Source organism: Epargyreus clarus, unplaced genomic scaffold (assembly GCF_041222505.1).
Source record: "Epargyreus clarus isolate Ecla_fem2 unplaced genomic scaffold, WU_Ecla_fem_2.2 ptg000010l, whole genome shotgun sequence".
NCBI classification, from domain to species: domain Eukaryota; kingdom Metazoa; phylum Arthropoda; class Insecta; order Lepidoptera; family Hesperiidae; genus Epargyreus; species Epargyreus clarus.
The window spans coordinates 11,147,264-11,219,352 of NW_027332218.1; the positions used below are offsets into that span (position 1 = coordinate 11,147,264).

General features: G+C 34.8%; 1 protein-coding gene, 10 non-coding genes and 1 pseudogene across 11 annotated transcripts; 2 read left to right on the top strand and 10 right to left on the bottom strand.

Annotated features, from left to right (window-relative positions):
• Nucleotides 1-14,554: 14,554 nt before the first annotated feature.
• Nucleotides 14,555-14,626, bottom strand: TRNAH-GUG (transfer RNA histidin (anticodon GUG)). The gene has a single exon. It is a non-coding gene; the product is annotated as a tRNA-His (tRNA).
• A 9,151-nt stretch (nt 14,627-23,777) lies between these two features.
• LOC140745671 (5S ribosomal RNA) lies at nt 23,778-23,896 on the bottom strand. The gene has a single exon (XR_012102692.1). It is a non-coding gene; the product is annotated as a 5S ribosomal RNA (ribosomal RNA).
• Nucleotides 23,897-24,275: 379 nt separating this feature from the next.
• On the bottom strand, nt 24,276-24,394 carry LOC140745670 (5S ribosomal RNA). Its single transcript, XR_012102691.1, has one exon. It is a non-coding gene; the product is annotated as a 5S ribosomal RNA (ribosomal RNA).
• Nucleotides 24,395-24,779: 385 nt separating this feature from the next.
• On the bottom strand, nt 24,780-24,898 carry LOC140745655 (5S ribosomal RNA). Its single transcript, XR_012102679.1, has one exon. It is a non-coding gene; the product is annotated as a 5S ribosomal RNA (ribosomal RNA).
• A 388-nt stretch (nt 24,899-25,286) lies between these two features.
• LOC140745672 (5S ribosomal RNA) lies at nt 25,287-25,405 on the bottom strand. Its single transcript, XR_012102693.1, has one exon. It is a non-coding gene; the product is annotated as a 5S ribosomal RNA (ribosomal RNA).
• Nucleotides 25,406-25,772: 367 nt separating this feature from the next.
• LOC140745653 (5S ribosomal RNA) lies at nt 25,773-25,891 on the bottom strand. The gene has a single exon (XR_012102677.1). It is a non-coding gene; the product is annotated as a 5S ribosomal RNA (ribosomal RNA).
• Nucleotides 25,892-26,261: 370 nt separating this feature from the next.
• LOC140745657 (uncharacterized) lies at nt 26,262-26,378 on the bottom strand (annotated as a pseudogene).
• Nucleotides 26,379-26,672: 294 nt separating this feature from the next.
• On the bottom strand, nt 26,673-26,791 carry LOC140745656 (5S ribosomal RNA). The gene has a single exon (XR_012102680.1). It is a non-coding gene; the product is annotated as a 5S ribosomal RNA (ribosomal RNA).
• A 1,094-nt stretch (nt 26,792-27,885) lies between these two features.
• Nucleotides 27,886-28,004, top strand: LOC140745654 (5S ribosomal RNA). Its single transcript, XR_012102678.1, has one exon. It is a non-coding gene; the product is annotated as a 5S ribosomal RNA (ribosomal RNA).
• A 1,876-nt stretch (nt 28,005-29,880) lies between these two features.
• LOC140745665 (5S ribosomal RNA) lies at nt 29,881-29,999 on the top strand. The gene has a single exon (XR_012102687.1). It is a non-coding gene; the product is annotated as a 5S ribosomal RNA (ribosomal RNA).
• Nucleotides 30,000-33,339: 3,340 nt separating this feature from the next.
• TRNAY-GUA (transfer RNA tyrosine (anticodon GUA)) lies at nt 33,340-33,428 on the bottom strand. The gene is given in 2 exon segments: nt 33,340-33,375; nt 33,392-33,428. It is a non-coding gene; the product is annotated as a tRNA-Tyr (tRNA).
• A 31,577-nt stretch (nt 33,429-65,005) lies between these two features.
• LOC140745538 (uncharacterized) lies at nt 65,006-66,992 on the bottom strand. The gene has a single exon (XM_073077454.1). The coding sequence runs from the start codon at nt 66,911-66,913 to the stop codon at nt 65,270-65,272; it is 1,644 nt and encodes a 547-aa protein (XP_072933555.1). The 5' UTR covers nt 66,914-66,992; the 3' UTR covers nt 65,006-65,269.
• Between the last annotated feature and the right edge of the window lie 5,097 nt (nt 66,993-72,089).

The following is a 72,089-nucleotide window of genomic DNA, read 5'->3' on the forward strand; positions in this document are numbered from 1 at the left end:
AAAGGTACCCGGGTACCGGGTACCGGGTACACGGCTCCGGAGCCGTGGGAGCGACACAGAGTTATGTGTGATTCTTACCGCACTAAAATCCCCCCGTTGGCCGTCCTCGGCGCTGCGTAAAGGACTCCGGGATCTCCAGAGGAGCGCAACCGGAGTCCTCTTAGCGCGTTGCCCCGTCGGGCTCTGCCCAAGTGAGCTTCGCGCTCGCCACACCATCTGGTGCGTACGACGGTATGCAACCACACATACCGCTGCCCTTCCCGGGGTCGCTTACTGGGCGGTTCGAGCTCCCACTCTTGCCGCCCGCAACCCCGGAAGCCCTGTTTTAGTCGCCTCTTACGACAGGCAGTTGATACCGTAGCCCTATTCTGGTCCCGAAACTACAGGTACAACGGGCTTTATAGCCTAGTGGTGTAAAAATGTGACCTGTCACCAAAGATTGAAATGGAACCAAATATTCTTCTCTAGATATTTGCATGCGCGACAGTGACTGCATTTTATACACAAAATATTATGTAAAATCCACAAGCATAGGACACACAGATCATTCTAGAATTTAGATTCATTCTACAGTCAGGCAAACGTTTATATTTGACGTTTTTATTTAACCTAAGTATTTGTTTCAGAATTCGTGGTAGATATTTTGTGAGCTATAATTGTAAAAAAAGCTATTATTATTATATTATGATTATTCTATGAACTGTGGTATATGTAGGTAGTAATCATTATGCAGAGTTATCATTAATATACCTACATTTTAAGATTCATCAAATAATACTAAATATAGAAATTCAAAGCTGTAGAATATTGTAGATCTATTCGTATTAGAGTTGCGTTGTAAATGCCTCAGGCTCGTCCAGTTCCAAATACGTTCCTACAGGAACCACCCACCGAAACTACGTTGTTAATTATAGTACTAATTTCATTGTAATAATCTTTATTAAAAGTATACATAAGCCCGGGGATATTTAGTTTCCTTATTATCTGCATCGGCGGTGAAGGTATTTTCGAGATCCGAGAAATGCTATCCGTCCAATATATTGACTTTACCGTAAGATATGAATGGACGGAGGGAAAACATCCCTATACATTTCCACAAACAATACTATAAACTGTAACATCATATACACAGGTTTATAGTAGAACCCACTTTAAGGTAACGACAGCCAATGAAATGTTTATGCTAATGGCGCGGGTTACGTCTAAACTTTGAGGAGGGATTGAGTTTGTTTTACTATCGCTGAGAAAGCTTAGCAATGGAAATGCTTAATAACTTACAATAAAGTTATATTATCCTCACCAAAATTAGCAGACTGTGGCATGGGTTAATATGCCGCATGATTAACAACAAATGTGGAAGAAATATCCTCGAGTGGCGACCGTGGCCAGGTAAAAGTATAGGGTGCGCCGTTCCAGGTGGTTTGGGATCCACTGATATAGATAGTATGCGACAGATCTTACAATTAATTAGGCTATGAACACCCATAAAATTAGAGCAAGCGTATATGTTTCTTTATGTCGTATTCATGCAATACAAAATAAAGTCAGACCTATTAACAATCCATTTGTCTGTACATAATACAATTTATTTTAGCATTATAGCACATCGCCGTTTTTAAATGGAGCTTCAACAAAACACTCGAAAACATTCTAAAATGTTGCTTCAGGGAGCACTACATCTTGTTCCGATTTGAAACTGGCTCGAAATGTAGCGAGGACCGCGTTTGGAGCAAATTTACAATGCTTTTAGTTTCACTCCAGTGGTCGGCTCACACGTTTGCAAGCGATCTGTCGTGTGGCTCGGAGGTGGGAAAAGAAATGGAGGTGCTATTATAGTGTCAAAAGTATTTTATCCGCGTCCGCGTGGCGAAGTGGTCACCATAACAATCTGACACGGTTCCAGGTTCGATCCCCGGCAAGACAAATTATGAATATGAGATTATCATAATCTAAACATTTTTTTCTGGGTATTTAAGTAATTGTCTTTGTGTGTGTCTACGGCAACCACGGGTGTACAAAGATTAGTGCTGCTTGTATCGACGTGATTGCAACCCTTTTTATATATCAATACTGAACTGTGGTGGCCCATTTGGAGGGGCTATTATATTAGTACAATATGTCCCAATTTATGAAATTGCAATTTTATTGTCGATCTTAAAAAAATATAATGGAAACAAAGTCAATATAACTATATTACAACAAATATAATTTACAGTAGTTCCGTGAATGCCTCATCCAAATCAATTTTGTACATCCACGTTTCAAAGTGAATAAGAGCAAAGGGGAAGACGTAGATTTTCTTATGCCATTAACATGTATATTACCTTTAATATAATGCGCAAACCTTTTTGATGGCACGACAAACGTTTTACTTGCAATTTGTAACAGAAATAACGTTTTCTGTTTTAAACGACCTCTTGGGTCAATGAATTCTATGATGGTTTCTTAAGCTTTATGAGATCCGTAGTTCCTTCATGTTATTGTTTGTAAATCTCCCTTTATACTGCACTGATTTTTTTATAATATAGGAGTAGCAGACGAGCATGCAGTCCACCTGATGGTAAGTGGCTACTGCCGCCCATGGACATCTGTAATCAACCCCAGATAGGATTAGATATTTCTACCTGAGGTCAGCCACCGATGCACCGCTACCCCTGAGGACTAAGCTGGAACGCCTCGGACATGTCTGTCTCCCTTACCACACCCTTCAAAACAGAACACAGCAGCGCCTAACACTGCTGTTATTAGGTATATAGGTGTGGTGGTGGTGCCGCCGGAGTCGAACCACAAAGGGTTCTATCACCTTCGTATATAAGAATGCTACTTATTTTCTTTATTTTTTTTGTATTGCGAATATAAGTACGTTTTTATTGAATATGAAGTAACATACGAGCGTACATGTTTTCAAAACAAGATTCCGTTAAACTTTTTTCATAAGAAAAACAAAATGTTGTTCTAACTACGAATATAAGTAAATCCCTATTTCGTTCAATGTTAATTCAATCTTCAATACTGTAAATTGAAGTATTTTCAAATACTGTTTGTTCAATCGTTTATAGTATTTTAATACTGTGAAAATAATATATGAAATTAAGAAAGGAAACTTTATGAAAATATTCAATCATAAATCTTCATTACCTTTGTTCTTGCACTACTACTTCATATTTTATCAATTTAGCTCCAACCTTCTTAACTACGACTAGTTTTTCATAACAAATTTCAACTTAACAAACTATATTTTAGAATTCATTTTCAATTAACAACCTACGGTCATTATTTCAAAGCTTTCTACAATCAGTTTTCATTTAGCACTGTATTACCTTCAATTTGAAAATGGCGCCGAGGGAAAGCAATCAGAGGAAATTCGAAATAAACCTCTATTGTGAAGTGGTCTATCCAGTTAAAGATGACCTCAGTTGGCTGGCGAATCTTTGAGAAAGCTTGAAGAAAGTAGACACTGAGAATGTAAAGTTGGGATCTGATGAAATTGGTGGGGTTTTACATAAAATAAGGAAAACGCTCGGAGCATATTTGGAAGGAAATCTCGAATATCACTTAGCTGGAGGAGTTACGAGTATAACAATAAATTCTGGATAACATTTACATACGCTTGAGTCGAAGGGCGACGCTGTAACGGGTCGCTTGCCACGCTAATGTAGACGGAAGGTTTTCCTGTTTTTCAGAGTTTCTAGTGCTCTTGGATTTTATGCGTGTTTGATTTGTGTGAAAATAATTCTGCAGGCATTGGAAATTGCCTCCGTGTTGTTTAAAATGGCAGCAGTATTTTACTCGGAGAAATAATTATAAAATTTTCTCGACTTAGTAAAATATACTACTTATATACCACTACTACATCTTTTTGTAAAAGCTATGTTTATTTAAAAATGAAAATAGGTTTTGGGTGAATTAGCACCATTTCCAGTATTTTAGTAAGAGTGTTATGAATTTGCCATTTCCCTTTTTTTCTTTTCGACTTTTTATTCTTGTAAGGCATTTGATAGAACAGAAATTTAAACCTTTGGAAATTCTTGTGTTTGTGTATTATAGTTTTTTGAAATGTATTGACTTTCAAAAACATATCAGAGTGAGACTTGATGTGGAGTCATTTTATTCTTGAGTCGCTGAAAGGGAATGAAAAATTTCACATTTGACAACAATGGACCAAACCATCAATTCATGACCTCATCAGCCCACATTTAATTTACACCCCTACTATAGCATCTTTTCGACTTATCACTCGAACAAAGCGAGCAAATCTCGAATGAATATAAATGATATGAACATCCGAACCGCACCGGAAATGACCGAGGATTTGTCATTGTCAAATTTGAATACGACAACGGATGCGAGAAAAACGAACGTCATCTGTTCTGACTTGGTTTGCGGCGATGTTATTGTTATTTCGTTTCATGACGTCACTTTTGATATTCTTCATACCTTCAGCATAAGAATCGAAATCGCCTGGTTTCGTACTTTTGTGGGAATAGTAGCTATTATCGTTTTGTTGTTTGCGTTTTGCCGATTTCGTGCAATTTGATAAGTCGATGTTGGTCGTGTTTGAGACGGGCGAGTTATTATTAGTGGAAATGATCATCTTTTTTAGTTTTCTATGGAAGAGTAACTTTTGTGATGTTCTGCATTTTACTGTTATGTTTTTTTTTTGTATATTTAAACTAAATTTAATATTAAAAGTATATATTGTCTATTAACTATTTATCTGTAATTGTATTTTCATATTTATGATTATGTATCTTACTTTTTTTATTTAGCAATTTTTTTATTTAGCTGCGATTTTAAAATATTTTGGGACGAAAACGCTGCCCTAATCACTCAAGCTAAATATATCAAAAATGTTACAACATTAAAAGTGAAGCCAGTTATACTTAAATATAATAACCGATTATATGTTTTATTTAATCTCTTCAAAAATGTCAGCATAAACAATTTTCCAATATAATATTTATGACAAATTCACCTTAATCCATAACTCAAATTTAACGAATGTGACAATCGCATTCTCTATTTCTTTATTTCAACCCATACATTTGCCACGTCGAGTCAGTATTTCAGGATCGCAATGAAAAATGGCTTCTTCATAATTCCTGTAGGATTTTTACACGGGACTCATCCATTATTTAAGCGGAGGCTTAGCGTTAGATTTACCGTTTCCGTTCGTGAATGTGTCGTGTTCGAGTATTTGTCGGGTTTTTATGAGTTTTTATAGTTATGTACTTACACCTGCGTTATGGATGATTTGTTACGTAATTGTAAAGATTAACGTCCGTTATTAACACTCAATCTATCCAAATTTTGCGTACCCAAAATTGAAATGTGACAAATTCTTATAATATTAAAGTAATTGTAAAATATCAATATATGGAAGGCAAACATTGATATTTGAATAACAGGTGTAGCTCAGAAACATAATTATATCATGCCGTTTTGTAAAACCTAATTGTAAAACCTTAATTATTACAGCCTTTCATTTACCGCTTGTATAGGATAAAAAACTTATTTAACTGTGTTGTTTCATCATCCATATCACTACATATTATAAAACAAAGTCGCTTCCCGCTGTCTGTACCCATGTTGAATTAGATCTTTAAAACTACACAACGGATTTTGATGCGTTTTTTTTTAATAGACAGCTTAATTCAACAGGAAGGTTTGTATGTAAAATACAAGCATAACATATTAGAAAAACACTCATAATTTTACAGATTTCGTAACCCTAGATAGGATTACATATTCCTACCTGAGGTCAGCCACTGATGCGCCGCTACCGCTGCTACTGTTATTAGGCATAAATAGGTGTGGCGGTGGTGCCGAGTCTAACCACAAAGGGTTCTACCACCTTCAAAAAGCTGATAGTTCACTACGAAAAAAAATTACATTTATTCTATTCTGCCTGTGCGAAGCGCGGGCGGGTTGCTGGTTTTCTATATAATTATATCCTCTGAGCCTAGAATAAGAGACTTCGTATAAATACATACTCATACGTACATACTTGTATCTCGTGAATCAGTTGCAGTAAATGACGATTTATAAACATCACATGATTCTTATTCACACTCACCTCATACTCGTTCTAAATTTAAATTCAAAACATATCAAAATCAATTCAGCAAAAAGTTTATCCCTTGTCCTATTTGTGCGCTGTATAATTTATCACCCGTATAGTATAGTAGCGGGTATACATTAAATAAACACGGTATAATCATTGAGCCGGGCGTACGAGTATGTGCATTAATCATGGCGAGATTTTATGTAAATTCCGCTAAGTGCGACTGATAAATTGATGGTCAAGCTTGAACAGGACCGCGTAAGCTGCGAACTTCTTAGAATTTCGAAATATTGTGAATTATTGTCGTAAATTACATGAATGATGTATTGAGTTTTATACAAATGAATAACAGAAAATCAAAATTTAAACTTAATTTTATATTGTAATTTTGTTTTAAGTAAGAAACAAGGAAGCATAAAGTCCACCCAATGGTACGGCCTCTATTTGTTTCGGAAACTACGGCCACGTTGCCAGCGTACCAAAAAACTTGTTATCAGACGGTTTCGTAACGTAGCCAATTTGGTAGCTTTCGTATGTTTCCATTTGTTTTATTTGGAAAAATTACTGGCGTCTCCATAAAAAGTCAAAATAAAATAGAGCACAACTTAACGCTGTAGTTATAAAGTAAAAACCAACGTGGCAATGATTCATCCATGTGATTAATCGTCAGACAGACCTTTCAGTTATTATTAACCGTTAGTTATCCGTTAACTAGTCAGTTAACCGTTTGCAAAAAAAGGAAGAGGTTCAGTATTCGTCGTAATCTTTTTCATGTACGTTACTTAAAGTCACCTTGACCGATTCTCCGGAAAATTCTTCTTTTATTTCAAAGGCCAGACAGTTATAATATTTTACCAATATTGTTATAGACCGAAGTTCACAGTTTACGCAGTCCACTCCACGCACTGTCCACTTCATTTCATTTTTCATTCTTAAGCCGTTTTGTTTCGCTGACAGCGGACGGTAGTATTGAAAGAGTTTGTTTTTGCTGACCCTCCTCAATCAGGACTTGATACCGGCTCCGTACATCATTAACTCGAATTAGAATGAGTATGAATCGGAGATGAGTGTATGATAAATTAAAGTAACCTAGTTTTGTTACATGGAATAATCTTGTAAAATATAACGGCAGTTTCGGGTGCTATTGTATTTTGGTTACAAGGTGAGGTAAGACGTATATTGGTGGCATGTGTGTACGATTTTTTTTTATTATATAGGAGTAGCAGACGAGTATGCAGTCCACCTGATGGTAAGTGGCTACTGCCGTCCATGGACATCTGTAATCAACTCCAGATAGGGTTAAATATTTCTACCTAAGGTCGGCCACAGATGCGCCGCTACCCCTAAGGACTAAGCTTGAACGGTTCGGAAAAGTATATCTCTCAAATCAGAACACAGCAGCGCTTAACACTGTTGTTACGAGACAGAAATAGGTGTGCCGGTGGTGCCGCTGGAGTCGAACCACAAAGGGTTCTACCACCTTTGAATGTACACATAAGAACCCCGAATGGGTATTAGACACGGTTGAACTTAGTTCTCAAAAGAAGCCATGCATCTTTGGCACAGGTAGAACTTCAATATGATTATGAGAGAAACAGACGTCCATGCGCGAACTTCAACGTCATTGAAAAAGCAACATTTTACCCCTCCTTCCTCTAATCTTGATTCCACAATCAAGTTACTAAGCACCTATAAATCGCTGAACCTTCCAAACCAGAACTCCATCACACTAATATACCACTATATCTCCTGACCAATACAAATGAAGTAAATTGCTGGAATTTGTCTGTGTGTATCTCAATCATAAGTGGTATGAGAGCTATTTCTCATAAGGACCTTAACTATAGGATGTTTGTCATGAATCTTATGACAAAGTGATAGAGCTCGTTTTGAGTAGCGAAGAGTAGTGTGGGGTGAATAGTATAAGGTTGATTTGTTTGAAATGTACTCGTATGAAAATATTAATTTGTAGTATTGTAACGGTGCCAACCTCTTATTGTCCCACTGCTTTGCACGGGTCTCCGCCGCCGCGTTGGTCAAATTTGAATTGGTAGACTTCATACTTCAAAAAGTTAAAAAAAACTCTTGGGGATGTAGATTTGCTCACCCTTGTTCTCCGTTATAACAATTGATAATATTTAGTATCTAATGCGCACATCAGTTTAAAAATCACTGGTGTTGAGGACTGAGGTTTGATCCTAATACCTACCGATTGTGAGGCCGAGCTAGTGTCTTGTGTGTATCCCACACAACTGTCCAGGAACAAAAAAAAATCCTTGTTTGGGGCTATACAAAGCCTTATAGCACCACAATTTGCCCCAATCTCAGTCTTTAGAACTATTATTGATGATAATAATTGTTTTTTTTTTAGAAAAAAAAATATTAGCATCACACATTTAGTTGGTTTCCATTAGAAGAATGAAATAATTATTTCTTGTACTACTCCTCTGAGATTAAAAACTAATTTTAGTGGATTTAAAAGCATTTTCTCGCGCCATTACTAACAAAATATTAAGAATCCTTCCAATTTGCAGTTTAACTGAAGTCCCCTAATATTGTGACATATTTTAATTATGAACCGCGGCCGCCATTTTAATTTTAGAAGTAAGCCGCTTACAACCGCGGTGTAAAGTTTAAATTATAAAGTAGTGACGTCATTGCACTATCGATATTTATATTACTATCGACTAATTTTAGAATTTCTGTGCAGTATTATGTTGTATTAGTGTTAAGATTTATGCCCGTGAGTGTATTCGTTTGATTGTGATAGTAAAAAAATAATGCAATAACATTTTTTTTATAAAATTTAAATAGCAAACATTTATTCAATCAATCTGCAATCGATTGCCGATGGTGACCACTTTCTTTGGCCCTCTAGTTTTATTATCAGGTTTGACATTAAAAATACCATTTCACTTTTACCTACTGGCAAAAGGACAAAAATAGGTGTGATCGTGGTGCCGCCGCAAGTCAATTTTAAAGTATTCCACATTCCAGCTATCCTCACTACCTTTTCATAATAGACATTGCCTTTGAAATGTTTCTACCTTCAACAAAGTTTAGTATCGATAAAATCTATCTCTGGCATATTTTACCTTCTACGTTTGACCTGACCTTACCACTTACCCAATTTATGAGACAGCATAGAGATGTCTTTTGCCTCAAAATATTACTATCGATAAACTCCCATCACTAGTGCCTCCAAAGCGGTGACAAGCGCAATTAACACGCGCTAATCCCACCACGACAGGTTTCTTATTAACGCCATTTGTCAAATGCCGAGATTAAAGTTATCAGTAGCATCTCTATTTGTTAGGGATGTACTAAGGGTGATATTTTAAATTAAGGCTATGTTGGGCTGTGGGGATCTAATTTTTTTTATTTTTGAACAAAAGTGTTGCATATTTTTGTCTCTGTTTGATCCTATCAATAAGTTCAGGGCACAGGAATATTTTGAAGTAAAATATTTTATTTTAGGTAAACTAAATTCCTGTATGTATGAGCTTCCGATAGGATTAGATTAACTAGGTTTTATAGGGTTTATAGTTATACATTTTTTTGTTAATACTTTAATAGTAGAAGTAGACTTTCTCTTAATACTATTTGTGATTGTAACCTTAAATTAGCAATGTGTTGACGATATGGAGAGACAGATAATAATATAAGTACTAACAAGAGGCGTTCCAACTTATTCCCTAGGGATAGGATCATATCAGAGGTATGATTCCAAGTAGGGGAAAATTACAGATGTCCATGTACACTGTACAGTAGGTAGTGACCGCTTAAACAATTTCTCGCTAACACTTCACACTTCTTTCTTTTATGGAAAAGAGTCGAAATAACACAACTTTTTCATGCTACATAAATATTTTTTGTAATAAAAAAATATTTCTTAGACAGTAATTAACAAGACTTAATCCTACCACGGATCTTATTAACATCATTTGTCAACTTCGTGAGCGTAAGCGGTGGTAGCGAATCTGTTGGTTAGGAAATCAAAGGGTAGCATCTGATGTTTAATTTGGAAATATTAATGAGGATGTTGATTAGGAACATTAAATATTTACCTACGTAAATCTAAAAGAACATATTTTTTAATGATTTAGCATGATATAGTTTTGGGTTTCATTCCTTGCTTCATTTTTAATTTTATTTGATTACTTAAATTATTTTCAAAATAAACAAAAATATTATATCTAAAAGCATTACTATGTACTATGTACTAGTATGTACTTGTACATAAAATTCTTTGATACCTATCTGAAAATAATATACATATGTTGGTATCTACTTTATAAAACGACTTAATCACAATTCGATAAACTTAATATACAGGTATTTTTAAAATATGTTTTTTTGTACGTTTACAAATTCGCTTAGTATTGTATATAATGAAATATGAGTTGTACATATGTTTATAAATTAATAAGTATATTAATTAAATTAATGTGTTGTTAAAGTTTTTTAATGTTTCTCTCCAATATTTTTATTAAGTGCCGATGTTTATTAAAATAAGTCTCCACACCACATTCTGTATATAACTATATTTTATGTAACGATATTTATATAAGTAACATTGTCCCTAGATTCCTCTCAGCCATACATTGCCACCAGAGGGCGCTGAGATTTAAACACACCATTTAATCCCTAGTATTTAGTGAGATTGGAATATTACTTTGTATACGGGATTTAATTAAGACTAGCTATAATTAATACCTCTAATTAACTGGCTTAAGGCCTATAGGAAGAAATAAGTTTGGGTCTTTATTAAAAGTACCTAATCGTCTCTCTATTTAGCGTTTATTGTCTAAAGTCATTTTTATTTCAAAAAATACATTTTACAGGATAAGCTTTTGTATGAATATGAAAATATATTTTTAAAATGTGTTATTCATTTTTAATCACCCAAAACGAGTCCAACAGGTCTATAAAACAAATACTTACGTAAAAGTATTAAAGAACGCAGATTTAAAGCAAATATTGTACACTTTATTACAGTATATTATAGGAATATTTAATACAAGCTATTTTAATCCAAAAACCTATTTTTCTGACAAATAGAGCCGCGCGCAAATCTTGTTCTCTACAATTTTCGTTAATTAAACTTCCTAAAATATTAATTCAATGCCAACAAAACGTTGACACTCCCTATCTCCAAACAAACCGCCTAAACCAGATAAAACCGGTTTAATCCGGAGGAAATATGCCCGCGATTTATCACGAAACCAAGCAAAAGGTAGTTACATCCACTATTAACTCCTGGACAGTATCTCAAGTCGCATTTAATCATATCTCTAACAAAAACCAAAATATTTTGAACCTTATTAACATACTTCATTCGCTTTGCTGTGGCTCACTCTGATTTTATGTACCTATTAGATTTATCACACCGTTCTCATAGAAAGTTGAAAATAAAAAATATATAAAACACTATTATTTAGATATGAAATATTATGAAAAAGTCGTGATTCAACCCTTCTATTACTTTTCGAGTTTTGTGGATACAAACATACAAAAGCTAAGTTTTTATATTTCTAAAAAGATTTCAGTAAAAAGTTTATTTCTTCTTTCGATTCAGTATACGTACGTATTATTTTATATAGAACTACGATCAGTATAAAATAATGATTTAATCTGCAAGTAAGGTTGAATTTTAATCATAAGGTCTATTTGGAACGCGTTGACAAACTTCATAAAGGCACACAATGAGTTATAAATAGCCCACATTAATATCTGACACAGTTTCTATTCAGTTGATCATTGTTGATGTGTCTGGACCTTATGCAATTAACAACACCCTATTATTAAAGACGATCTAGTTAGGCATATGTACGTGTTTACTTGTTTATATTTGGGATATTATCATTTTCAAAATAAATGCAATTAAAAGTTTAGGTAATAGTATAACTTTCTCGAGAAAAGTCGATGTGTTGTGTAAATTCAATTGTAATTAGAGAAACTAAAGTTAAATCCCATTCCTAGTGCAAGTACTATAATAATAAAGGGCTCCTTTTAGTAAAATAAATTATTATCATAGTCATAGCGAGTATAGAAATTTTTGAGCGCCTGACAAAATAAAATAGCAACTTGCAACCAGATAAAACTTTTACTATTACGATGCATAAGTGTCTACTTAAATTTCTATCATATATATTATATATTGTTCATGTTCATTGATAACTTACTTAATTAATTTCTTATAATACAATTCGTGTAATAATTTATTTAATTATTATATTTCATGCAAAACAACCTAACTGCGTGAAATGGGAGAGTATGTTACGTTAATGAGTTGGATCCATTATCAAGCATGCCAAATTTACTGTCCCCTAAATCTTATCACAAGTGGTTACACTTTAATCCTGGTCATTCAAATCAGCCTATTTCATTACCCGTCCTGTTGGGTATTGTATTGTGCGTCCCTGAAATAGGACATTTCATTGACAATGCTTCAGCTAGCATTTCTAACCCTTGTTAATGCATCTGATATTAAGATACGGCTAATCCGCCATAACTTAGGATAACGTTGAACTGGCTGACCGTTGTCCGCCATTTAATTTAAAGGCATGCCCCATAAATTGATTGTGCTACTCATCGCAACACATACAATTTTTTGATTAGTACCGAATACATTGCTGGTTTTGTAAAGCATAATCACGGTAAATTCTACTTATGCTAGCAATGGAACGCGTTTGTAAAATTATACAGTTGTTAGAAATGGAATAAAGTTTCGTAATACACCTCGAAGCTACTCGTAATGTTCACTAACGCTGTAGCAAATTTAAATCTGCGTTCGAATTATTTCACACAGACCTTATTTCATTACAAGCAGTCACCAATTTCCTTTGTTTTTATTTTGTTACTATGAATTAAAATTGTTTCCGAGTGTCGTAAGATTTTATGCGACTTTATGCAAAGCGTCCTCAAGGGGAATGTTTTTGGTTTTTGGTAACTATTCTGGTCCATTCCTTATTGGTCTATAAAGGGATTAGCGTAACAATGTTTGATGTGAGATTGCGGTGGGTTCGTTAATTTGACGGACGGACGTTATGATATTCCGTAATATAAGTCCCCTGTTGACCCTGTCGAAATGTATCCATATTTGAAATGTGAACTGCTCCACTGCAAATAATGTATTGTAGGTCTCTACCTACAATACATTATTTGCAGTGGTGTCACTACTACTACACATTGATAACTTGAACCAACGGCTTTACTAATTTTAAATATTTTTTTATATATTTAATTAATATATTCGTATATCAAAGAAAGAAATAAATATCACTATGATAGGATAAACGATATTCTAATAACGTATCGAGAATAGTCTAGATCGATATGAACATCGATATTAAGGTTTCGATATTATGGAAATCGCAATATATTTTATATTAAAACTTGCATTCAGCTAATTAATTATTTCAGAAATAAATGTAACAAAATATGCAAAAGACATTACCTACTTGATATATAATCTGCATGATATTTTATACCGTACCAAATTCCACTTCAACTTGACAATTTCAATTGTGAAGATTAATCAATTTTCATTAAAACTGGTAATGAATCATTAGGGGCATAGTTAGAAAAATCGTATTAATTAAGAATATTAATGACAAGAGGCGTGGGCAGTGGAGCGTGATGTAGGGGTGCGTTTTGTTGTCCACAAGCTTGAATTTTAAATTATTTTAACATAAACGAGTAAATTAAATAATAATAAAGTAAGATGTAATACCGAGATGACATAATCTCATTAATTTTTGAAGTGGTTTTTCCCTTCATACAAACTATAAAAAAGGTTTGAATGATGACGAAATGAATACTTACTAATGTAAAAAAAATTAAAAATTTGCCTTTTTTGCACTTCTTAGAAAACCCTTTAATTTGATACCCATATTGTGGGGATACAAAAAAAATTGTCTGCCATATTGGAAAGACGTCACTAATGTAATTAATTATTGTCATCATCAAACTAAACGTGTGTACAAAAATTCAACTCAATCGGATTCCGGGAGTGTGTCAAATTTGGATTCGACCCCCTATACATACCTACGATCTAAGAAGGAAGTTCAATAAAAGTTTATATTTTTTTTCGTTTATACATAAATAAATTATCTAAATAACATTTTTTCTTGAAAAACAAAACGTATCTTTTAAATAATATGAAATTGATAAACAAAAAAATAATTATGACATTAAAGATATCATATTACGCGGTAATTAATTTTACAAGGACATATTTAATTAATATAATCTGTATAATATTTAAAAAAAATCTAATTAAGAAAAAATGTTATTAAACTTAAAAAAAAATAACAATGATTAAATTGAAAAACGAACTTGTATCAGTTATTCTTAAAATTACATAAAATATTTTTTTTATTTTAAAAAATTGAAATAAGAAAATGATTGCAATAAACAAAAATATAAAAAAAAATATTGATATAAAAAAAATCGAAAAAGAAAGCTCTGCCGCGACAGTGTTATCACTGCCGTGACCAGGATTCGAACCTGGGTTACTACGGCCACAACGTAGGGTCCTAACCACTAGACGATCACGGCTACCAGAGCGGTGACTGTGCCGTCGAAATTATCAAACGTTTGCTTCGTGTACTGACGTAAGCAGGGGAAAGTTTTATATTTCTCAGTTTCACGCTTATTTAAAAGTTTTTATGCTGTAAATGTAATTTTGTTGTTTATTATGAAACAGTTTTTATGTTAAAGACGTCATTAGCATCAAACTGCTTGCGTCAGTTCTCCTTTGTATTGTAATTTACTATTAATGTCTGGTTACATAATTAACATATATTTATAGGGAATTTTACAATGGAATTTCACATTTTTACTTTTTACTTATTTGATTTATATGACTTTGGACTTTAAAACTTCAATATGTGGCAAAATATTCAAATCTCACGTTATCATTAACTAAGTATGTAAGTACCAACCTAATTTGATAAGGTTACATAATAATTATCAAAACATTTTGTATATTTCAAGTAAGTATGAACAAAAAAATTGGTATTTTTTTAATTATTCAGGGCATTATAAAGCTTGTATTTGAATATGAGCGGCACTACTATTTATATCCCACTGCTGGGCATGGTTCTCTCCCTACAACGAAACAGATTTGGAAGATACTCATTGGTAAAGGATTTTCGGATTGGTAACCATGTTCTGTGATATGCGAGATCGTAGGCAAAGTTACAGGTACCGTATAAATAACTTCACGGTACTAAGACGGACTAATCTACTTGATGATAAAATTAGAATATCTGAAAGTATTTGAATACAATATACATAGGATAATACTTGAGTAATGTGCGAAGTTTTTATTAAGTATAGATACACCTAATAAAAAAACTCTATTATTTATCAAGAAACAAGCTAACCCCAAAGTAATAATAAACGACGTGACAAAAATAACAATGGGCAACCAAAATAAACGTCAATTTTAGTAATCGTCCAAATCGTCCAATTACTGTTAGTGTAACAGTGACCAGTTTGTACAGTTCATCCACAAAGTTAAGCTGTACAATCCAATATTTTACTGAAATACTTAGATTAAAAAATGCATGCAGTATTAGTATAACCCTTCGTCTTTCGACTCCGGAAGCATCAAGTCACACCTATTCCTACGTTATCATCGAAATGCTACTCATAGCTGTGTTTTGCTTTGAATTATGTGATAAGTAAAGAATACATTAGCATAGTGGTAACTCTACCACTTTCGGGAGACCTTAGGTTAATCCAGACTCAAATCCTAGGGAATCCTAGATATAGGTATAGATATCTGTGACGGTATAGAGAAGGAGTCCTTAGATCACAGAACCGTAGCTATCCTGGATGACAATGTGTAATTGTATCTCTACTTTACCATCTATCACATCTTTTAAACCACACTTTGACCACTTATGAACGACTTAAAGGTCCTACTCTGTTCGGTGTCTATAAAAGTCCAATCAGGAATGTATCCAAACTTTTTTAAACTACCGTACAGTAATCGTCAGTCGAAATACATGTAAATACGTAACACGCGTCTCATACACATATTTGATTTGATGGAAATTATAGTTTGATAGCTGTTGTTCGTCAAATATTGTGGTCTTCGGTTAGCTTTTACGTTTTTGTTTTATTGTAGGTATGTATAGCGATTAATTGATTATGAAATTGGTCAACGCTGTATCTATTCACGAAGCTTCCTCATAATTTTTTAAGGTAATCAATATAATTAATTTCATAATACGAAACTAATACTCGTAAGTTTGTTAAGTATGTAGCGTTAGATATCGATAAATATTTAAAAAGTTAAAAATAAAATATATCAATCATCGATAAGTACCTAAACCGAAATGTTCTACTTTATATGCTTCCTTTATATTATAAAGTGTTTTTTTTCTTTCTCTCTCTATGCAGAAAGTAGAGCGTTTACGGCTACCCGCTTTATTCTTATTTGCTTCTATGTAATAAAAAATCTAATAAATAATAATGAAGAATGCCTCGACCAGCAAATCAACATTTTTATTATTCACATGTCACAATTACCCAGCAATTACGTGACACTAAAAGTAAAATGGCCGCCCATTACAAGGGAACGCTTTTTGTTAATGAACAAGATTGTCCAAATAAATTGTTTGGGGGTAACCTACCCCGGACGGTAATCGTTGTCTTTAAGTATCTGGTTACGGAATAATTTAACAACCCCATTAGGATATTGTGAATAATGTTGAAAAAAGTCATGGTTTTGGTGGACAGGTGTGTGATTATGGTCAACTCATTACAGGAGGTACCATTGCTATGCACGGGTTTTAACATAGTTTACCATATAAGCCCAATACGAAATTAGACCTCACACATCACACACTCACTCTCACTCATTTTAACATTTTGTAGGTACTCATGACGACGTTTTCCTCCACCGTTTTAAGCAATTAATTTTTAATAGCAAAATAACTTCAGCAATTCAATCATTGAAAGTTAATTCAGAGGTGCGTGCCTGGACTTTGAACTTCGGAGTATCGGATTCTGAACGCGAGTTTCCAACCACACTATTACTGCTTAGACACTACACAGCTTCTATATAATGATAATTATTTCAGCTATGAATTTAGAATATTAGTAATCACTACCTGATATTGACAAAAAATGCGTTGTTGCTCTTAAGCATATGCCTCAAAGGCATTGATAAACGCAATCAAACGCAAATCAGTGACGTAGATTACTCAGAACTTATAGATGGCCATTTGAAATTACCGCGTGACGGTAGCGTCTTGTCATTCCATAACGAGGATATATCACAAACATTATGCTTTATTGCGTATCATAGTAATCGGCCGAGACGACGCCACCCGCAAACTACTCGTATAAATAAAGCGACAAAATTTATCGGCAGCCATTGCTTCTCTTTACCTATCACAGCAGGACGGTTATGGGGCAAAGTTGAGAAGCCAAGACGTGAAATACACAAACATGATACAACACAAGCAGAATTAGATCATGCACACTTGAAATAAGTACATAAGGGTGATACTGAAATGGCAGATGATACGGATGACAGCAAAGATAGAGTGGCAGCGAAATAATGTGTGCCATTTATAACGTATTGTGTTTTGATTGCGCCCGTCAGTTCACAGAATAGTTGTAGCCGATGGATGATGCTTGTATGAGAATAGGAAATGGTTATGTCTTGAAATTCGAAGCCAAGTTCGAGATTCCAAATGGCTGGATGTTATCGCTCGCTCCGTTACCTCAGTTTATTGTCTTTGAGCTTTTGAAGCGTGAAATCTATGGGTTATGGAGACGCGAGATCTCGAAGTCCTCGGATGAATTTATTCAACTGAATTTGAAAGCTGAAAGAACTTATACAGCGCCAGTTAGAATTGATAGTGCTGTAATCAGAATAATAAAAGCGAATTTCAAAACTTCCAAACTTTTATTCAGTTCGAATGGTATGAAAAAGAATGTGGTAAAGTTTCAAAGAGCACTTCTATGAACTTATATTGGATGTTAGTTTTTCGATTCTTGTCACCTATTTATAGTTAATATTTATTTATTCTTTAAGTTACACACACAAATACAAGAACACACGTGTATTACATTTTTTCTTAACAAATCCAAGATTAGATACATAAACAATTCCTAAATTGAAAAATTCTTCATAATTATCTTCTAAACATAATATTTATTTATTCATTTAATAATATAATGTATGTTACTGTTATATGTTTGCTGGAGAATTTAGTGTAATTAGTACTTGTAAAAATTAGGTCGTAAAACCTGATAGACACACAAAAATATTAAAAGGCTTTTTTATATTTAAGTTTTACGTGTATATAACTTAGAAAATAAAATTTATTTTTAAATAACACCTTAACGTAAGAAATCAATTTATTTGTAGAGGTTATCACTCTATCTCAATCACCTACCAAATCACAGAAACCGTTGAAATTCCCATAATAGGAATAACCCACGTTCCTTTCACTTGTATAAATATAAGTTAACCTGACTTTGACAGCAACAGAATTAAAAAAAGCCGCGAACAATGCATCAAATAAACGAAACGTCGCATTATCGGCCCTCTTATTTGAAATCCGATTCAATTCGTGATATCGGTTGAAATTTGGCAACGGTCTATAGAAATACACCCCTCGAACTCGAAGCAAGTATCATTTTAGATCAAACACGTGATAATGGCTATAAGAACACCCCTATTATTTGATACAATAAAAGTGAAGTGTCGACATATTCCGCATTCTACTGCGAAACGACTGTAGGGCTGGTTGACCAAAGTGACGATGGAGATGCATACGATCCTGACCCTAACTCTAATGGTATTGAAGACGAATTTCCCATGAAAGTGTTAAAGATTTATGAAGCACTTTTGGATAACAGTGAAGAGTACGCTACTATCACTATAGGTCGGTAGGCTGGCAGATACGGACTAATGGTGATTGAGAAAAATATTGCTCCCGTACCGGCCCAAATGATTCGTGGTTATGTCTTCATGAATATTGAAGATCTGTCTGCGATATATTTATTTGATTGCACTTTTAGTGCTTCACAATGCCTTCCGTTAATCATCATCAACCCATTACTGTCCCACTGCTGGGCACGGGTCTCCTCTCAGAATGAGAAGGATTAGGCCATAGTCCACCGCGCTGGCCAAGTGCGTATTGGTAGACCTCACATACCCTTAAGATTTTTTTTTTTTTTTATAAATCTCTCAGGTATGCAGGTTTCCTCACGATGTTTTCCTTCACCGTTTAAGCAAGTGATAATTAATTTCTAATACGCACATTAATTTGAAAATCAGAGGTGCGTGCCCTGGGATTTGAACCTCGGACCCCTCGATCGAGAGGCCGCGTTTCTTAGCCACTAGGCTATCACTGCTTGTGAAATGTATCTTTGAAAGGTGTGGTAAGGGATACAGACTTTTCCGAGTAGTGGTGTATCTGTGGCCGACCTCAGATAGGAATCCTATCTGGGGTTGACTACAGATGTCCATGGGCGGCAGTAGCCACTTACCATCTGGTGGACTGCATGCTCGTCTGCTACTCCTATATTATAAAAAAGGTAAAAGATGAGTGTCTATAAAACACCACTGTCACGCACCAATGCTCTCTTATATTTTAAAGGTATAGCAACATCAATGCATTCCGTTAATGGAACTCATGAAATACAAACGTGATACGTATTCCTTATTTATTAACAGTAAATTTTATATTACTGATGAAATAAATAAAATCTTTATTATTTATTGTTATAGTTGTGTGTTCGAATATTTTTGTAAATACCATGAGTTGTCAAGGTGGAAAATCTTTTAGGTCTTTTTTTTAAGGTGGTAGATCCCTTTGTGGTTCGACTCCGGCGGTACCACCGCCACACCTAATTCTACCTAATAACAGCAGTGTTAGGCGCCGCTGTGTTCCGGTTTGAAAGGTGTGGTAAGGGATACAGACTTTTCCGAGTAGTGGTGTATCTGTGGCCGACCTCAGATAGGAATCCTATCTGGGGTTGACTACAGATGTCCATGGGCGGCAGTAGCCACTTACCATCTGGTGGACTGCATGCTCGTCTGCTACTCCTATATTATAAAAAAGGTAAAAGATGAGTGTCTATAAAACACCACTGTCACGCACCAATGCTCTCTTATATTTTAAAGGTATAGCAACATCAATGCATTCCAAATAATAATTCTAAAATATAATCATATCTATGATGATTAATAATAAATAAATAATAGACTTGAACATGCACGCATGCATCGGTGAAGCTCACCTTATCCACTTGACACATAGTGTGTTTCGGGCTCAATAATAAAATTAGCGAGGCGGGGATCTAAATAATCGATCTAAATATTTATGTAAATATATTGCTATTCTGGGTCATGTTTCTGTACCGACTTATCCGTTTTTGTCTGTGTACAATACCTTTTTTTATACATATAGGTACCTATATGTATGTACCTATATGTATAAAAAATGTATTTTTATCCAATGATGTTATTATCACTATAGATGTTAGAGACAACATATTTGCCAACAACAAATTCACATCTATACCACGAACATTAATCGTCAAAGATTACCCTCACAGCAAGAATGATATTAATATTCAGTCAACTAGCTAAAACGAAAGGGGTGAATATATTTGGTCGTGTCGAGGCCAGCTACCCGTGAACATACCCCGTAATTAATAACTTGGATTATATTTTTAAATAGATGTATCTGGTCCCTTGTAATGATATATGTAAGATAAAAGATGGTACTTAAAATGAATATACACTGTTAAAACGATATTGTAAAGGATAATCTATACCTTGCTTAAACGGCGAAGGCAAACATCGTGAAGAAACCTGCATAGCTGAGAGATTTATAAAAAAAAAACTCAAAGGTATGTGAAAGTCTACCAATACACACTTGACCAGCGCGGTGGACTATGGCCTAATCCATCTCATTCTGAGAGGAGACCCGTACCCAGCAATGAGACAATAACGGGTTGATGATGAATGTAATATAAAAGATAAAATTATTGGCAAATAAAATTATTATAATGAATCTCGTCTGTTCAGAAGTGATAAGTGATTAAGAAAGTAATGAACAAATTAAAAGCTGTATTTTTATTTTTGAAGTCAATCTTAGAGATAATATTTTTCAAAAAATCATTGAGATTTTCTATTAAATTATGATGATTGTTGCGACAATTTTCCATCCCCCAGTTAAAAGTATAATCCAATTAGAAACAGAACCCGACCACTTTCCAAAACTTCCATTTCGAATTAATCGTCCCCAAATTGGTATCTTTTTTCTAATTCAAGCCGAAATTTGAGGTATCGCTTCTGTCTAAATCTGTCGTTGGCAAACATTGCCATATGTATGGACGTGTGTTGAGAATTGAGGCAGATGAGACGAAGAGTTAATCATCTATTAGATTGGTCGTTCTGTCCGTTGACAAATTTTGGACTTTCCTAGTAATTTACATAAGAATATATAATGGAAAGGATGAATGGGAAAGTCTAGATTTATGTCTAACTCTCTTCTATAACATAATGATGATATTGGCAGACGAATGTACTAAAATATTAAGGAAATGTCGAAAACTAAATATACCTATCGTTTAGTATGAATAAAAGACAATAGAATTTTGTATTTTTTCTTCAAGATTTAAGATTCAAATTTACGTTTTATTATTATTATTATGTTTAGTTTTGTTATTAGAAGGAATTTTGCTTAAAAGTACTTAAGTATTATCTCGTTCAATTAAGAAACATCTTTAATAGTTTGGGTAAGAAGGCCTTTTTTATTTCTTACAAACAAAACAAAGAAGTTTTGCATGAAGAATTCTATTGTGTAAATCACGCACGGGTCTTCGCAATATATCTCTTCTTCTAGCTCTAAGTAATTTACATGCTCAAATAAAATATTTTTCTGGCACAGTTTCAAACAGAACTATTTATCAAGTGTCCTTTTAAAACTTTTCTATCTCTCTGGGCGAACCTAACACCACGCAGGGGTGAATATATTACGGATTCCAATTCGAAAATTGTCAGCCCTAATATCTGGTGAGCTTTCGACAATCGAATAGGTACAATGGAATTACTCTGTGATTATTTCCCATTAGCTATATGATAAACAATTTGACAATATTGGTTTTAAGTGTCTGATTCAATTATGCACTTTAAATACGATTAAATCGTGGTGTTAAATAGTCTGGCCCATATTTATTTCACTCGCATGTTGCCTAGATAGATAATATTTTTAAAATTACACTACAAAATAAAAAAAAAAATATTTAGACCGACTTCACAAAAATACAATTTAAAAACCTTTCAGTTCGGTTATATTTTTGATTCTTTTACACGATTCATTACTCCTTCATTTACAAGTGACTTGGATATTATCTTCGCAAATGTGTTTTTTGCAAAATGTGAACCTTATGTGACAAGTCAATGATAAAAAGAAAATAATACATTCTAATGAAGATAAAAAATGATATACAATTACAAATTAAATGCTTCTTAAAAAACAACGCAAAACTAAGCCACGGGAAATTTTAAAAATAATGCGTGTATTATAAGCAATTAACCGAAATGTTTCTAAACAAACCCCCATTGTCGCTTATAAAGTCAAATTAATAGGACATGGTACCTCATCCATTATGACGCTAACTGCACATAATATTCACAAATTGGTCTAAAATATCACATCCATCTTTCTAATAATTGCTATGACACATTCATTTAACATTTTGTTAGAAATATTAGGAAGTTTCATACATGATATTATTATAAGCCACGGTGATACCATTTTTGTTTATTACCACGCTTTAATTACCTTGACCTGTATGTATGTATGTACGGAATCTTTGAACTCCACTTTTACCTGTTTAAATGGTCCGATTAATATAAAATTTTGAACAATTATCAAGAACCGATGACAATACACGATTTTTATGAATTAGTCCCATTTTCCTCGTCAGGATCATCAGGATTAACGATTTTCTTTGTGCGATGTTAGCGTGACTTTTAGTTGTTTTTAACTATAATTATTGAGACATAAATGTATGGAAACGTAAAAGTGTGTTAACGGAAGAAAAAACTAAAATTAAGAAAATAGAACTGTAAATATTGTATAGTTTCCTATTTTAATTATGACGTGCACGATTTGTCAGGTGTGAGAGTGACAAACCGTTACAAATTGAAACGTTTGGATAGGATGCTTGACTTGGTGTGTATATTGCCAGCAATTGTAGCATAGCTATTGATCAATCCAAACGTATGTAGAGTTTGGGAGTATGCGGCAAACGGTAATAGTACGGACTCGGCATTAAGACAATAAACAAATTAACAAAAAGCCACACAAACAAATTGACGCATTCACAAGTCATACTATTATTTTAGATAAAGTCGATAACAAATAATCTATTACACGTCACTTCATTCTGATCGATAAGACTAACTTATTTTTTATGTATGAATTATTTAAGCGCTACAAAAAATCTACCTAAACATAATATTAAACGTACAGTATTTATATTCGTGAATAGTATTTTTTTCTCCCAAAAATAATACAAAAAAGTTGTAAAAACTTTGGTATATAATTATTTAATGCTACAGCGGATAGCTCAAATCACAGCTCACATTCGGAAGTGTAAAACGTATGATTGAAAATGATTCACGACTATAATACTAACAATTAAAACATACAGTGGCAAAAGCCAACGGCACGCGGTGTTCCCAGGCGGTCACCCATCCAAGTACTGACCGCGCCCGACGTCGCTTAACTTCGGTGATCGGACGAGAACCGGTGTATTCAACGTGGTATGGACGTTGGCGATCTATCAACTTATTTTTTTCATTCAGTCTTACAAGTCGTACTGATAAATAATAATCTGTTCTACGTCACTTCATTCCGATCGATTATTTTAATTTCTTTTTGGCGGATGATATGATGATACGTATGAAGTAATTAGGGGAAACATTTTTTTTCGTACACATAATATAATATCTACAGTATTTGCATTTAAGAATAGTTTTTTCCCACAAAATAAATTAAAAATCGTAAAAAGTTATTTAATTTTGAATATTTTTGCAAATACTAAAAATAGCTCAATTCCAGCTCACTTTCAGAAGACTACATATAAGATAAATAGAATTTCGGGGACTAAAAAAAATATTTTACGATTTCAGTACTGAAGATATAAAATTGCAAGAGGCCAACGTCACGCGGTGTTCCCAGGCGGTCACCCATCCAGGTACTGACCGCGCCCGACGTCGCTTAACTTCGGTGATCGGACGAGAACCGGTGTATTCAACGTGGTATGGACGTTGGCGATATATCAACTTAATTTTTTTATTCATTCTTACAAGTCGTACTGTAGTTTTCGATAAGATTGATAAATAATAATCTATTCTACGTCACTTCATTGTCATCGATAAGACTAACTCATTTTTTGTGTATGAATTATTTAAGCGCTACAAAAAAGTATCTAAACAGAATATTAAAACTATAGTATTTGTATTCATGAAGAGTATTTTCTCTCCCAAAAATAATACAAATAAAAAAGGATCAACTTTGGTGTATAATTATTTAGTACTGCAGCAGATAGCTCAAATGACAGCTCACATTCGGAAGTGTAAAACGTATGATTAGAGTTTTGGTTAACAAAAAAAATGATTTACGAGTATGATACGAGTCACTAAACCATAAAGTGGAAAAACCAACGGCACGCGGTGTTCCCAGGCGGTCACCCATCCAAGTACTGACCGCGCCCGACGTCGCTTAACTTCGGTGATCGGACGAGAACCGGTGTGTTCAACGTGGTATGGACGTTGGCGATATATCGACCACATTTTTTCGTTCGCTCTTACAAGTCGCACTATATTTTTTGATAAAGTTGATAACCGGTAATCTGCTACACGTCAATGCATTCTGACCGATGATACCAATTTCTTATTTATGTGTGATATTATAAGTATGAAGTACTAAAGCGCAAATAAAAATATATTCCTACACATAATATTAAATGTACAGTATTTACTTTCGTAAATATATTTTTTGTCTCCCAAAAAAAGAAAACTGTTGTAAAAACTTTGGTATATATTTATTTACTGCTGAAGCAGATAGCTCAAATCACAGCTCACATTCAAAAGTGTAAAACGAATGAATAGACTTTTGGTAAGGATTAAAAATCACAAGTAATAATTAAAACATACAGTGGCAAAAGCCAACGGCACGCGGTGTTCCCAGGCGGTCACCCATCCAAGTACTGACCGCGCCCGACGTCGCTTAACTTCGGTGATCGGACGAGAACCGGTGTATTCAACGTGGTATGGACGTTGGCGATCTATCAATCTAATTTTTTTGTTCGCCCTTACAAGCCGTATTATATTTTTTGATAAAATTGATAACTAATAATCTACTACACGTCGCTAGATACTAATCGATAAGACTTAATTCTTATTAACGTATGTCAATAAAGTATAAAATAATGAAGTGTAATAAAAATACACTACTATAGATATATATTTAAGTTATATAATAGGAAATAAAAATATCGTGACAGATTACATTTTGTTCATGCTAGCACTTAGCTCAGCTCCAAGCTCATCTTCAGAAGTGTGTAACGTCTAACATAATTTTGGTAATGAAAACAATTGAATTCACGGGTATAACCACAATTAAGACAGAAAATTTCAAAAATAGCAAAAAGCCAACGTCACGCGGTGTTCCCAGGCGGTCACCCATCCAAGTACTGACCGCGCCCGACGTCGCTTAACTTCGGTGATCGGACGAGAACCGGTGTATTCAACGTGGTATGGACGTTGGCGATCTATCAACCTTATTTTTTCATTACGTCTTACAAATAGTACGACTATACTTTTTTTAATAAGATTGATAAGTAATAATCTACTACACGTCACTACATACTAATTGATAAGATTTATTTCTTATTAATGTATGTCAAAAAAGTATAAAATAATGAAGTGTAATAAAAATATACTTCTTTAGATATGCATTTAAGTTTTACAATAGGTTAATAAAAATATCGTGACAGATTATATTTTTTAAATGCTAGAACTTAGCTCAGCTCCAAGCTCATCTTCAGAAGTGTGTAACGTTTCACATAATTTTGGTAATAAAAAAATATTTCACGGGTATAATTACAATTAAGACATAAAATGTCAAAAATGCCAAAAATCCAACGTCACGCGGTGTTCCCAGGCGGTCACCCATCCAAGTACTGACCGCGCCCGACGTCGCTTAACTTCGGTGATCGGACGAGAACCGGTGTATTCAACGTGTTAGACGTTGGTGATATATCAACTTAATTTTTTTCATTACGTCTTACAACTAGTACGACTATACTTTTTTTAATAAGATTGATAAGTAATAATCTACTACATATTTTACATTTAAGTTATATAATAGAAAATAATATTTTTTCACCACAAAAATAACGTGACAGCTTATATTTTTTAAATGCTAGCATGTAGCTCAGCTCTAAGCTCATCTTCAGAAGTGTGTAAGGTTTCACATAATTTTGGTTATAAAAAAAATAATTCACGGGTATAATTATAATTAAGACATAAAATATCAAAATGCCAAAAAGCCAACGGCACGCGGTGTTCCCAGGCGGTCACCCATCCAAGTACTGACTGCGCCCGACGTCGCTTAACTTCGGTGATCGGACGAGAACCGGTGTGTTCAACGTGGTATGGACGTTGGCGATATATCGACCAAAGTTTTTCGTGTACTCTTGCAAGTCTTACTATATTTTTTGATAAAGCTGATAACAGGTAATCTTCTTTATATACCTATGTATCAAGATTGGGACATATAAATATGTTCGCTTTTTAATTTCTTCCGATGATCGGCTTCACGGATCGACTCCGCAGTTGGTGACGACTTGCATGGGCGACAGTGACCACTTAGTATCAGTACTTCTATCATAATGCTGTACTTATTTAGACTTTGGCCCTATCTGAAATTATTCGAACCTTGTTAATTAATTCGGTTTTGATTTAAAATAAAAATATCTTCTAGTTTCGGTTAATTTTACGTCACTCCTGAGATGCTGATTGATATGAAAATTCCCATTCCAAAATGAGGTTATCAGTCTATCAATTAGAATTACCTTAAATTGTTACATAATCGCTTATTACGATATAATAGACAGGTAATTAACTGACAGTGGCATATCAAATAATAATCTATAGTTGCGATTGTGTTACAATTGTTAATCAAGAGAGATGTTATCTCGCGCTAATTAGTTTGCTGATATCGGCCGCTTAATTGCTCCTAATTAACCAATCTTATCTCCGGACGCATTCCTAATGTAAATACTATGTATCTGAAGGGGTTGAATATTTCAGCAGGACAATGGTTGCAGTTTCAGGTGTAATTGGTAGTATTGAACTAACACAAATGGTGTCTTATGTTGGCATCTACATTACGTGACTTTACACTAAAAACAAGGACATAGTTACCTTAGTGTAAGTCAAATTGAAAAATATGAAATAGATATTATGAAAAAATTGTATGAACATTTTTTATATATATTAATACTGCTGATGAATAGACTCGATGGTTATTTCAAGTAAAAGTGAGCTGATTTGAAATTCCAACTGAAATGTTTAGTTTTTCTTATACTAAACATTAAGCTATTTTTTAATTATTTACATATGTATTCAATAAGCTGTTAAAGATATTTTTATCGAAAATCCAGATATTAAAAACCTTATCTCAATAGATTATAAAATTATCATTTGTCCAAATATCGATATGTTGCACAACTGGATGAATTAATTTAAAACATATATCGCCAACGTCCATACCACGTTGAATACACCGGTTCTCGTCCGATCACCGAAGTTAAGCGACGTCGGGCGCGGTCAGTACTTGGATGGGTGACCGCCTGGGAACACCGCGTGCCGTTGGCTTTTGCCATTTTGTGTTTTATTATTATACTCGTGAATTTAAATTTTTTTGGTCACCAAAATTTGATTCATACTTTTTACCCTGGCTACAGACTCACGCCGAGACCCCCCGACAACACCCGAGAAGCGTGAATGTGATAGCTTTCTTGCCTTCTCGTTCTCGCGCTCGCCTGTTCTCCTATCGGTGTCGGTATTTTTGCCCGCTTCAAAGGGTTTCTCGGGCGTGAAAAGAGAACGGTATCACATTCTCCTTCGGTCTCAGTGCGACCTTAACATTGTATGATGTTGTGTAGGTAAAGCCGCTGCATTGACGTCAGTTCTGGATGACGCTCGAGAATGCGATTGAGAAAGTCGCATGAGTGCAGATGCCTTCTCGGTTCTCGCGCAATCTCTCGGCGAGATTTCTCGGCGAGACTTCTCGCGTGAGTTTGTAGCTCACTTTACACTTCTGAATGTGAGCTGAGCTACAAGTATCTGCTGTAGCATTTAAAAAAGTAATACCGAAGTTTTTACAATCTGAATTGATCGTGTACAATATTTTCCTGTCTTAGCTCTATTTTAATCCTAAATTAAAAAAATAATTAAATTTTGATGATAATTGTCTTAGGTATCTAATTATATTTGAATTTCATTGTAATTTATTTTTATTATCATTTTTACTTCAGAACAACCCTTCCACAGCTGTTTGCAAAACTATTGCTAATATAAAATAAATGTTTTATTTAGACAACCATGCCAAATTTCCATCATTTGTATTAGATTTGAATGTATAAGTTACCGTAATGTGATTGATCGGTAAATCCCTGTCACTAGTAAATTGATTGAATAATTATGTATGCATAATATTCTTTGACGAGTTATGAAAGGGGAGTATGAGTTCTATTATTTTTCTGATTCAACATTTTATTGTGATACAAGTAGAATACACATAGAATCCTAAATTACGTGTTACTTACGTATTACTTAAATACGAAACAAGAAACAAAACATACAACCGATTTATTAGGTATACTCACCACAAGTAGTAAAAAAAATCTCAGATTTTTCTAAATTTCTTTTTGTATCAAACGAACTAACGGATGTGAATATGCTAAGTGGATACCTATTGCAACCCATGGACATCTGTAATCTACGCCAGATAAGATTACAGTCCTTTTTTTTCTTAACGAGGGGGAAACCTTCAAAAGGTACCCCATAACGTGGGAGCGACGCCGGGATATGCCGGATTTTTACCGCACTAAAATCCCGCCGGTGGCCGTCCTCAGCGCTTGGTGGTGAACTCCGGGATCTCCGATGGAACACAACCGGAGTCCTCCAAGCGCAATACCCCGATTGGCCTCTGCCCTGGGGCAGCAGTTTTCGATCCTCCCGCACCATTTGGTGTTCACGACGGTATGCGACCACACATACCACCGCCCCTCCCGGGATCGCTTACTGGACGGCTCGAGCTCCCACTCTTGCCGCCCGCAACCCCGGAAGCCCCTATTTTAGTCGCCTCTTACCACAGGCAGAGGTTACCGTAGCCCTATTCTAGTCCCAGAACTACAGGGACGAAGATTACAGTCCTACCACTCGCTACCTGAGGTTGCTACCCCTGCGGACAAAGTCAAAACGCCTCGTATGACCGCTCATCAAACCGAAACACAGCGCTTAAAACGACTACCTATTAAATATAAGGCAAAAATAGGTATGGTGGTTGCCTCCAGAGTTGTACTAAACAATGTTCCGCCTTCAAACTATTTTAGCAAATAAATATCCAAATACCTAAGTTTTACGACGTACCTACAGCAGTATTACGCATTATCGAGCTATCTAATCCACAGATAAGTACTGATACTATAATTTGGTGGTGCGAATGTAACAATTAAAAGTTCCTATCGCCAACGTCCATACCACGTTGAATACACCGGTTCTCGTCCGATCACCGAAGTTAAGCGACGTCGGGCGCGGTCAGTACTTGGATGGGTGACCGCCTGGGAACACCGCGTGACGTTGGCTTTTTGGCATTTCACGTCTTAATTATTCTAAAAATCTTTTTCTTTTTCTATTTTCAATGTGACGATTTTTTTTATTCGCATCGCGATATCATTTCGTTAAGTGGACAACTAGTAGGTCCTCGAACTTCTCGACGCCAAATTCATAGCATGCGGGCACATTGTACTCATATGAGACTGATCGATCAACTTCGTAATTGCACTCATCTGCATGTTAATTCTGCCGCCCTAATAACTGTTTTGTGTTGTAAAGTACGATATGTAGAGTGATGCATAGGTATGTCCGAAGTAGGTATTATTTTTATTATTAATTTGAACTTGTGGATAATCACACGTGTGACCTCCGATCTCCTCTGATCGGTAAGTGATGAGGCCTAAGATGTAGCATGTTTGATACAAATAGGTAGCCTATGCACTTTTATATGATTAAAAAGTAGCAATCTAACATGCACTCTACCTGATAGTAAGTGGTCATTGCCACTGTAACATAACTATGTAAGTACACAATTGTTTTAATTCATAATTTTAACAATTTAATAAATACTTTCGGTACACATTGCGTAATTATACACATTTATGGCAAGTGTATTAAATTTCTAGCGGCGACGTAGAATTGCTCTCAAAATAATGCTAGGCGCTTTACCACAGTATAAGGATCTATTTGTACTGTGGCTTTACAGTCCACCAACTCGCAATAAAATAAGTTTAAACTTACTTTTCAACAGACGTAAAAATAAGAATATTATGTTTCCTTCTCTATATTATTTCGTTAAATAGGTTTAGATACAAGGTTTAAGATACAAGAGTATATCGCAACTTAACCCTTTCAAATTAGATGATATTCCAGAATCGTAATCACATACTTCATTAGCACCCGTAGAAAGTCACGCCATTAGTGAAGAGTAAGTCGCAGATAAAATTAAATATGCATAGAAGGGCTTTGGGTCAATTCGCCACGCTCAGTATTAATATCTTGATCCATCAGCCGTTGACGGGTTAAGATGAATCAGTGCGAGTCATGAAGGGTTAAACGGCGTGGTGCTCAAAGTTTTTTTTTTATTCGTACTAAGCGCTTGTACCACTATGGTAGAACAATATTAATTTTATATAAAATAAATACCTGCAAAATTCACTTGAATGATAAGAAGTTATGATTAAAAAATGATATTTTGAGACATAATTGTTTTGCAGATAATATATAATAATCTTTGAAACGTAATTGATGGAAGAAATTTTGCAAAAAAATATTTTACAATTAAAATATTAGCAGCTAATAAATATTTGTATCAAAAATAATATTAAATGATAATAAAAAAAATGCAAAATGTGTTTCTACTTTCTATTGTATTACATAAGTATCTGAATATTATTTCAGTATTTACTTATTTTAAAGTTTGCTCTAAATAAATTAAAATAGAAAAAAAAAATACAATTTTACAGTTTCAAAGCTTTGAGAATCACTTCATGACATGTGGTGATGCATAGCGCGTCGCTGACAAAGGGTTAACTCAACATTAATTAACGGAATTTGTGCGTCAATTGATCACAAAAGGGGGATTATAATTGTAATTTGAAACCTTATCGTGGCTTATATTTAATGTTTTCAATTTTTTATATAATTACGATAAAATTTCTCGGTACGTGACTTTTTTTTAAAAATAAAGGGAACGAATAGATTTTAGTAAGAAGCTAGCAAAAAAAAAAAACAGAATTACACTGTCTCCATTTAAAATTTCAACAACATAATAATATCTACATCATAATAGCGCTATTTTATTTTATGAAACTTGCACTAGTAAAGTGAAATACAGCAGTATTTTATAAAAAAGTAGCACACATTAAGTCAATATCAAATACACCACATTTAAACTCAGTCATTAGTGCAGTTAAATTTTCAATCTTGGCTTAAAAAAAAATAGTATATCTCTATCACCATCTACATAATTATTTTTTTATTTTGTGAGTAAAAGAGTGGGTAGGTTGGTACTCGTATTACATTATTTATTAAAAGATAGTAAAAGATTAGTAAAGTAAGAAAGTTAATTAATTAATGTACGCGTCCACCCGTTGTTAGCATTTGTCATTGTTGAAGACAGCACTTAATTCAAAAACGCATAAAAAATGTAATCTGCCAAAACATTCACACAACAACAACAAAAAATCTTAAGCATTTATCAAAATAGCAAATAAAAGACTAACCCTATGATTTGATGGCATGAAATGGAATCCAGTACCCACCCACATAGATTAATGACATCCCACCAACAATGGAGAGCTTTTTGTGATCCCTTTCCGATTTAGCAGCAATTAAAAAGTTCTACAAAGCATTTGAAGGGTTAACTTCATTTGCGTATAATTGGTCCTGTTCACTGGTGGGAATGGTGCGTTTTTACCTCACGACATGAGTACGATACGACGCCGATTGTGATAATACTTTTTAAATAAACCTAATTTCACTTTCTTATTGTAAATTGTTTAATTTCAAACCCTATGCAAACCTGCTATTGTTATATTGCTGCGGCTAATATTTACTTAGTAAATATTTAAAATACATAGTTAAAACATAAGAATACTTTAAGACCGTTTTTGATTTAATAAGTTACTTATAATCCCATCTTAACATAAATTATTATTTTAGTTAAATAAATAAATAAAAATATATTATGTTATTTTCGTATCAAAATCGTATGATCTAAAATTCTCGTCTCCACGAAGATTAAAACTTCTTCCATTTTTAAATTAATTCGTATTTGGTCCGGAGACATCCATTACAATGGGACCATTCTGTAATTGATTCAACACGGTTCCAAGATTCAGAATCCTCGACGGTTGAGGGTTAAATCTTTGTATCGAAAAACGGAATTGTATTCGAGTGAAGCTCGGTTTTTAAAAGAATTCTATTAAGTCTCGGAGGTGATTTAATTAGGTGTTTTCTGGTGGAATATTTTATTAAGTTATTTACGGTGTAGGTATCTAAGTGAATTGAATTTTCAGTAATGCAACTGATTCATGCTTTATAAATGTAATTTATATTTAATTTAATGATCAATATTCGATTTAATAAGTATTTAAGTTCGTTTTTGTAAGTTATTCAACTTATTATACTTCTTAATTTTTTTATAATAAAATACAGTAAACTTGTTATCAAAAATCAATATCTTATAAATGTTTGCAATATATTTAGATTGTTTGACCTTGTTAATATAAATACGACACTGTAATATTTTTTGTCGCAAAAAAACTATTGTAAGTGTAATAAAATGCTTGGTTAGTAAAATTTAGTCAGTAAAATTGTAAATAGAATATGTATAATAAACTTTAAAATAAATAAAAACAAAAAAATCTCCTTCGAGCCGGATTTGAACCAGCGACCTATGGATAACAATTTTATACCAGCTACAGTCCACCGCTCTACCAACTGAGCTATCGAAGGTGTACGAAGACTTGCGAAATTATCGAATAGACTCAAAATGCTCTTTTTTGTTAACATTATTGATAAGCATTATGTAATATTTTTATTAAACTTCTTCTGTTAATCAATTTGCACGAAAAACATAAGAAATAAGGTTTTTTTTTATAAATTGTACATTTATTTCTTTTTAGTGGCTACCGTGGGTACTTACAATTAATGCATTACATTCTTCGATCAGTTCTTATTAGTGATCGAAGATTACATTAAAGAGATGAATTATGAAATGTCATAAATATATTTTTTTTTCTTTGTAAAAAAGATTAAATTAAAATAGGATTATCCGCAGACGAATGACAGGTTAAAAACAAAATGGTGTTCATCAGTATAACAACATCTGCAATCACGACGAGAAGAATATTTCAACGAGGGAACCACTAAATTATCTAAATGGAGATCGGGCTAGATCAGAGATTCTGTGGTGGATTGTACTAGATGTGGCAAGATAGAAACGAATGTTATTAGGAAACATTTAAGCCTTAGTTTCTTATAATTAATACCTAACCGTAATAGATACCTAGGTATCTATTATAGTTAATGCTAATAGATACCTAGGTATCTAAACATAATAGATACCTAGGTATCTATTATGGTTAATGCTAATCAGATTCCTTAATCTGGGTGAAATAGTTGGTTGACGTAAGTTCATATTAATACAAACTTTTATTTTTATTAAATTATTTATCAGCACTCAAACAATAGATATAAAAAATAATCTTACATATATCTTTGAATTGTTTCTACGTCTAGATATAACTAGTTTTGTAAATTAATAAAAATACATTTAAATACATAAATATTCCTAATAATTAGCTAACTACTAATATTTTTTGTAAATAACATATTACTATAGAATAAAATGTATATTCAAAATAATTTTAAATAATTGCCTAGTTTAAATTTATTTTATTTTATCTGCAAGCTATTTTTAGTATAAACTAGTTATTGCCCGCGGCTTCGCCCGCGTTTAAAAGATAAAACTGAAAATTCGTACCATCAACTTCGCTAAAGATCATCACTTGATCAAATGCATAGTTTAAGATTCAATCCTTACTAATATCGATTAAAATAATCGATGTTTGGGGTTCAAAAGATCGATTCTCCGATTAATCGCCAGATCGCCATCCCTAGTTCCCGTGAGATTTCCAGGATAAAAACTATCCTATGTTTTTTCTCGGGTCTCAGACTATCTTTGTACAAAATTTCATTAAAATCGGTTCAGTGGTTTAAGCGTGAAGAAGAGACAACCAGACAGACAGACAGACAGACAGAGTTACTTTCGGATTTATAATATTAGTAAGGATTAATAAAATCGTAAAAAATAAATGCGATTTAATTATGTTATAATTCGCACTATAGCAATTAATTATATGAATTATTCCGACGCAGCCCCATCTAGCAATCACAGATACAAAACACCCACAGGCGGATGCGTCATTTTCAACCAAAGATGGCGGGCGGAAACGCGTCGCGCCTGTCATGGCGGCCGGAAGTCCTCCGCCATTTGATAAATAGTTGTTCTTCAACGGTTTTTCTCATGCAAATGAGGGGTCTGGATGACGGATGGCGTTTGTCACAATTTTCTGCGATGGATTTAATTTGGGATCGCGGGAGCGAGTAATCTCGGTGGATGCTGATTGCGACTCCGTGTTTTGCATTTTTGTACGGGGAAGTTTAAATTGGAAACGTTAATGTATGTACCTTAGGATACGTATATTGTTTCAATACCAGTTTCAAACTATGAGTCGAGTTGCTCGAAGTAATTTCAGTTTGTTTCGTTTCGAAAGTAGCGGGCGAGTGTTTACCGAAATGTGTTTAGAATATTTTTTCGAGTATTTAGTTGCTACACAATAAGTTATGTCCAATGTTGGAAGGCGCCTTCTGTGCCTGGGGAAGGTGGTCAATAGCATGAATGTTTAATATATTAAAAAATATATTTAAAAAAGATCAGACAAGGTATAAACATTGGTTTAAATAAGATGAAAATATTTTCGGTTACGCTATTTTGAGTTTAACCAACCCCAGAAATATAATTATTTAATATTATTACCTACCTACAGAATTCACAGAATTTTTGGGAAGATAGTTGCTACGGTTAAAATGAAAATACCCGGGTATTTTTTAAAATATTTTTTAAAGTGTTTTTTAAAGTATTTTTTACTTTTTTAAGGTGTTTTTTAAAGATTTTTTTAAAATATGGTTACATTATTTGATTCTCTTCTTTATATTATTTTAATTGTTACCTATAATGTTTTTGCTGTATATATTATTGTAACAAGTCTTGAAACTTAAACAGAAGCTTCTTAGTCTAAGCAATGAATGTTTCTTAGATTTTCTAGTAACTGTTTCCACTGACAAGTTGACAGATCAATTTGCGACTTCTATAAAATAAAATAAATAATTATCACAGTCTAATAACTGCTGCCTTACTTGCATAAAAGCGCATGACTGGCGTGATAATAATTACCATTTCCAATCAGTAAATTGCAATAGTTAGCTAACGGTGACCAGCAGCGCCCGCATAAATCGCAAGTCATTAGAAATGTGCATCTGCCCTTTTGCATGTACTATTTACCGTTGTAATACGGTATGTACCTACTCTGTAGTATAAGTAAAACTTGCAGATGAACATTAAGTTCATACAAAAATAATAATATATACATACATATATTTACTTCGAATTTGAATAAAGGTTTTTGTATCTCGAATAACATTTTTTTGTAAAAAGTGATTTTATAATAAAATTCTCGTAAAATAATTTTATTTTATTTACTCATACTTCGGTAAGAAGGTAGTAAATACATTTCTTAAATAGTACATTTTGAAATCAGTTAAAATTTAAAACAGTACAATTAAATTGTTAGTACCTAACTTTAACGTAAGCAGTATTTTTATTAGGGATAGGTGGTTGTTTTTTTTTAATTACGAATATTTTCTACTCTGATTGGTTTATAAATACCAATCTTAAAAAAATATATCTGCATTTTTTTCGCATACTACATCCCATAGGTGACCAGGAACTTAATTCATGATGATTTTTTGCCCACATCGTGTGATAATTAGTGACAAGGTGTGGCCAATGGGGCGACAAAGGTCAAGCAGATGGCTGGTACACGGTAACGCGCGACATGCGACTTACTGTAAGTATTCCATTTTTTTGCAGCATTTTAGTGTTACTAAGGACTTTTTGCTGCATGAGTCATTTAAAAAACATTTGTAGGGTTATTGGTTCAAATATAGTGCATTGTTATTAAACATACGAAATCTGTTGATATCCATCGATTTATTCCGTTGCAATTGCAATGGACATGGAGCTATGATTAAAAAATTTTGAACTTGCCTTGGTTTATATTTTTTTAATATTGACTTTTTGCACTTTTTTTGACACATGGCTTTTAAAGATTTTTACATAATATAACCCTTAGCTTACATTTTACAGAAAAGTAACTTCAGTTATGCTTATTATAAGTCATAATTATTTTTTCCATTCTTGATTTGAATTTTTTGTGACAATTTTTTTTTTCACCATAATTGTCTGGATACGGCATAGTTAACTATTCCTGCATAAATAGTTAACGCTTTCTTCACGATACTTTACTTTGCAATTTCGTACTTACTCTCCTATAATAAAACTCAAATTCATTTGAACATTTATAAAAAACGAATTCATAATGTCCAACGTTCATTCAAGTCCAGTCAACACCTGTCAAAAAACCATGTATGGGAAAAGAATACTTATATCTCTTACAATAAGGATAAAAATACATTGTACGTAAATGTAGGGTGACCAGGTGTACAAGAATTTACGGTTGGTAAGTCACGGTGCATAGCTATGACTCATGGCTTAAAGGTTACGCACGTGGCCATTTCTTATGGCCATAGACCATTTTGCAACAATCGTAACAGTTTTTTGCAAGAATGCAGTTTGTATGTCCGAGTAATGAAGTGTTGATTTTGAAGGGTTAATTATAATACTTTATTTATGAAATTACATTTTTTTATATACTAATATAATTAATTGAAATCAAATCATTTATTTTGCTTAATACAGCTAAATCGTCTGTTATAACGAAATTGGGTACTTGACAGTTATAACAATAAAATATGAAATATGTTGGATATGATAGCTTATAAGTAAACATAAATTATGCAGTATTTCGTTTATTTCTTAATATGTTCTAAGTATTTTAATTTTTAAAAAGAAATTTTCGATTTTTTATCTGTGGATTTTAAATCCCAAAACGGCGACAGTGCTGCCTCAAATGTCATGTGACGTCACTACATCGAAACCTGTCGATCACATCGAAACCTGAAGTATGTGTAACGTCGAAGTTTATTTCTATATTTTCAATGTGTTGACGTCACGCTACGAAATGACACTTGACCGCCTGTTTTGGCGTAACGTTCCGTTTACCGTAATAAAAATATGTTTTTTATTAATAAATAGCCCTTTTTCGAAAAAATGATCAATGAAAGGCATATATAATACGTATATGAATTCATTAAAACAGTTTCCCAAAAAGTGTCAAGTAGCCAATTGTCCTCCATATTCCACCTCTTGGAGGTATGCTAAATTCTAATTAATACCAAATACTAATTATAAAGTTTAACCAATTGTCATTGAATAAAATTATACAAACAAAGCATTATTTATAAATTAAATTACTTAATCATGTACAGTATATTCGAGCTTATAATTGTCTTCTTATAATTATGAGGGAGATTTTAGTAGCATAATTATAAGATCGAAGTAGCAAACCAGTATGGTTTCTCCCTGAATCCTATCTGAAGTTGATAACAGATGTATTGCTACTACTGACGTTGACGTTGAAAGATTCTCTATTCATTAGATCTTTGCCCACTGCATCATATCATGACAGCATGAAGCAGGTGGTGTCACCTCAGTAGGATGAAGGGTTCTGCCATCTTCTTTTTTTTTTTGTAATATAGGAGTAGCAGACGAGCATGCAGTCCGCTTGATGGTAAGTGGCTACTGCCGCCCATGGACATCTGTAATCAACCCCAGATAGGATTAGATATTCCTACCTGAGGTCGGCCACAGATGCCCTGCTACCCCTGAGGACTAAGCTGGAACGCCTCGGAAAAGTCTGTCTCCCTTACCACACCCTTCAAACCGGAACACAACAGCGCCTAAAACTACTGTTATTAGGTAGAAATAGGTGTGGCGGTGGTGCTGCCGGAGTCGAACCACAAAGGGTTCTACCACCAAAGGGTTCTTATAAATATTTTCGTCATATACATTATTATTTAAGTTTCATATTAAAGTATGTTTGGTCATACCCAATAAGCCTACGTCCTAGAACCTCTAAATCAATTAAGTTCTTTTAACCGACAAATATTCAAATTAAAACTGCACCCTTTATAAAAATTCCTCTGACCTTTTCGCATTAATATGTTAATGCCCTCACATGATTAATCAGGATTCTTTCACGTTTTTAATTTTCCATTGGTCACTTAACAATCCACCCTCATACCATGTCCGACCCATTAAAACTCTAAAACGCCGTACAATACTATCTCCTCTTAATTCCTATACGACAATAACTAGATACGTATCTTAAATATCAAAACATTTAGAAGCTTCTAACTACAAAGTAAACTTTTAGTTCTGTCTATAAGATTTAAAGTTAAACGCATTTCCAGTTTAAATTTTCACCACTTTATAATAACCATGCATTATTTTCTAAGGACTCTAAGCTTATTGCAGTAAGACATATTTTAAAATTTTGTTAGGGCGCGTGCAGAATGAAGTCTCAAATGACCTCTACATCTAACGAGAGAAGGGGTGTGGTAGACGCGAAAATGACCTTTAAATCAGAATGAATAAGGTGAATTAGGATAAATGGGTGTGGAGGTCAAATTTATTTGTAAAGTCCGGCCAAACAGAGGCAAGTCAATACGTTAATTTGCATGATAAAAGAAATGCTTAAAATGCGGCGGGCACACGTCCTTAATTGCACGGAACTGGTGGCTATCAATTGCGAAATAGGAAAAAACTGTCCACTCCATTGGACTACGTGAATGAGTTTTAGGAATTTTTGAACATTAAAACTGTGGAGTAGTCTTGATTTTTTTATTACTTACTTTAAATAAATAAGATTAACACTAGTAAGTGATTAACCTAATTATTGTTACTTAATAATAAGTTTCATAGGTACCTCAGCAAGTTTTAATTCATTGTATTTGTAATAGTAAATAAAAATTAAACGAAGAAGATTGTAATAAAATATCGAAGTGTACCTTATTATAATCAATCCAGTCTAATTACATAATAAATACAATATTAAAAATAATAATTTAATAAAAATAACACAGTTAACAGCCAAAATAGTTTTTCAGTGTACCTTTCAGATAAGTTTTAACCCATTTACCTATGTATTTATTAATAATAGTAGGATTGATTACTCACTTTATCCGTCAAGGTAGTACATACATAAATATAGATATATTTTACATACTCAAACCCGCAATACGTAATTAAAGCAATCATCTTAATAATACGCAAGCGAGGCTTCAAATGGAAATGACCGACATCAACTCCACGGCTTTCAGTTCCGTCAATAAAGGGGTTTCCATCGCTTTGTCTGGCCAAATGACCCCAAATAATAATCATCTATTCACTGGCTCCAGTGCCCACTGTTTCCCATAGCGAATAACGGGAACATACGGGCACTTTGATTTGCGACTTGAATGTGATCATCATTTTGAATTACCCGCAATTAAGCAAGATATTCAAATCGCCGGACAATATTTGGCCACTTGTCCTTTCATTAGATGTTATCTGTAATGTAATTTTGAAATTGGTTTAATGAAGCGTTACATTTGAGACTGTAGATACTGTGTTTACATTATGGTAAATGAGGATAAATGTAAAAAAGAATTATTAAAATCGGTCCACTAACGGCGGAGTAATTGGTGTACATACATAAAAAAAAAAGATACCGGCCGAATTGATAACCACCTCCTTTTTGAAGTCGGTTAATTAGTAAACCTTTGGTTTCGTTTTTTGCTTTACTGTAGTAGGTTAGTTTCAATTGGCTTAGTCAGTATAAAATGGAATCGTTTTTTTATTTCTTTTGGTTATTCCATAAAATATGTATATTAGGCATTTATTCGTATCTATTGGTTTCGATATAGTGTCAGAAATTTTGTTTTATGAATGAATGATTCAAATTCAAAATTAGTTCATACGGTTAAAATCTATTTTCTTTAGTGAACATTTGTGCTACGTAAGTATTGAATTAATTGCATTAAAGTAGATATGTCTAATATTTGTTATAATGTATGTATGTAATGTTCTGCTATATACTACTGCTATATCGAAAAAGGTCTCAAATTATGTTGTAACCGTTATTAGTATTATCGTGCCATAAATAACTTCATAATATTTCAAAGCAGTCGTTATAGCAGTTACTAACGATACCATGTAACACTGGTACCATTTGGTGTTTTACGATTAATATAGAATAGACAATAATAGTGTAGATTAATAAACCTTAGGTCCCTCGGAAGCGATCGTAAACCTTTTACGAGCGATGCATTGCGCATTCGTAAAAATACTTCGGAAACGTGGGAAGCGTGACGTCATTATTCCAACTGACGTTTATTGGAGTTCTTCCTGTATGTAGTTGCCTTTATACATTTATCGATAACCATTATATTAGGCAAACGAAAAATCGGTTTGTCAGTTTTTAACCAGATTTGTTGTTAAATTCTTGTCGGATGTGGATTTAATGTCTAATGTAGGATTAGACAAGAATAAGGCAAGAATGGAGTAGCAGTCATTGGTGATATGATTTGTGCGATTTACTTATAAGTCTTTTGAGATTTTTATTGACATAAGAATTTAAATTCAATAATATTTATGGGTACGAGTAATAATATGAGTAATACAAATGTAGGATGTGACACATATAATTTTATTGACCATTTTGCGGACAAGAAACACCCACCTATATCCCAGTATGTTAATCTGGGAATCAAAAGTAAAGATATACTGATTTATTAATAACATACTTAATAAGATGTTTTTGAATAAATCGTTCCACAGCAATTACTTGGTAAGTTTGTCAATTTTCAATTTTGAAAATGAATATGTAATATAATTATTTTTTCTAAGCCTTGCAAAAATATATTAAGCCCAAAAAATTCACCACAAAACATTCAATACAAAAATAAGTATATCACTAGTATCACTACCCTCTCGAAATCCTCAATTACATCTCCCTACCGATTTGCGTCATAACATCCGAGCGTACCCCGGTAATAACTGTCCGGCTAAGCGTTGCCGGACGGTATTTACGAGTGCTGACGCTTTATGATTATGTCCCGATGTTGATTGAATGGTCATGGTCGCCCTACTGCTGTTGGAAGAGTATGTAGACAGAGTATTTGTTCGAAAATAAAATGTAAATGCCTATTTTTGGTAATAAAAATATCGAAAAAATCGGCAAGTCGTTCCTCAATACAAGCATTTAATTCATTTTTAAATCATCACGATGAGGTCTGAGATCAATTCGATTGTTACATACCAAAGGTATAAATTTGTAAATTACTAATAAACAGAATTTTTCAAATCTAAATTTTTAGTAGGAGAATCATTGAATGGGTTAATCGTGTTAAACTCTTCTTTGTGTCGATAACGTCAATTTAAAAAAAATGTATTGGATAATTTATCTGTAACTATGACAAAACCAAAATAAAGTAAGTTTGAAGGTAACACCAATGCCATAACGTTACTGTCAAGAACCATGAATCAAAGAGAATATCTGTATGTAATGATTTTATTCTTTGACTTAAATCGCGCGCTGTAATTGCAGAGTATCGTACTGTTTATGATAATAATGATAATGATGGTGTGTAATTACTTTTCCTTATTATTATTCGTATTTTCCCTATGATGATGACGCTGTTTTGAAGACGCGATCTTACGCGTATAAATTTTGGAAATATTACTAAAATATTTAAATGCGGTAGACCTGACACGACAAAACGTTATCACGGTCAGCATACCAGTTAAATACGGAGAGAGTTCCAGGATCGATCTCTGGCCAAGCAAGCATCAAATTGAAGAATTTAAATTTATGGCTTAGGCCTGGGTGCTTATATACTTTATATGTGTCCATGGTGGCTTTGAGGATAAACAGTATTACTTTACTACAATGACAATAGTGTTATGTCATAGTAAGATAGGTATAATGTAAACAAAGTTTTCTAATGAAAAGCAACTAAGCAATAGATGCTTAGTTGCTCAGCTTATGATTGATCAACTAGAGCTGCAATTCTGTTTAAGTTATTATTACATTCTTAACCCTGGCACTATCATATACCACTTCAAGTAAGACGGCTAAATAAGAGCTTATAACACGAGCAAAAACTTTAAGCAAAGAAAATCCATTTTCCAGCGAGAAAACACGTTTCCACCGAGTATGACGGAGTGCACGGCCAATTCCTTAGTATAATATCTTTCTTTTTGTGCTCTCACAAGGAAATGTATGCGACGACGAAGAAATACAACTATCGCTTAAACAAATGTGCTAAAAAGACAAACGTTTTGTTGGTTCTACCTCGGGGCGTATGATAATAGTGGCGCCCTCTACTAAGTGTCGGCAATTATAGTGAAACTCGAAGCGAGTTGGATTCGAGTTACGTGTGTTACAATTAGGGATGTCTATTAATGTGTCTTTTTTGTGGAACTGGAGTTTGTTATTTTTTAATTAAATTTAAAATTTTGTTTCATGTTACTTGGATATTGTGAATTTAAAAGACGTTGCTTTATAATTTTGTACAGATCTACGTTAGTTCTTCCAGTTGTGGGAAAAGACACAGCGTATAATTACCTAACCTACATCGTTTTTAATTTAAACTTTCAAAGTACCGTTTTTAATTTTTAATAAAAAGTGCTTAATGTTCACTGGGATTGGTTCCAGAAGCTTCTTCTAACTATTATAAATAAGTCGTAAGATCTAAACTTATTTATTTATTTATATATACCTAATGAAATAATTAAAATATGTTTAGTTATATAAAAAATACCTTATCTTACAATCATACGAATAATATGTTACATGTGACTTTATTACGTGACATATACTCGATCGCAAACCCATTCGAGATGACACACACCGACAAATAGTAGCGGCGTCCATTCGCTAGACTTGTCTCTTGGGAATATTTAGAGAATAAACTTCATGCATCCTCGCTACTTTATGTCACAGAATCCGTTGCAGTTCGAGCAAGTTCCTTAATATCTGGATAGGTACAAATGGAACGCGAGCTTCGTAAACTCTGGAACTGTCTTGTACGTGGATAGTGTGTAACTTTGTTTTGCTAAGTACAAAATGGTTAATCTCATTGTGTAGTCTAAGTTTTAAGAAGCAAAACGTAGTCGAAATTGTGCATTATTTTTATTTTATTAATAAAACTCTTGTGTGTGAAACATGTTTGGTTAGCGGGGTGAAATATGCCTGAAATTCGTGTTACTCTGAGAGGAGACCCGTGTTCGGAAGTGGAGTAATAATCAATGAGGACGAATCATAATATTTTATTAATGGAGTCCTATCTAAGGAAATTAGAATAAATGTCTCTTACTTACAACAGCCTACAAACCATAACACAAAGCTTAATCTTATATATAATATTCTAGTGTCACAATGCTAGTTACCGTACTCCTCCGAAACGGCTTTACCGATTTTCACCAAATTTTATAAGCATATTCAGTAGGTCTGAGAATCGGCTACTATCTATTTTTCATACACTATAAAATAAAATTCTTGTATCAATTTAACTAAAAAGCACATGTATAAATGTCTATAACTTATATCAATAAAGTATATATAAAACGTAGTGGTTATATTATCTTTGGTATATAATCGACAATGACATATTATATGAATAATATGACTCTCGCTCACACATTATAGAAAATGAGCAATACCCGAACCGCCAATTTTCGTTACTATCTTAGATCACAAGTGAAACAGGTGAAACATAATACACAACAATGCCATCCGAAACCAATTAGTCGTATTAAATTCAATTCCCACTAAATCCGCTTTACTTAAGCGCGGTAATTAATTCCTGATAATTTAAACAAACTTTGTAAGCTCCGGAACTTGACGGGATAAGTCTTTGGAAATGTAACAAGCATTTTAAGTCAATATAAAGGTTTTATCTTACTGACAAGGAAATTATTAATTTTAGAAGTTCGATTTTTTTAAAATATTGAATTAGCAAACGAGCACGTATTCCTCGTGATGTTAGTGGTCACCACTGCCCATGGACATCTACAACCCATGATTCTACTCCGCACAGATCAGAGGTTCTATCTGCAGCTGATCATAGATGCGTTGTCACTCATGGAGTCTAAGATTGTCGCTTCACATATAAACGGCCGGTATCCTTCCACTTGTACGCAGAACTGCTTCACGCTAAAAATTGGTGTGGCGGTGGTATGTATCTCGTCGAACTAAACTTGTTATAACATCTCTGTGGCTACGTTCTGATTACATCTACGGTTGATTACAAATGTCCATAGGCGGCAGTCGACACTTCGCATCAAGCAATGTCAAGCTGAATTGTCACCGTCACCTATGTATATTGTAACACAAGAGGAGTCGCCCATGCATCGCTGGCTTTGAAGTAGAGATCATGTCTTAAGAAAGAGATCTCCGGCTTAAGAGCGCTCTGAATACTTCAGAAGAAAGTTCATTCCAAACATTGTGCGTTTGTAGCAAAAAAGAGCATTTACTCTCTGCATTTCTAGTTCAATTTCATAAAAAAACATCACAATATGGAAATTAAAATAACAATCGCTTTGGATTCAAAACACAGTGTATGTGTTGTTGTTGTTTAGCACTTCCAAAACACAATCCAATTCCCTTTTGACATACTATATTACTGATTCACAAAGCTTACCCATATCACCTACGATCTACACACAACACTATTCCAAAGTTCGAAATACGAACATTTTCTATTCAGACTCATACATTGCTTATTTCGTTCATTGTATCGTTTTCTACGTTAAAGTAAACGAGCATTGGATGTCTTTGTAAAACATTTGTTACTATGATCTTATAAGGAGTACCGGTATAGCCTTTTCATTGGAGCTAACATATTCAAGTGGGGCGTGAGGCGTCAAAAGCAATCGCTTTGGCGAGCACTTGTGGTCCTTTAGGCTTGGCCTTTTCGATGACGTCACTGAAGTGGATCTGGACAAAGGTTCGCTATTTTGATCTAGTGATTTGGCGTGGAAAATTGTGTATTGTGACGTTGTTTAGGTAAGGCGTTTGGTTTGCTGCGGTAAAAAATATTCTTATTATAATTGTGTTGACAGTAAATATGTGTATGATATATTGAGGTGGCCATGAGTCTCTGCTTCTAAGATCGTACTAATTCTGATTTCTGTATATTTCTTCGTGTTGTTTACGTTACTTATTATTCAACTTTAAGCAGTGATAGCCTAGTGGTTAAGAAACTCGGCCTCTTGATCAAGGGGTCCGAGATTCAAATCCCAGGCACGCACCTCTGATTTGTCAAAGTTATGTGCGTATTAAAAAATAATTATCACTTGCTTAAACGGTGAAGGAAAACATCGTGAGACATCTTAAAAAAAGTTTTCAAAGGTATGTGAAGTCTACCAATACGCACTTGGCCAGCGCGGTGGGCTATGGCTTAATCCTTCTCACTCTGAGAGGTGACTCGTGCCCAGCAGTGGGACAGTAATGGGTTGATATTGATGATTATTCAACTTTATAATTATCACATGCTTTAACAGCTACGGAAAATATCACAAGGATAAGGAAGGTGGATATGACTGAGAATTCTAAAAAAAAGATAAATGTTCTCTTAAGTGTGTGAAGGCTAGCAATCTGCGTTTGATTAGCGCGGTAGACTATGACCTAAATCTTTAAGAATTAGGGAAGGGATCCGTGCCCAGCCGTAGGTCAATTATGTGTGAGTGACTTCATGATGAAACTTCATAATTATTTTTACACAAAACTACTCAAACTGTTTAATTACCAACAACAGAAGCAGGTGTCAGTAAAGTTCTCACTCAATTAATCACCAGAGGTCCGCAATAATCCGAAACTAATTAAAACACGCATGCTCCATAGCCCTGGCCTGTCCCTAGGGAGAAAATCCCTATCAAAATAATTACTTGGAAGACGGGCTTACAACCCTTTGGCGTCAATTAATTTGATACGATTTTTGATTTTGAATCGCATTTAATTGGCAGAAATTAACAATGGTCTGTTGGTATGGTTGGATAATGATGGTTCGGTCGTAAAGGATTATCTGTACTCATTAGGGATTTGGTTACTCTATTTAACTTACTCGCCTAGTATGTACTATCTGTAGGTAAGCATAGTAATGCTAATATACTATGATAATATATACTATATATACATACTAGCAGTATGTCAATTGTATACACAAAATTGAGGTGTTTAAGTAAAATAAGGGAAATTAAGAATATAACTACGTTAATAATAAGGTTGTGACCTTGTTTTCTAGTGCTTCCATAGCGCAAGTAGTTGAACCCTTCGATTCCAGAGGTACCACTACAACTATATCTGCCTTATTAGGCAGACAGAACAGAACAGGGCTTAATACTGATGTAATAACATCGGTACTAAGCGCTGTTCTGTTCTGTTTCTGGATTAAAGCGAGGAAGATTAAGGGAGAGAAACATATTCCTTAGACCTCAGGTCTCTAATCTTATCTAGGGTTTATCTAGGATTACAGACATCCGTAAGCGGCTGTTAGCACGTTTTATAATATAGAAGTACTTACGAGCAGACAGTCCACCCGATGCTAAAAGGACTTATCTTCACGCCGACTATAGGCGAGTTTGTTACCTAAATATTATAAAAAGCGCACGCACGTTTCCACGTTTGACACTTCAACTTTCATAAAAGACCTCCTTAACTTTACATCTAACAAGGAACCCTTAAATCTTAAGCAATTTTGTTCGTCTCTTCTATTGTCTATTACCGCCCTGACAACTTTTACAACTTAGAGTGGTTAAGAATGCGGGCGTACAAGAGGTTGTTGATTGAAAATTTGCATGCGTTATACTTGGATCGAAGAGGGGAATTGAGATTGAGGTGAAGTGTTTGTCAATATGTCGATAAGTGCTTGAAACTGGTTAAATGTTTCTTTAAGAATAACATACAGGCCATTATGGTCTACAGGGATACGTAAAAATTGACAGTAATTTTTATTTTAAATTACGGTGTCTGTTAAGCAAATATTTAAAATCAATAAAATACTTTATATTGTCAATGATATACAAGATGATACGCATGAAGATCTGATAAAACGCCATAAAACATGCATTTCTCAAAAGCTTTAAGTCATAGTGGACGCTGGTCACGTGCGGATTGGTAAACTTCATATACCTTTGAAAGCAGTGATAGCCTAGTGGTTAAGCAACTCGATCCCGATCGAGGGGTCCGAGGTTCAAAGCCCAGGCACGCACCTATGCTTTTTCAAGGTTATGTGCGTTTTAGAAATTAATTATCATTTGCTAAATCGTGAAGGAAAACATCGTGAGGAAACCAGCATACCTGAGAGATTTATAAAAAAAATCTCAAAGGTATGTGAAGTCTACCAATACGCACTTGGTCAGCACGGTGGACTATGGCCTAATCCTTCTCATTATGAGAAGAGACCAGTGCCCAGCAGTGGGATAGTAAAGGGTTGATGATGATGATGATATACCTTTAAGATCCTTTTAGAGAACTGAGATGTAGGTTATTAGGATAATCATTTTTAACAGTGAATAACATTGAAAATCCGAAGACGAATGAGTGGTAGGTAAAATTTAAGTAAAAAAGGATTTGAACTCAGGACCCCCAATGAGGAGCTGAATAATAGCGTTTGCTTTTCACTTTACGACTTTTTTATTATATCGGACTAGCGGAAGTGCAGTCCAACTGCTAGTAAGTGGCTACAATCGCTCATGGACCTACCCGAGGCTGGCCACAGGTGCTCCGCTACCTGATTAAGCTGGAGTGCCCCCGAAAAGTATGCCCACCTTACCATACTTTTTAAACCTATTAGGCAGACATCGGTGAGGCGATGGTGCCACTGGAGTCGAAACACAGAGTATTATACTGCCTTCAATTGATACAACGATACAACAAATACCACGGACCCAGTCCATTTTTTGAATCCAACCCTCCCAAACATATTCTAAGCACGTTTAAATTCCCACATTCTCGTCCTGAATCAATGCCACTTGCCGTAAGTGGCGTCTGTTCTCGGCGTTTGAATTTGCATACAATTACAATGACCACCATGAATCAAGTGGGACGGGAGTGTGAAGGTACATTGAAACAGGGTGCTTGATTTCATCTCAGTCTTTAGCATATTGAGTTGTGTTTTCAATTGACAACATATATACATTTGAGTGGTAAGGGAGATATAGTTTTTCCGCATTCCAGCTGTTCCTTTTTTATAACATAGGAGTAGCAGACGAGCATGCGGTCCTGATGGTAAGTGGCTACTGCCGCCCATGGACATCTGTAATCAACCCCAGATAGGATTAAATATTTTTTACCTGAGGTTGGCTACAGATGCACCGCTACTCCTGAGGGCTAAGCTGATCCAGCTTAGCCCTCGGAAATGTATGTGTTCCTTACCACACCCTTCAAACCAGAACACAGCAGCGCTTAACTCTGCTGTAATGAGGCATACATAGATGAAGGTTCCTCAGGAGTAATGGTAAATCCGTGGCCAACCAACCAACAAATCTTATCTTATCTGTAGAAGTAGATAAGGTTGGGGTATTAAATATAGGTCAAAATGCCGATGTTACGATTAACTGTGAAAATGAATGACCGCAGAAGATAAATAGCTTCATTATTTTCTCGACTTTTTCCGCACCGTCTTCATCTCATATACATACTACATGTGAATAAATATTGTCATTCTACATCAAACATGAAACAATTTTGAAGTAATGCAAAAAAGTCTCATCATCAACCCATTAATCTCCCACTGCTAGGCACGAGTCTCCTCTCAGAATGAGAAAAATTAGGCCACCGCGCTGGCCAAGTGCGAATTGGTAGACTTCACATATCTTTGATTTTTTTTAAGGTTTCTTAGGTATGCAGGTTTCCACACGATGTTTTATTTCGCCGTTTAAGCTAGTTATAACTAATTTCTAATACGCACATAACATTGATAAATCAGAGAGCCTGGGATTTGAACCTCCGACCCCTCGAACAAGAGGCCGAGTTTCTTAACCACTAGGTTATCACAGCTTAGAGAGTCTACACACTTAAAAAATAAAATACAGTCGGTTATTAAATGGAACACTTTACGAAAACTTTACTAAACGAAATCCTTCCAAACGTAATCATAAAACTGTTGCCACTCGAACAATACTAACTCTGTTTACCGGAACGTGTTCTCGCCATAATTGTCTCAACATATACGTGTTTTCCTTTCATTTTCCCTGTTTGTATCCGTTGTTGAGGAAATGTGATACTATTTTTGTAACAAATTGCGTTGATATAAGTGGATACATTTACTTTCTTCTGATTATGAGGTAATGCGATATATCTATTGTTATCTATTGGTGTTATTTTATACAATTTGTTACGGAAAACTTATTCAAAACTAAAGTTGTTTTAATTAAAGTAACGTATTATCCGAACATCCATAATTCCTGTATGATAATAAGAAAGGACATAATTTAATCAAACCGAAATAAGAATAAAAGACTCGAAGATTTTTTTCTTATATAATAATCTTATGTAATATTTTTTTCTATAATAATAACTATATTATAAATAATCTATTTTGAAAGATCGTGATATTTTTGCATATTAGAAATGGTCAAATTTTAATCTTTGGTAGTTAAAACTTGTACAGATTGATTATTAATAACTAGCGTATGTTGTAAGTTAACACCTTCTGTAAAAGTTGTTTTTTCCTTATTTTTCCCTGCTTTTTGTTTTATTTCAAAGTCGTGTTTCTATGAAGCTTTATCATCAAGCAAAAATGGCCTAAATAAGCTTCAATATTCACATTAATACAACCAATTTATCAAAAAAATGTCTGTACTGAAAGATGTAACTAAAAGTACTGACACTATTCAGAAGAGCACAAAATACATATACATATATAAAAACTAAAACACACAACACAGGCCAACAACGCGCGTCACATAACGAATTCAAAGGGGTAGCCATTAAGCTGATTCAATTTGTAACATAAAGCAATGCCATGAAATTTAAAAAAGGGTCTTCGGTACAACAAGGAATTCGTTTTACACCCTATCGACATATTGTCGATACATACACACAATGGCTCCGACATTAATTTGACGTACCCTTAAAAATATTGCTCAAAAATCATCAAGAAAAGAACTCACGCGGAAGATATTGCCGGGTGCTGTGACGTCATAAAATACGATTTATGATCAATTGCCACAACCCTAATGAATTAATTAAAAAACTAAAATTTGCATACGTTTACGTATTGATTGATCGACGTCGTAAAAATAAATCGGTTGACGTTCTTCTCAAAGGATTTAATGGTGTGGTGATGATATTTGCAGATACAAAGATGACACGCGTTTTCATTGAATATGTAAATGACGGTAAACATTAATTTGTAACGGTTGATTTGCTAATATACGATCCGTATTTGCATAATCACGGTGGGTTTCACAAAGGGAAAATAGTAAATCGGGCCGGTAATGATCGGAGATGACGTTTACTAGTTTCATGATGCATTGGCAGTAAAAATAAACGTTCGTCATTAAATTCGTAATGACTCTATTTGCTGTGGTTTAGAATTCGAGTCAACGTTAATAGCAGCGATTAATTCTAATCTTAATCGTAAAAATAAAACTAACAATACATTTCAATTAATAAAATTTAAATTTGCGATCGTAATTTTTTCGCCAACTTTCGTTTTAAATTTTATTTCCTTTCCCACGAATTTCAAAGAGTGTTAACTGTCAAAGGGTTGTTTTAAAGAGACATTTTCAAAATCTCGTCACGTTTCGTCACGGTTGGTACTGCACTTTTCAAATTGCGTCAAACTCGACTGACAGTTGAGATGTGTGACAAATTGAAACTCGTGCGAAAATTTGATATTGACATTGATGGCGGCATGGTGTGACTAATTGCTAAATTAATTAAAATATCCTTCAATTAGAAAGAGTTGTGAGTAGTGTGAGAAGATTTAAAATGTTTACGAAAATATAGAAACATTAAAAATTAAACTAAAGTACTCAAAATGCAACTACTAAATAATATACTAAATGTCTTTCAAACTATGATGATGTTACATATGAACAAAAGACTCTGATCTCAGATCAACCCGTTACTGTCCCTATACTGGGCTTAATTAGAAGCCTAATTAAAAGAGGCTTAGAGCATAGTCGACTACGGAGGCTAAGTGCAGATTTCATAGAAATATAGAAAATTATGCCAAAGTTGAATTCCTACAATTAAACATCCTATTTTCTATCTAATAAAAGTAGCAAACGAGCACGCAGTCCATCTGTACCTTAGTACGAGTTTTTACGTTTGCTCGAAAACGTTCAACGTCTATAAATTCGCTCCTAAAACGCCTCCGTGGACCGTATCGGAACTAAATTTCCGCAGTAAAGGTTTAAAAAACGGAACTATAACGCTATCAAAATTTAATTAATTTAAAAAATAAATGTCGTTACAATTGACCATTCAGTTTTTTAAAACTCATAATGTGAAATTTTAGTTCTGATACGGTCCATGGGAGCGCTGTGTGAGTGAATTCGTAATTCAACGTTTACGAACAAACAACAAACGTTTTCGAACAAACGTAAAAACTCATACTAAGGGTACTGATATTAAGCGGCCAGTTTTATAAAACGTAAGTGCTATAGAAATCCATCACAGATTTAGGCAGCTTGCAAGAAGAATATGACGATATCCTATACACCTCGAAAAAGATAATCAGACTTGAAACCAGAATACAGCAGCGCTACCCTGTTATAAGACCAACATAACCAAGCAAACACTATAAATTCTTAAGATTAATAAAAACAAGATGGCCGCCGCAATATGACACCATAACTCATAAACCGACATCATAATTGTTCGCAGCAATTAGATACTAAACTATAAACCCTTGCTCGTAAAACACCAGGTTCTTTGTTTTACTATCCCGAGGGAGATAAAGGGAAAAGGGTTTATATATTTCGTAAGATAATGGAAATGGGTTATGAGATCATTGGACTTGGAAATCGGTTCTTGTTAATTATTTTGAGGTTTAGAAAAGTGGTTATGTTGTTTTGATAACTTTTATGGAGATGATAAGATAGAAAGATGTGAACCCTTTCGAGGTTTATAACAGCAGTGTTGAGTTACTGTGTTATGATTTGATGGGTGTGATAAAGGGCATATATACGTAAATACGGTGTTCCAATTTTGTCTTCAGGGTTCACCTATTTCCTCTCTTTTTTACCCGACTCGGAGGGTAATGTTTTTCGAGCGTATGTTTGTTTGTATGTAAGTATATCTCAATATTTGACATGTGCTGCAGTCCAAACGGCTTAACGGGTTTTCACATAAAAAGTGTCATTGGATTCGAATAAATTGTGGGAGTGGTATAGCTATTTTTAAGCTGTTGAGTTTTTAGTTTTACACTTTTTATGGCATTTGTTTACAGATGTCCATGATTGGCAGTGGCTTAACCATCAGATGGACTGCATGCACGTTTGCTATATCAATAAAAAAAAAGAATTCATGTATTTTATGCGAAAATATATTTTTTGCTATAGAGTAGCAACTAGCATCAGTATCTAACTATATAGAATAATGAAATTCCGTTTTCCTTCATTAATCACTGTCCACCGCTCCAAAGGTTGTAAACCCCTGACAATTTCATTGGCTCGCAAACATCACGTAAACACGAATTAACGCCAGATGCGGTTACTTGCGGGTCGTAACTCCTTTTTATTTTGTTTTATTGTTGCAAAGCAAATGTTTCTGTTTCTGGGACAGCGGTAAAGATTAGGCTTTTATTTTACTGTGCTTTACTTTTCTATTGGCTGCAATATTTTTTGAATTCCATTGCTGGGCACGGGATTTCTACTGGAGTAGGGGACTCTCTATTCGAGCAGACTATAGCAATTCAACAACTTAGTGATACAAAATATGGGTTAGAATTAGGAGCCAATTTGTCTCAGATGTTTTCTACCCATAAAGTCTCCAATAATGAAGACCAACGGCTTATTGTGCTCTTTGAAACACGCATATTATAATCACGTTTTTAAATGTTATTAATAACGTCGAAGCAGTCACCCCTGACGGTTTTAAATAAAATGTTCTAAGGCGCTGCAGACGATGCCCAAACACGTCTGTCTCACTTTGAGAATAGACCCGAGTCCAGCAGTGTGGCAATAATTAGTTGACAGCATAAATACTTACTTTGTGTTACACATATATTTTTGAAGTTATACCTTTTTCTAAGCAAGCGGAAATTTACGAAAAAAACACATTTTCTTTTTAATTTCCGTTATTTTATAATAATAAACAAAAATATTTGTAAAGAAATAAAAGTAGCCAGAGCCTCTAATTACTTTCAACTTTTAATATTTTCAAGGAAAATTCCTACAATCGCCAATCAGACATCAAAGAGAAAAAATTAAAAGGGACACAATTTTTCCTTCCAAAAAACATCAAAAGATGGTAAAATGATAAGCATAATACAATTAATTTTGTATTTGTCATGGTGACACATTGGCACTTGATGGAAAGATATGCCCCATAATTGTATTAGTTATCTCCTTTCAAATCAAAAGGAAATTGTAATTACACCAATTTGTCTGCATGGACAGTTAGTATATATTTTGGGGTGGATTTTTGATTCGTTTAATTTAGAATATTACCCATTTAGGTGAGTGCGTATTGAATTTTAATATATTTTGAAACGACATAAGTTGTATGTTTTTTCGCTTGAGCGCGATTCTTAGTAGGTATAGCTCGCGAGGTCAAAGCTGAGCTTTGCATTTGTGTGAGTGCACATGGATAGTGTAGGTTTGAAGTCGGATTACGTCTTTTAATTGATTTAAACCGGTTTATACTGTTTTTTGGCAATCGTGCAAGGTAGCAGAATTGTTTAAATTTAAATATTTTGTTTTTTTTATTCGATTTTTTAGTAAAATCTATCTAAATATATATAAACGTGAATGTAGCGAATAATTTAAAATATCAAACATTTTTTTTGTTGAAATGTAATTTAAAATAACACAAATACTTTTTTAATTAACTAAAATGAAAAGTTAAAATACATGGTGCAATTCACGAAATTGAAACTTATAAAAAATGTGAAGACCGACTAAAAATGAATTAAAATAAGGAAAATAAACTTTGTAGTAGTTATATCCGCCATTTTTCTGCATTGTACAATTTTCAAATCACAGACTTGGTTCTAATTCTATCTAAACTTTCGCGAAAGATTTTGCGATAAGCTAAAAATATAAAAAAAAAATACAATGTAAAATTTTTGGAGTTTACTTCTTAAGAAACGATTTGAGTTATAAGGCCCGGTACGGAAATTTTATGAGGAGTAAAATCAAGTGTAACACGAAAAGTTGAGGCGTTACGTAGAAAGAGACAAACATATATATCTGTAGGATTGAACGTGTAAAAGAATGAGATGGAATACATTACACAGCGTATCTCATTCTCGGGGTCTCCTCTTTGCGCGATACTTCGTAGTCTCACTGTATAGTTCACTACTCACTACTCCAGTCTGAGAGTTGAATGTGTGTGTATGTTTGTACGTGTGTGTTGCGCGCCTGCGTATATCGTTCGTAAGGTGTAAACTCCAATCGTGCGTCGTAGCTGACACACACACACTTTTTTTTTTATATAAATATATAAAAAAGTACAATGTAACAAAATGGTGTTTAGGTACTCACACTAATGCAAAGCTGAGCTTAGACCTCGCGGACTATAGCATTAAGTGAATCGTATAAGTAATTATTTTATTGTCGACAAAAATCTTGTTAACGCATTCTAATGAAAATTCACGAGCAAAAGTTACTCTTTTGTGTATTAGATGACAGGAAGCATGTGCAGAATGAATGTATCTTAATTGTAAATAGGACAAGTAGGTATTTTATAACTACCCGCGTGGCGGGAGCAGCCACCATACCAGTCTGACGCGCAAAGGGTCCCGGGTTCGATTCCCGGCCAGACAGATATCTAAATGATCAATTTAGATTTCTGTTTCTGCGTCTGGGTGTTTGTGCATTTGTGTATGTGTGTGTCCATGGCACCCATCATGACACAGGGAATCCTATCCTAGTGTGGGGCTGTGAGTGTAGAAAGCGTTTATTTACTTATTTATTTATAACTACCAAAATTATTTAAAAACAAAACCAAAACAGACATAGACATACCAATAGAAGTTCACGATAAATTTGCGTTACCGGAATTGAATCCGGAACTGTTCGAAATACATTGTACCTAACTATTATATCAACCAGATTGCTGTACATTTGACCATGGTCCAGAATCGAACCTGGGACTGTAGGTAACATCACTACTTTGTTACGCGGATTCCCTCTGAATCCACATTACGTATCGCATTACAGTAGGGATTGCCAAATAATCAAATTAGCTCGTCATTCGAGCAGTGTTGCGTTTAGGATTAATACGTTAGGGTGCTGTGAGACTAAGGCGGTATATTGTAACGTGGCTACATTGAAATATTAAATTTAATTTAATAATAAATAAAGTAATAGCAATCGCGCTAACAATCCACTTGATACTAAGTAACTTAAAGTCCACATAACTCATCATGAATATATACAATCAAGCCTCATGTAAGCGTCTCTACCTTATTTGTTTTTTAAAGTAAAACACGGTAGCACTTCATATTTTGCTCTTATAAGACGGAAAGGAGAGATAGGACTTAAAATAGAGATACTTTGACATTAAAGTAATACAAAAAAATTACTTTTATCATTAATTCTCCATACTCGTATTATTATTCTACATACTATTATTTTTCTAATAGTATTTTATTATTTAATTTGACCCACCATTCTGAATCAATTCACTTAGATTACCTTCAAACAAACCCATTTCCGACCATTTCCACCATTTTCACTGCACTCTAATTGCACAGAGCTATAAAATAAACCTTTATGTGTAACGGCATTGCATACCGTGGCAATAGCGACAATGTCCTTTACGGCCAGTTGGTCAAAGAATAGCTGGCTAATCTCATTTGATGTTCACGTAGCGTAGACATTACTAAAGATGTGTGGAGACTAGGGCATTCGGATGGAACTTAAGCGAACGAAAATTTATTCTTCTTGTGACAACTGTTTGTAGAAGAGTTTTTTTTTAATACAAGTAGCTAGTATGCCTTGCACCTGATGGTAAGTAGCTGCCGCCCATGAACATCTGTAATCAATCCCAGGTAAGATAAGATTCCTACTTAAAGTCGGTCAAAGATTCGTTACTTTCCCTGAGGACTGAGTTGGAACATCTCAAAAAAGTCTCTATGTCTACCTTACCAAAAATTCTGGTCGGATCGTAAAAGCCGAATCTTATTGTTGTCCACAGATACGGTTCTATTAGTGATATCTGTACGAATACCTTGTTTATATTTGTGTATCTGTGTTGTACCACATATAAACGAATACAGTAACGCTCACTCCTATTATGAGGTACAAATACGTTTGATGGTGCTGCAGTAATTGGTAATAAAGGGTTTTACTATACTTTATCAGGTGCTTTTTATATGATGCCTGAATGTCTTATTATGAATTTTAGTGACAAAATAACCACTGGCAACAAAATATTGTTAGTTGCGTCTAAATTCTACTCTACATTCTACTTTCGATGGGTCACTAAATTTTGCAAATTACTAATGATTTCGACGGACATATAAATAGCATTTATTGTAGACACACTCCGGAATTAATTTACCCTGAGTGAACCACAGTTTAGTAGTAATAAACCATAAGCGTGCGGTGGAAATGGACTTGCGATTTGAATGTGGTTTTAGGGCAAGAATGAGTGCAATTCGAGGCGATAATCGACATAGACGAACGATAATCGTAGCGAAATGGAATCGAACGGAATTAATTTAAATTAAAACGCAATTTAATGATTTCGATTATACCTATAAAGGCCCGATTGAGATTGATTGAAAGGGGATTCACCTGCAATATTTTTTATGTCTGTTAACCATGTAGCTACTCAACAATGTTTAGTTATTACTTTCCTATGATAACAATCGAAACCGTTAGCCTAAATAATGTGCCTTCTGAGTAACTTATCCAGTAGGTACCGGTCGCCCAGTATCATCATTATAAATTTAATTTAATAGAGAATTACAAATATCAAATTAATTTATATCATAAAGATTTTGACATAATCCTTGTAAATAATTTACAACAGACTACACTTGTATATTTATTGTAGTAATTTTCCTCAAAGTCAAAACGAAAAATCTTTTCGACAATCTTCACAACGCAACATTAACGCATAAATCGTGCGTCATAAATGTGACGTCCGAGGGATGACGCGACGTTACACGTGCGTGACGTTATCGTAAAATTTTACGATATCGCGGACCACGGCGGTAGACCGCTTCCGTACTGGGGTTAGATTCATAAGAATGAAAGAAACAAACAAAATATTGTTTACGAGTTAAATAATAAAGTATTAATAATAAAAAGAAACAAAGAAAGAAATAAATTGGCTTTATTTGCAAGGAATAACAAGGCTACTATAGAATTATTTTGTCAATTAGGAGACATTATTATTTTATCTATGGATCCAATTAGGTGGCAGATTGTTACCATAGTGATTTAGTACACAGAAGGTTTTGGGTTCGATTCCCGAACAGTCAGCCATGTGATTAATAAATTTAGATTCCTTTTCTAGTTCTGCATGTCAAACCATGGATTTTAATATATACCTTTATAAGTAGATACATGTTTTAAACTCCATATTACAATTACGTAATTGACAAAATATTCCACTTTATAAAAAAACTAAAGTATTCTAATACTACTATTAAACAGCTCATTTGACAAAGAAAAGTTAGTTATCTTTTACCGTCTTTCCTAACACTACAATATATTTACAAAACAACAAACGCTCCTGTTTTAGGCCTAACAAATTCAAAAAAGGATAACCACATCAACAAGCCCCACCCAACAATAAATAACTCATATGAAAGACGTTATCACGGAAAAATACCCAACAGTTATTTGTCGAAGCAAGGCTTTCACGAAAAAAGTGAGTTAACAAAGAGATTTATTTCCGAGTGCCTGATAAGTTCTTTAGAGGTCCTTCCACAATCGGAAGACGTTAAGTAAATATAGTGGAAAACCCAATAAAACTATATGGCCTAATCTCTATCCAATATTTTCTTAGAGTTCCGATGATTTTCCTTTTAGGATGAGAAGACGATAGAATGTTGGGGATAAGATTAAATTTGCTTTTAGGTGTTAGTAGAAATGTCACATAATTTTTATTGTAATCATATCTATGTTTCTAATATCTATCTTATTCGGTTATTCTGCCATGCTGCTTCATTGGTGGAATTGTTTTGTGTTGCAGATAATACTGGAATTGCGGAACAGTAGTCAAGCTGCGTAATCCACACCCTTCCAATGAAACGTAGAACTGAATAACGTTAAAAATAGTGATAGCGTGCTGTATTAAAATGTATGAATAGTATGTAAGAGTACAAAAACGCGCGATATGAACCGTTAATGATCCCACAATCTCTAAATGGTAAGAGTCTACCTCCCTTGCCTGTAATGGGACATAGACTCCCTTTGCGTATTCTACCGATTTTACATGGTGACAGTGCTATCTACACCCATTGGACTTGGTCCTTTACGATTCGGTTTGTAGTTAGTTATTTATGCCACGTATAATGTACATAAAATATGTGGAATGAATTTCTTCCCGAGGTATGCCCGAAGCGTTATGATATAGGATTCCTCGAGGACGGTGCAAAAAGAGCACTTCTTTTTAATGCATTAGCAACTCCTCTGGTATTATAAATGTCCGGAACGAATGACGACTGACGAATGTCCGAATGACGGACTACTTTCCACCAGGTAGCTAACTTGCCATTATATATAAAAAATAATAAAACTATCAATACATTACGGTAGGTCCATATTACTCTAACGCTTCCACTCGAACGTTTCCACCTTGTGCTTTTATCGCAACGTTATTGTTACATCCGCTCTTATCTGCGAATTATTTAGGAGACGCTCTGTTCGCAATGAAATAAACACTCGGAAAAGATAAAATGCGGAAGTCTCCTTTGATGAGTATGGCATATACTGAGGTGGAAAGGGAATACTTATTCTTCCCATACATTAGTTTTAGTGGGGTGATCACGCATCTTTGGTCATCGGTCAACCTTAGGCAGAATTGTTCCATTTTGTGATTAATTGCTAATGAGATGTGGTTAAAACTCAGCCTCTCAATCTAAGGGTCCCAGGTTGAAATCCAGACACACATCTATGATATTTTAAAACTTATATGTGTGCAATTAATTAATTATTTATCACTTACAGCAACTACTTTGCATGTTCCCAGCGCGGGAAGTATAGCCGTAACCTCTCTCATTCTGAGAGGAGACCCCTGCCCACTGCTGGGACAGAAATGCATTAAAGACGACGACTACTGTTCATGGGCGGCAGCGACCGCACACTTTTATTTACAACGCACACTTGATTGCTACAACTTCATCAGAAACACTTGCTAAAATTTTGCATTTCAATGACATTTTGAACTTACAAACATTTGAGATATTTTCTTTTATATAACTAATCAAAAATAGTACAATCCTATTTGATCTTTTAAGATAACATTATAGATATTTATAGATATTGTGCTCTAAAGATTATAGTATTGTACATATAATTGGTAACCAATATACGTAATCGATTAATTATTATACATAATCCCTAAGCTCACTAAACTGCACTAAGATAATTAGATTTCACACTGACCACTCTCATTGTCAGTGATCTCTCACAATGGCACATCACTAGTTCTCACAAAGATTTACGTGATCCTATGATCCAATTATGTTGACCATTGGTCAGTTACAAGACATTGATAGTTTGATGTCATTGGATGATTGTCATGGGAAAGGATTGTGGTGTATTCAAAGGGGTAAAGGTATTATCGAAGTATAATGTGTCACTAAAAATCCATATTCCTTGCATTTGCCAAACGTGCCAAAATCCCTACAATTGGCATCCCTCTCAATATTACTAATTATCTGACCAGTGGTCAGTAATCCGATTTCGCACCGGTTCGGTTCGGTAATGAAGTTATCGGCGATGAGAACCGGGAATTAGGACTATTCTCATAGATTTGGAGAATTCACTGGCGATGGACTAGCATATCAACTTGATTGGTCAATTATTGACAGTCTGTCATCTGGTTTGTTGTGATAGTCATGTATAAATTCTTGGTTGGCTGGAGGATCCAAATCAAGAGTATCTGATACTTCTCATTTTTACGCAACTGCGGAGGGAGTTTTTCGATGCCTATGTGATATATATGTCTCATTCTTTGGCAAGCTCTGTAGAGCTTCGCGGATTTTAAAATATATAATTAGGTATTTTACTCATCTAAATTGTGGGAATAAAATAGACTATATTTTAGGTAGTCGGGTTTTTGTTTTGGTACTCATTCTTTAATTCATACAAACTATTGATTTACAAATCCTAAAAATAAATAATTAATTAGCCAATGTACGAGTGGGCATATAGAACATTTATTTGTTTACTTTTACTTAACATTGGGTTAAAAAGTTAACTGTAACTTAAGACATACTTTTTTAACCTTATTACAATTTGGCACCACTCCAAACTGGAAGCCAATGTCCATTTCCGATTCAGTCTTACTTCGTTACATCAGCTATCTCTGCCATTCTATTTCTATCTGCTACATATCTTATCAGATCGTACGTAGCAATAGATGTTTTTTAATAAAACGAGCTGAACACGTTTAATCCCCAGCCAGTCGTAAATGTTTACGAGCGAGACTCGGTGTGGTGCGAACGCGTCCTTATGACGCCTAGGACAGTGTCAACTAAGCTAAGGATTGGGGTATAATGAGAGACTGAATCGTTGACTGAAGGTAGAACCCTCTGTCGTTCTACTCCGGCGGCACCACCATTACAGCTAATAACAGCAGTGTTAAGCGCTGCTGTGTTCTGGTTTGAAGGGTAAAGTAAGGGCAACATACTTTTCCGATGCATTCCATCTTAGTCTTTATGGGTAGCGGCGCATCTATGGTAGGAAGGACCTCAGGTAGGAAACTAATCTTATGTGGGGTTGATTACAGATGTCTATAGGCGGCAAAAGCCACTTACCATTAGATGGACTGTATGCTCGTCTGGCACTCCTATATTATAAAAAAAAGCCTTTATCACTCCTGTTATTAGGCTGAAATAGGTGTGGCGGTGGTGCTTCCGGAGTCAAACCAAAAATACTTGAAAACTCCCATTGTACCCCAATCCTTACATCATTCGCGAGCTTCCCCATCTTCAATATCGCCACTTATTGTATTTTGTATTATTTACCCACTTTTACGATCGTATCGCTCATATTTTTGAGTGAGTCCAAACTACTTAAATTTTTACGTGCCTATTTTCTGCGTCAATACTGTTAGTTGGTTTTATTTGCGGTTGTAAAAGATTGCATTTATCATTTAATTGGGTAATAGACAACCTTATAGATATTTCTATTTATATTTGTTGCTTTATACTGATAGTTCAAAGATTGATTCATTTAACCGAATATTACCGCAGAATTGCTGTCAACTCATTAATGGCCCACAGCTGGGCACAGGTTTCAGGATGAGGGGAGTTTAGGTCCTAGTTTACTGCTCTTGCCATGTCCGAATTATCAACAAGCACGGAGTGCGTTACCAAATTTCTCGGCAATGGACATAATACTGTATACTATGACTTCAAAGAACTTTGAAAACTTTTGCTTTTAAAATCATGTTTTTTTATTTACTTTTAATTTACAATTTTCAACATGTAGGTGAGTGTTTGAGACTTTAATCATGGATCTCCCGATTTAAAGGTCGACTTTCACTAGGTTATCACTACATATAATTATATGAATGGCATGTAAGTAAAACTGTCTATTAGTAATATAAGTAATATGATTCAATAATAAAGTACAGAATCAAAGTACAATAACATCGAAAACGACTTTAAAATCGCATGAGAAACGTCTAAAAGTTTTCATCACACCATTTATCAAGTACAGTAGCCGTCAATAAACTTTACAATTGTGCGTCATTAACGGATTATATGTTTTGACAAACCATTAGGTTCGATGTTTGAAAAGATTTGACAGTTACAATCAATCGATGGAGTGGCATTGACAGTTACATTTTACAGTTGATGTCATATTTATGGTGTCTAATGGTATTTAATAGAGTGTTTTGAGTGTAATGATTGTAGAAATATTGTTGTTTATTGTTAGGGATGGTATGTATGGTGTTGTAGGGATTGCAAAGGGTTTGAATTAATCACACAATATATAAGGTGATGGACCTGGATACTAACTATTCCACTAAAGCAATATTTCAGATGCCTATTAGCATCGGATAATAATTCCCAGATATTAAATAGTAGGTTTGAATGTGGTAGAACCCTTATGGTTTGACTCCGAAGACACCAGCGTCACACCTATTTCTGCCTAATTAATTATTACCTAACATCAGCGTTAAGCTTTGCTGCTTTTCGGTTTGAAAGATTGTGGTACGAGATCTGTGGTTGATCTCAGGTAGGAATTTAATATTGTGTGTTATTAATTAAATGTCATAGGCGGCAGTAGCCACTTATCTACCTATTAAAATATAATTATATACTATTTTGATACAGCACTATTCAATTAAATATCTGCTCTAATTAGCATCAGACATGACATGATCAAACTAGTCCAAATTAAGCCATTATGAATGATGCACAGACAGATAAAATGCCCACATCACGTCAAAAATGTCATGTAAACGCCATATTAGCAGTAATAACAAGAATGATGTAAAGATTGTGTTGCCAATTAATTTATTTTAATTACTTAACCCTTCCGTGAGTAAAATAGGGCGCATTTACCGTTTAGTTATTTAATAAAGTGGGCGTAGACATCAGTCATTTGCGGGTATTTCTTTTGTTTATCTATTATTGAATGTTTTTGTGACTCACTGTACTTACCTTTTTAAAAAAAGAAAACTTCGGTAAATATATTAAAGAGAATTCTTCGGTATATCTTTTACCTGATGACAAGTGGTCTACAGTACATAAATGACAGTAGACGGCAGTATCAATAATAACATTCTCTAGTTTTAAATAAAACAAGAGTCCACCATATGCGAAGACTTTTTTTAATATAGAAGTATCAGGAGAGTATGCAGTCCGCCTGATACTGCCCATGGACATCTGTAATCAATCCCAGTTAGGATTAGACATTCTTGCCTGAGGTCGGCCAAAGATGCGCTGCTACCCCTGGGGACTACTCGTAAGCTGGAACGGAGAAGTATGTTTCACTTACAACACCTTTCAAATCAAAACACAGCAGTGTTTTTAACACTGCTGTAATGAGTCAGAAATATGTAGTATGGTATGTGAAGACTGAATGTCTTATAGATATAAACTTAACCTTCGAACTACATTTTATTAGACAGGAGCTGGATTGACGCCAGAAACCTCCACTTGGAAACTATATGAACCAACGCACCTGTATTAGAACCGTTAGCCACACGTATTGTCCTGCGTGTCATAATCAACCCAATATTGTCCCACTGCTGGGCATGGGACTCCTCTCAGAATAAGAAGGATTAGGCCATAGTCCACCGCGCTGGACAAGTGCTTAAAAAATAATATCTCAAAGGTTTGTGAAGTCTACCAAGACTTCACAAACCTTTGAGATATTATTTTTTTATAACTCTCCCAGGTGGGTAGGTTACCTCACGATGTTTTCCTTCACTGTTTAGCAAGTGATCATTAATTTCTAATACGCACATAACTTTGAAAAATCAAAGGCGCGTGCCTGAGATTTAAACCTCGGCCTGTTCAAGTTTCTTAACCATAAGGCTATCACTGCTGTGTAAAATGTATGTAACAATGATTTATATTTAGGGTAACATATTTATTGGCTAAATCAAAGTGTTCCTATCATTGTTAATTTAAAAATGAGGTGTGACGGAATTCCGGGGTCAAATGACCCCAGTATTCACGGACAATGTATTTTGAAGAACGCTTCAAAGTGCAAGTGATAAAATTCGTTCCGTATCCCTAACGAGGGGTCAATTTTAAGCGCCTTGTCCACGATAAATCAATAAATCGACTTTGATATACCGAACTCTTTATACAATAACATTATACATAATAATACAATTAAAATCCTAGGAAGTAAATATTTAGTCTTATTTAAATATCTTCATTTACGCAAATTACGTTTGCTGCTCTCGGAGGCTCCAAAAAAAAGCCAGATTTACTTTAAAACTAATTTAATTATATTAAAATTACAATAAAACTTATATTTAAGGCTAGTGATTCCTATCTAAGTTGGATGAAGAATACACATTTTTATGTTACAATAATTACGGAAAGTATTGATTGGTAATTGCGAAATTGCTAATGTGCAATAAATCTATGTCTAAGTCGATGACTCGCCAATGCACGTGTTGGTAGCGTCAGCGATCCTCTTAGGGCTGCTATACGTAATTCCTCCACCCCCAGAGCGGCAACTATTTTAGAACGCTTAGTGAGAATGTTGCCGGCATCTTTCCAGAAGTATCTTCCTTGTTATCTTCTTCTTTACTGCTCTTTTTCTTACAAGCCCCAAGCTTGTACTTGTAGAGGATGATAATGATTATAACTATACTTCCGATTGACAGGATCGTGTAAAATGGTAGAGTTGTATGATAAACTACATCAGAATGATGATGCTGTAGTGGAGTCTGTGCCATGATCCTCTCCTGGATGCCGTGCAGATCCTGCAGGTTAATGGAGTTCAATTGGATGTGCGTTGCTGGTGAAGATTGGATGCCGATGCTTTTCGTGATTCCGGTCAGTTTCAGGGGCTGTCCTTCTATCTCGTCGTTGTCATTTACTATTGTGAATTCCTCGGTTTTTAGTTGACAGCTAACTGGAATCGTTGCTAGATAACTTCCATGCAATGAGATGTAATCAACTCGACCGCAGGAAAGTTGTACTCGAGCCTGGTGTGGAAAGGATAGCACATAGTGTCGATCATCTAGCTTCTCCATGGCCTCCCTTTGTAGGATGACTATGGCGAATTGGCAAGATTCTTGAAGACGTTGGCTGGTTATCACCTCCTGGATGCAGTCATTCTTGCTACGGATTTGCAGGTTGACTAATTCGTCACAGAGATACCAGGAATTGAGCTTCGGACATTCTGTCTCTATGTACACGAATGTCTTCTCGTAAGTTGCTATGAAAGGAGAGGGAGGAATGAGGCCTTGGTTGTCTTTATTAGGTGCTATTGCTAACTTAAAAAGCTCGTAACTATCTTTAGAAATTATTGGAAATTTAAAAACTATAACTATCTGTTTATTAATGTAAAAAGAGCCCGGTTTAATGATGTCATAAAATTCTCTTAATTCTAAATCTGGAATATAATTACTACCGTATAAAACTCTAACTTTATTCAACATATACTGCAATACTTTTATATCAATCATAGAATGATGGGTTGTGGATAGGTGAATAAAAGCTAAGGTATTTTCAATTCTTAAAAGTTCCTGCATTAAATCCTCTGTATTTTCACTAATTATTTCTAAGAGTTGAGCAAATCGAGCATATTTTATTAAGCTTGATTCTCTATATGCATCGCTATTTAAAATTAGATATAAAGTTTCGTTAATTTTTCTCTGGTTATCTACTAACTGTGTTAACGCTTTATTATGGCTAACCATCCATTCTTTACTTAAACTAATATGACCATTAAATTTTGACAACATCTCATCTTGATTATTTTGTAACGATTTAATAGCTTCATTATACTTGAGGGCGTCGCTCTGATCAAGGTTTCCAGTTATGCCTTTTATGACAGAGCCTAAGCCATCTACAAGACCTCTTTTAGCTCGGTTGGGCTCTAACGTCTGCAATTGATACAAAACCTTGTCAAGTCGGTCGTAGAGGTAGTCTATTTGAAGTTCGTACAAAGTAAAAGTATCATTAATAAGTCGGTTTTGGTAACTTCGCAACTGAGTTTGTATAAAGTTAATTTTGTCTTCTATGTCTTTCAAATTAACATATTGCAAAAAGGTATGATGGTGGGTGGTCAGTCTCATGGTCCCAAGTCGGTAAGGAAGTAATCCTGGTCCGTCAGCAAGGCTTTCCAGTTTTATGTCCAGATTCCAGATCATCTCGGCATTTAGAAGTAGAAGGATCCTGTAACAAATTCGCGGATTTAGGAATTCGTTTTAATCTGGACTTGGCGATAGGTCCACGTTTCTTAGAGGTATAAATGTGAATAGGTAAGTTTGCGAGAACAGTATCCTGGGTGTAACGGGGTGCCGTTTTCTGACGGTGAGCACTTGGATTCTTTATGAAGACCTGTTGTTCTGGTGCATATTCTATTTCAGGTTCGCGAGACTTATTCCTATTCTCTATTAGGTTAGTGCGTTTAGCAAGAGAGGAGTCGTTAATAATTTTATATACCTGTTTCATCTGTTCCCTATGGTTCTGCGTATATTGTTGTAATAGATGATGAGTCAAGTCTATGTCAAGACAGTCTCTTGGGTCAAAATGTCCGGTAAGTAAGTCGAAAGGTCTGCACTTAGTAAAGCTATGTATGGAGCTATTATAGGCGATTATAGCGTAAGGAACAAGGTGGATTATAGGTTGGTCTTTATGTTGTAACTTAAGAATTCTAAGGTGTTCTAATAATGTGGAATGAAATCTTTCTATATTACCGTTATCGTTAGGAGAGTGAGCTAGGATTCTATGGTGATTTATTTTATGTAGTCTAGTAAATTCTAAAAATAATTGGTTTGTGAACTCAGTCCCGTTATCTGTAATTAACGTTACTGGCACACCGAAATGTGAACAATATGTTAATAATGCCTGTAGTATACTGATAGCTGTTCCGTCGCGAAGTGGATAGGCTTGACCATATTTAGTGAAAACGTCTATAAAAGTAATGTATTTTTCACCCTGAACTGTAAATAGGTCCATATGTACAATTTCGAAGGGTTTAGTAGCAGGTGGAACTACATTGAATTGAGGTCTCACTGGGTTCCGGTCATACTTGGCTTGTCCACATATGGTGCATTCATTAATAAATTTAGTGATATGCTCTTTCATCTTAGGCCAATAGTACTTGGATGACAAAGCTAGGTAACACTCGGTAATGCCTCGATGGTTTGTTTTACCATCATGGTAGTGTTGGATAATCTCCTGCTGGCGAAGATATTCTTTTACGTTTTCTATCTCAAATTTAGTTAATACAAGGTTCATAGAGGAGCTTTTGAATTTACTCTGTAAGATAGGTATGACGGAATACATCGCTAGAGTGGGGTTGATTAAGAGGGCGGTTTTAATTTTAGGTTTAACGTATTCTTTTACAGCGTTTATAAGATCTTCTTCCAAATTATGTTCTGAGATTTGTATACTAATTCGAGTGTGGGTATCAAAGGGTTTAGTAAGAACGGGTTTTCTTTTAATATCGCTAACAATAGTTAAGTGTATCTGTCGGTTAAATTTGTTTAGAGGTTCGTCAGTAATGGGGATTTCTAATATGGGATTTTCCTTATTGGTGTGAACGGTTTCTGTAGAAGAGTTAACATGTGTTAGTGGAAAGTCAGTTGGGTTACCCAACAAGGAGTCGACGGTTTCCGTGGAAGAGTTAGCTCTAGTAGGTTGTAAGTCGGTCGGGTTTTCCGTCGGGGGTTTGACAATTTCCTTTGAAGAACTATTATTTGGAGTAGGCAGACATTCAGTCGGCTTTCTTATAAAGGAGTTTAAGTCGTCGATTTGCATCATCAACGTCTTAATCTCGTCGTTATGAATTTCTACTCGAGAGAGGGCATCTGCGTTAACGTTATATTTTCCTTTCTTATATATGACTGTAAAATCATATTCACTAAGCCTGAGTCGCCATCGAGTTAGCCGTGAGTTGGGTTCTTTTAGACTCATAATCCACTGTAGTGGTTTATGGTCACTATAAACTTTAAATTTCCTACCAAAGAGATAAGGGCGGAAGTATTTAGTTGCCCATACAATTGCTAACAATTCTTTTTCTATGGTGCTATAGTTCGTCTCACTTTCGTTAAGTGTACGAGAAGCGTAGCACACGGGTTTGTCTGAACCTATGGGGCCTTGGGATAATATTGCACCGATAGCAAAGTTTGAAGCATCTGTGGTTAGGTTGAACTCTTTAGAAAAATCTGGGTACTGCAAAATTGGGTCATTAGTAAGAAGGGTTTTACATTTTTCGAAACAGTTAACGTATTCGGTATCGAAAGTAATCTTCTTACCCTTTTTTAAACACTGTGTTAATGGTTTGGTAATACGAGCAAAGTCAGGAATGAATTTTCGGTAATAACCGAGAAGACCTAAAAACTGTTTTATCTCTTTTGGTGTCTTAGGAATGGGATATTTCTCTATGGCTGAAATCTTATCGGGGTTAGGTTTCACGCCATCTTTACTGATGATGTGACCAAGATAGGCAGTCTCGAGTTTCAGGAATTCTGACTTGTCCATTTGGATCTTAAAGTTGGACTCTCGAAGACGTTGAAATACCTTTTCCAAGTTCAACATGTGTTCCTGAAGGGACGTGCTAAATACTATGATGTCATCTAGGTATACTAAACATATGTCGTTTTGTAGACCTCTTAGAACGTTGTCCATGACACGTTGGAATGTGCTAGGTGAGTTTTTTAGACCCATTGGCATTCTAAGGAACTCAAAATGGCCATGCTCGACATTAAAAGCTGTCTTTGGTATGTCCTGGGGGTCCATCTCTACTTGGTAAAATCCGTTGGTTAAATCTAAGGTGGTAAAATATTGGCACTTCCCTAACTTGTCCAGTACGTCAGTAATATTTTTTTTTTTTTTTTTTTTTTAATAATTTATTTCAGACAAAGTCCATTAAATGTTAGTATATTCTTACGAACTATGTTAGTACTACACATTAAAAATACAAAAGAAATACAAATACATTTACCTACATTCAATTCAATTATTTAATATTAAATAGTGTGGCTCTGGAGTCCATGTGGCATGCATTCCAGTGCCTCACTATAGGACAGTCCACTCTTTCTAGAATGGTATTTAGGATGCCATTGTTGCTGTCCCGCACTCGCCGCATCACTGAGGCTACGCGTTTGCGCAATATAGTTTGAAAACTGTCAACACGAGCCTCAGCGAACATAGCAGACGCACTACAATACCGGGGCAGCCCCATTAGCATCCTAAATCCATTATTATATTGGACGCGTAGGGCATTCAGCGATCCTCTAGTACATTTGGACCATAGGCTGCACGTGTAAAATGTTTGACAATAAGCTTTAAACAAGGTGACCTTAACTTCAGCGTTACAACGTGCGAACCTACGTGCCAACATGTTACACCGCACCGACAATGCCCTACGCTCCCTTTCCACGTCCAAGTCATCTGAGAGGTCCGCATTGACCCAATGCCCTAAGTATTTAAATTCGGTGACTCTACTCAGTACCGTTCCGCCAAGTTTAACTGAAGGCACAGTTTTAGGAACTTTATTTCCTGCCTTAAATACCAGTAGTTCACTTTTGCTGGAGTTGTACCTAAGGCCGTGGGCCACTGCATACCTCTCGCAAATTCCTATAAGCACCTCGAGAGCTTTAATTGATGGGCTTAGCAGAACCATATCATCCGCGTAACTGATGTTATTCACGCATTGTCCGTCGATAAAGCATCCTACCCCCGCTCTACTAAGCTCATCAATCAGTCCATTGATGTACAAATTGAAGAGCCGAGGAGAGGTGCACCCCCCCTGCCTCACTCCGCACTCCAACCCGTAGTCTCTCGAGTATGCTCCAGCCCATCTGACCCTATTGGTCTGGTGCTGATACCAGAACCTTATTATACGAACAATCTCCTTGGGCGTATTAGTCTCCTTCAGGAGCTTATTCCATAAAAGGTCGTATGACACAAGGTCGAATGCCCTTGACAAATCGAGGAAGCAAGAGTAGACTGGTGTACCTCGCGTAGCGTAGTACTGAACGGTATGCTTGAGGCGTAATATTGCTGTCTCCGTCGACAGCCCTGGCCTAAACCCGAACTGTGCGTCGTGCAAATCTATGGTCTTTGTTAATTAGGTATAGGGTACTTATCGTCTAACGTTTTTTCGTTTAACTTACGAAAGTCTACGACAAGGCGCCACTTCTGCTTACCTGAGGAGTCTATCTTTTTAGGTACAACCCAAATAGGTGAACTCCAGGCGGAATCGGATGGTCTGATTATTCCCTGGTCTCGCATTTTCGCAATCTGATCCCTAACCTCTTGTCGATGAACGAACGGATATCTATAACTTTTAGTGTGCACGGGAACCTCATCCGTAGTTCTAATACGATGTTTTATTTTATTAGTGAATGTTAAGGGTTCGCCGTCTAAATAAAAGACGTCTGAGTAGCGAGAACAAAGAGCCTTAAGATTCGCTTTTTCTTCCTCGTTTAAATGATCTAAACGTAAGCGTGAAACTACTTCCCGCGCGCGCGCCGATGGTTGGTTAGTGCGCATGCACTCGATATTAAATAATTCCGCGTGCGCCGGCCGATCGAGCGAGAATATTAAGTCGTTTGGTGTTGGATTTTCGATCTCAACGTAAGCGCGGTTGTTAATAACGGTGGTGATACATTCGTGAATTATACAATTACAAACTACTTGTTCTTTAATAAAAACATCGCCATCACTAGTGTCTATCGGTATACGAATAGCCTTTGATGTTCCAGCTGGTATGATGTCCTCGTACAGATTTACGTTCCGAGAATCATACATCATTATAGGATTCGAAGCGGAGCGAGTTATTAATTGTCCGTCTTTCAAATCTATTCGAGCTTCCCATTTATTTAATAAATCTAATCCTATAAGTCCATCGAAATAATTATGGAATCGGTAAACAAATAATTTAATATTATCGCGATCATTGAACTCTGAAAAACATGGTAGCGTTATAGAATAATTGTTTCTAGTTGTCGCGTGTATGTTAGTCACTTCGAAGGGGTCATAATTAAGTGGAAATTGATTAAAATAATTTTCAACAGCTTCAGGACTAATAAAAGATTGGTTAGCACCCGTATCTACTAATAATTTTAAAGGTGGGTCGGAAATCTGTATATATGGTAATTGTCTCTGTGTCTGTAAGTTAAGTTCTATTTTGGTTTTCGTATAGGGGGGTCCTTCTGAAAATCCTGATCGTCACTAACATCTTCTACCTGAGTGGTATTTTCAGTTCGTAAAGGGTTGTAGATTGAAGCGTCATAATATGTCGGGTCGCAAGTGAAGTCGGGGGCATAGTCACTAGTGTAGTAGTTGTTATAGTCATCGTAATCGTACACCGGC

Coding starts and splice junctions, on each gene's coding strand:
- LOC140745538 (XM_073077454.1), bottom strand. CDS start 66,913: ATGATCTGGAATCTGGACATAAAACTGGAAAGCCTTGCTGACGGACCA.